Source organism: Eumetopias jubatus, unplaced genomic scaffold (assembly GCF_037043125.1).
Source record: "Eumetopias jubatus isolate StellerSeaLion01/CBP00866 unplaced genomic scaffold, mEumJub1_p1.0 scaffold_7, whole genome shotgun sequence".
NCBI classification, from domain to species: domain Eukaryota; kingdom Metazoa; phylum Chordata; class Mammalia; order Carnivora; family Otariidae; genus Eumetopias; species Eumetopias jubatus.
Window position 1 is genome coordinate 429,268 of NW_028274813.1, and position 72,089 is coordinate 501,356.

Below are 72,089 nucleotides of genomic sequence, written 5' to 3' on the forward strand. Positions count from 1 at the left end.
TGGGGTCCTGGGATCAAGCCCCACATCGGGCTCCCTGATCAGCAGGGAGCCTGATTCTCCCTCTCCCTCTGCTTGTGTTACCCCTCTCCCTGTGTCTCTCTCTGTCAAATAAATAAAGTCTTTGAAAAATATAAATAAAATAAATAAAAAATAAAACCAGTGGTTATTTTTTATGGTCTGTATCATATTTTTTTTCAAAAATGCATTACACTTTGACAATGTTTACTTAAAAAAATAAAGAAACATCTTTAAGAACTGCAATATCACCTCCAAAAGGAATCTCTAAATTCCCCAGAACTTTTCCTTTCTCACATTAGACAGTCACATCTTATCTTGTGTTACAATGACATGGATCCAGGTCTCCTCTCCATTAAACTGTGGGGAAGTTCCAGTGGAAGCCTGTCTATCACTAAAGGTCCACTTTGCAGGGACAAAGTATATGAAGAAGCTCTGGACCGAATAAAACAGCAATCAAGGTGGCAACAAGCCATCATATAAGGAGAAAAGGAGCAACTAATAACAGTGCACAGTCGTCTTACAAGGATGTTCATGAGCACAAGACTATTAGCAAGGGGAAACCATGACCAAGTCAAAGCAACATTAAAAACAGAGGGTTCTTGCCAGAAATTGTGGGAATTCTAACAATCTACATGTGTGCATGAGCTAGATTTGCAAAATGGCCAAGCAAAGAGTGATAACCATATTTCTCAGGAAAAGTCAGTAAATGCCTATCAGAGGACCTGTTCATTGTTCAGGAAAATTACAGAGTGACCTCTGAGTGTGCAAAGATTAGCTCATGGCCTGAAGGGACAAGACCCTGACTTTCTCTGTTAGAGAAAAGTGCAGATTTTTAGGTTCAGAACAAAGGAACACTGCATCATAGAAGGTCATGTGACGCGGTCCAGAGAGAGAAAGAGAACCCAAGTCTAGGCAGGCCTTAATGGGGAGACCTGGAAGGCCACGTGGAAGCTTAGGGGCACTGGGAAGCAGGAGGCAATGGATGCCTGTCTCAATTTTAAGCTATTTGCTCTGAAGTAATGTAATCCCTCTGGACTGTCACACATGACCACCTCAACATGGGTGTGTCTGGAGGGGGTAATCCAGAATGGAGCAAATGGGGTAGAACAATCGTTCAGTCCATACTTCTCGATGACACTCATTCCAGAACCCTCAATATGAGTGCTGCATTTATTTTTTATACATATCTACAAATTATTTATTAGTCATCTGTATATACTCATGTTCAAATTGATATGAGTAGATTAAAATACTTTAGAATTAAGCACTTCATAGTTAACTTTGCAAATATTTTTTTCTTAGTAAATTCTAAGTATTGGAATAATAAGATTTTTTATTTTTTTGTTACGTTATGTTAGTCACCATACCATACATCATTACTTTTGATGTAGTGTTCCATGATTCATTGTTTCCATATAACACCCACTGCTCCATGCAATACATGACTTCCTTAATACCCATCACCAGGCCAACACATCCACTCACCTCCTCTCCTCTGAAACCCTCAGTCTGTTTCCCAGAGTCCTAGTCTCTCATGGTTCTCCTCCATCTATAATTATCCCTTGCTTCATTTTTCCCTTCCTGTTCCTAATGTCCTCCAAACTATTTCTTATGTTCCACATATGAGTGAAACCATATGACAATTGTCTTTTCTGCTTGACTTATTTTACTTAGAATAATCTCCTACACGCATGTGTGTAATGCACAGTGTTCCCTGTTATCATCAGCACTTACAAGGGAAGAAATTGTCTTCACAACACCTCTGCCCCAAAGCATGACATGGCTGCTGGGAGGCTCCTTGTGGATCCACACAGTGTTGTTCCTCCTTGTACAGTTCCCGATGCATCCCCATTGCAGTGCCTGTCTCCTTTGCTCTAAATTCAATTTGTGCAAAAAGAGCACAGAACCTGATACACAATATTATTCCTCAGGAAAGAGATGATGTACATCCTAACTTAGTGGTTGATGGTCCTTAATTTCTGATTAAAATAGAAAACTGGGAGGGGGTCAAAGGGGCAATAGATTTGCACTGTCCTGATACAGGGACTTTACAGTCTACTCAGAGTTAAAACCCACAGTCAAGGTCCACGATGCCTCAAAGTAAACAAGTACTTGAAGTCAGTAGGAGACACACATGTGTGGAGCCTCCTTATGGGCCTCAGTATTTTAGGAAAACAGTTCTCTACAAGAGGAGAGTCCATACATGTCAGGTGAGCTCTGTGGGGTGTGGGGAGGTGTGGCTACAGAAATGGGTCCTCTCCATGCCCTGGTGACAAAGAAAGAAGGCTCCCGGTTTGAAGCAAAGAGCAGCTCCTGTGCCCATGTGGTGCCTACAGCTCACACCTGAGGTTAGCAGTGGAATCTAGTGGAGAACATGGGACATAGGGGCACAGTCAGAGGCTGAACACTTGTTGTAACTTCCACACCCTGGTACCTGAGTCTTGAATTTTCTTGTGCACAGGTTTCTTCTGCAGCCTGGCCAGTTCCTCCCTCGCTGCTCTTCATCCCAGTTCCTGGCCTCTTCCATCGCCTGGACTTTCAGAGCCTCTACCTGAACATTCTCCTGTCCACCTGCTCTGCCTCTTGGTCTCTTCTCCACAGCCAGCAGATCATGTTACCAAAGAGCAAGGGATTGAATCTCCTTCTGGGACCAAGAGCTCCTGGGATAGGAGGGTGTGTGGATGAGCCTTGAAGCAAGGGGCTTCCTTCTGCTGTTTCAGGTCCTCCTCTGGCTGCTGCTTCCAAGCCTGTGCCTTCAGAGCTGCCGGTCATTAAACCAATGATTCCTGATACACACAGCAACACGGCTGTATGCACAAGGATTGCTGCTGAGCCAAGGAAGCCCTACTAAATAGTACATATGATACCATTATCTATTTATGAATTCTACAAAATTAAAGGTAGTCTAAAGTGACATGAGAAAAATCAGTAATTATGTGGGGACAGGGTGAATAGGGGAAGATGGAGGTGGAATTCCAAGATAAGTACAGGACATTTTAGGGAGAATTGATGTGCTCACTCTCGATCATGTTGATTTTTACACCAGTGTTTATCATATCCCACACTCTGCATGCGTGTAGTTCATCCTGTGACAAGTACACACATCAGAGCTATTACAGGTAATCACAGAGATGATTCTGGAGGAACACAGAGAGAGTAAACTTTGAGAGACATGAAATTACACCTTCACAATCCTGATTCTCTCTGTATTTCAGGTAAACTCTAGAACAAGCAAAATCATTCTGTCCCCATTACAGGAGGGGTTCCACCTTCCTCATGAGCCTGCCCACTCTGTCCCAAGGGGGGTTTCAGGGATGCAGCACAGTACTGTGGAAGGAGCACCGACTTATATCCTGGGGCTCACTCTCACCCAATAAATGTTCTTGGACAACTCAGGAACCTTCCACAATTCTAGGTGTAGGTTCACATCACTTAAGGGGGAACATGACACCTAAACCCCAAATTTATGTTTACATGTAAAACGAAAGTATTACATGGAGGCCAAGAATATACACTGGAAAGTTATCAAACAGTAAATGATATTTTTTAAAAGTGATGAATAGCACCACATCAACGGCACTCACACCTGTGCTGGACACTGCCCTCTCTGTCAGCATAGATCCCAAGTTGAATATATATTCAGAGGACATGCAAATAGGCCCTCCCTCTGCTGATTAAACCACCTGAGCCCCAACCCTTGCAGCTGGGAGAGGAGACCAGCCCCGGGTTCCCCAGGTGTTCCCATTCAGTGATCAGGAGAGAACACAGACAACTCACCATGGAGTTTGCACTTGGCTGGGTTTTCCTTCTTGCTCTTTTATAAGGTAATTTATGGTGAACAAGAAACATTGAGTGTATGAGAGTATGTGAGTGAGAGAAGAGTGGTTGTGTGACAGTTTCCTGACCAGGATGTTTTGTGTCTACAGGTGTCCAATCTGAGGTGCAGCTGGTGGAGTCTGGGGGAGACCTGGTGAAGCCTGGAGGGTCCCTGAGACCCTCCTGTGCCGCCTCTGGATTCACTTTCATTGACTATGGCATCAGCTGGGTCTGCTAGCCTCCAGGGAAGGGGCTACACTGGGTCGCAACTATTAGCTATGATGGAAGAGGCACGTACTGTGCAGACTCTGTGAAGGGCTAAATCACCATCTGCAGAGACAACAGCAAGAACACGCTGTCTCTGCAGATGAACGGCCTGAGAGCCGAGGACATGGCCGTGTATTACTGTGCCATTGACACAGTGAGGGGACGTCAGTGTGAGCCCAGACACATACCTCCCTGTAGGAGGTGATCCGGCCTCCACTGTGTGCACACTACTCCCCAATTCTGTTTTAAGCCCCAGGAGCAGGTGCAGATGGAGGTTATGGGCAGGAATCTTGTCAGAGTCTGGGCCTTCTTCTCCATTTATAGCTGTTTCCCCCAGGGAGATTCCCTGTTCACATGTTTCTGTGCTTACCTATTATTCTCTGATTTGAAACTTGGTTTTAATAGGAAAAAAAACTATTCTAATATGCACAAATCACAGAGTAGCTTACACTTGCTTACTGTTGTCTCTAAATATGAATAAATTACAAATATCTCCATGTACCTCCACTGAACCTTAGAGAAGTCCCAGCAGCAATCCCTGTGCATCACAGGACCACCGTGCTTAATGTGAAAGCTTGTTAGAAGCAGCATAAAGTGCATGCTGGACAGGAGGCTACAGTGGCATCAATAATCCAAAGCAAGGGAAGAAAAAAACCTGGTGTGAACACGCTTGAACCATGCTCACAGCATCAATATTACTGATAGCAGGGGAAAGCAGAGGTTTCCCCCCCTACCAGGTGTGGTGTAGATGTGGAGTCTGATGATCACACACAAACACACACAAACACACACACACACGAGTATAAATCTTTATCACCGTCATTATCATATCTGCTGAGAACAGGGCAGACCTCTCATCAAATCAAATGCTTGGATAGGTCCAGGGATGTACACTGGCTCAGGGTGTATGTTGTGGGTCACTGGTGGCGAAGGAGTCCTGCTCATGGGAGGGGCTTGTGTGGAGTTAATCTCCCAGCTGCATCAAAGGCTGGCAAATCCATGAGATCATGGTAGATTTCCCCTGTGTGGGCTCTGAGGAGAAAAGGGACGAATGAAGGTCAAGCACTAGCCACAATAATAAAAACATGTGGTATGATGACTAATTCTACTAAACAATATGAAAACTTGGAGAACAAAAGAGAAAAATTGCCATTCTAAGGAAAAGCAGTCAGAACCCTTGCAAAATACGAATGATCCATGGAAGCAGCTGAAATTATAAAATGATCATAGAAATAGACCAAAGTCTTACCCAGTGTCTGCAGTGAAAGCTATCCACTCCCCAAGGTCAACAGCTGGTTCTGAAGGTCTTGTGTTCACTGTGTGCACACAGAGACCAGAAGCTTCCAGTGAATACATGAGAATCCTCATGCTGAGTGGTCCACTGGAGGAACCTTCCTCCTGCAGAGAACAACTAATTGATCCTTCAGTTGCTGATATCAGCTCAAGAGTGTGACCTCTAGCATCCCCATGATGAAACCAAACACTAATGTGACGGGAGGAGGAGGTGGGGCCTTCAGGAAGCACTTAGGTCAGGAGGGCACAGTCTCATGCTGGGATTAGTGCCCTTATACACCAGGGAAAACTCCCTGCCCCCTGGCACCATGTGAGGTGAAAGGGCAAAGATGGGCTAAGACATGGGTGCTCTCCAGACACCAAACCTGCCTGCATCTTCACCTGGGACTTCCCAGAATACAGAAATGTGAGAAATGAGTGTCTATTTCTTTTTAAAAAAAAAAATTATTATGTTCCGTTAGTCCCCATACAATATGTCATTGGTTTACGATGTAGTGATCCACGATTCATTGTTATTGTATAACACCCAGTGATCCATGCAGTAAGTGCCCTCCTTAATATCCATCACCGGGCAAGCCCATCCCCCCTCCCCCCTCCCCTCTAACACCCTCAGTTTGTTTCTCTGAGTCCATAGTCTCTCATGGTTCCTCTCTCCATCCGGTTTCTCCCCCTTCATTTTTACTTTCCTTCTCATTATGTCCTCCATGATATTCCTTATGGTCCACAAATAAATAAAACATATGATAATTGACAGTCTCTGCTTGACTTATTCACTTAGCATAGTCTCCTCCAATCCCACCCATGTTGATGTAAAAGTTGGGTATTCATCCTTTCTGATGGCTGAGTAATATTCCATTGTATATATGGACCACATCTTCTTTATCCATTCATCTGTTGAAGGGCATCTCGGCTCTTTCCACAGTTTGGCTATTGCAGACACTGCTGCTATGAACATTGGGGTGCATATGGTCCTTCTTTTCACTACATCTGTGTCTTTGGGGTAAATACCCTGGAGTGCAATTGCTGGGTCATAGGGTAGCTCTTTTTTTAATTTTCTGAGGAAACCCCACACTGTTTTCCAAAGTGGCTGTACCAACTTGCATTCCCACCAACAGCGTAAGAGGGTTCCCATTTCTCCACAACCTTTCCAACATTTGCTCTTTCTTGCTTTGGCAATTTTTGCCATTCTAACTCCTGTAACGTGGTATCTCAATGTGGTTTTGATTTGAATTTCCCTGATGGCTAATGATGAACATTTTTTCATGTGTCTGTTAGCCATTTGTATCTCTTCTTCACAGAAGTGTCTTTTCATATCTTCTGCACATTTTTGACTTGATTATTTGTTTTTTGGGTGTTGAGTTTGAGAAGTTCTTTCTAGATCTTAGATACCAGCCCTTTATCTCCAGTGTCATTTGCAAATATCTTCTCCCGTTCTGTGGGTTGCCTCTTTGTTTTGTTGAATGTTTCCTTTGTTGTGCAGCAGCTTTTTATCTTCTTGAAGTCCCAAAAGTTCATTTTTGCTTTTCTTTCACTAGCCTTTGGAGACGTATCTTCAAAGAAGTTGCTGTGTCCGATGTTAAAGAGGTTACTGCCTATGTTCTCCTCTAGGATTTTGATGGATTCCTCTCTCATATTGATGGCTTTCATCAATTTTGACTTTATCTTTGCGTATGGTGTTAGAGAATGGTTGAGTTTCCTTCTTCTGTATATAGCTGTCCAATTTTCCCAGCACCATTTATTGAAGGGAATGTCTTTTTTCCGTTGCATATGTTTTCCTACTTTGTCAAAGATTATTTGACCATAGAGTTGAGGGTCCATATCTGGGTTCTCTATTCTGTTCCACTGGTCTGTGTCTGTTTTTGTGCCAGTACCATGCTGTCTTGGTGATTACTGCTTTGTAATAGAGCTTGAAATCAGGCAACGTGATGCTTCCAGCTTCATTTTTCTTTTAAACATTTCCTTGGCGATTCAGGGTCTTTTCTGATTCCATACAAAATACAAATTTTAGGATTGTTTGTTCCAGCACTTTGAAAAATGTCATTGGAAATTTGATCAGAATGGCACTGAAAGTATAGATTGCTCTGGGCAGCATAAATGTTTTAACAATGTTTATTCTTCCAATCCACGAGCATGGATTTTTTTTTTTCCATTTTTTGTGTCTTCTGCAATTTCTTTCATGAGTGTTCTGTAGTTCCTAGGTTATAGATTATAGTTCCTCTTTGTGCCATCACATGGTCATCTCTTGGGGTGTTAACCTCCTCTTTTGTCTCCCAGCCTCCACCAGTCCAACTGGAACAGAGCCCAAGTTACCAACCCCATTTTAACATAATCACCTCTTTAAAGGCTTTGTCTCCAAATACAGACTCATCCTGAGGGGCTGGAAGTTAGGGCTTCAACAGATGAATTGGGGAGGAACACATTTTAGCCCATAAGAGTCACTTCCATTTGAGTTCCTGCTGCTGTTGCCAACCCTAATCCTGTTCTTGGGAACCCACTTTCATTTCCCTCTCTGACCACATGGACTCTCAGGACCTCCCCCTTGTGAACCTACAGAATGCAAAGGACAATGCTAGAGCCCAGGACTCCTGCCCCTGCCTCTTCTGCAAGGACCCGGGCCAGAAAAATGACCTTGGACTCCAAGAAGAAACACTGAACTCCCCAACAAACAACCATGCCCAACCCACTCTTGCTTATTTAAGCTCTTTCACCCAAAGGCCATTGTTTGGGGGTGAGCTACGGGCCTCAGGCCTGGAAGTCATACAAGGGTACAAGGGTGAGCCCAGCAGGCATGGACTTTGGCCACAATCAGCTAACCAAACAGATAAACATGGGAGTACAAACTGTGGCAAGGGTCATTCGTTCATCCACAGATGTTTATTGAACCCCTCTGTGTGTCTGGAACCATCCCGGGACCTGGAGATAAATGAAGGAAACCCCCAAATATCCCTACACTGGTGAAGCTACGTTCTTACATGGAGAGATGATGCAATAAAAAAATAACAAAGAATAAAAGAGAAAAGTTGAGCATGACGCATGTCTTTTGATGACAAGTGTTGTGGCGAGTGAGCTTGACCGGGCGCCATGATTCTACAAAGAGAGCCCAGGGAGGAAAGGATACTGGCACCCATCACCTTGACTAAGTGGTGGAAAGCTTAACATCCCCCCCCCCACTGCCCCCTGTGATGGTGTAGGAGGCGGGGCCCTTGGGAGGTGATTAGGTCACGGATTTAGAGCCCCCATCAATGGGATTCATGCCCTTGGAAAAGACACAGCAGACAGCTTCTTTGATCCTTCTCGTGGCAGGGCATGGACCAGAAAATGGTGACCAGGAAGAAGGCTCTCCTCCCACCATGCTGGCCATGATCTCGGACTTCCAGCCTCGGGAACGGTGAGAAAAACGTTAAGGAAGGAAAAAAGGAAAGCAGAGGAGGGGATAGGAATGGGATTGGGTTGTAAAGGCCAAAACTGGAGGCCAGTGAAGGAAGAACACAGGGTGCCAAGAGAGACAGCTGGGGAGACCTTCTGTAGCTGGGGGTCCAGAGGGAGTTCTGAGGTGGTGGCATTGAAGCCGAGATCTGAGGGACAAGCAGGCCTGAACTGGGCAAAGATTATGAGCAAGACTCAGAGGGGGAGAGTGAGTCCTGCTCACAGAACTGAAAGAGCCTGCTCCGTGGTTAGTCCAACTACAGCCTCCTCGATTGTACTAAGAGCTGAGCATTCACCATATGCCTGAGGGCGGGGCGTCCTCCAGAGTCTTCTCTCTGAGCCCCTCCTTCTGCCTCAGCCTCCCAGAGAGGCTGCCATGAACCATCTGTGGATTCCATCAGGTCTCTATCCTTCGCAAATATTAAGGGCTCCGGGTCCAGGGTGAGGGCAGGAGTGGGAAGGTGGGACTGGTAGGTGGGAGGGAGTGGGAGGAAGAGTATGAGAGGTGGGCTGGGACGTGTGGGGCTGAGCCTCTGCTCCTGGGTGTGCTGAGTGAGGTGCTCATGAGCCGACACACAATGTGTCCATTTGTCCCTTGCAACGTGGAATGGTCATAATGATGCCAGCTCACCAGGTTGCTCAAATGCTGGGAGCAAATCAGGCAAAGGGAAGAAGCTTTGACCCTACAGCAGCGTTTCTCAAACGTAACTGGGGAAGCGTGTTAAAAATTCATATTCCTGGCGCCACCCAAGGAAGGAACATGTTTGAGGCCGGGTCTTGAGCAAGCCTCCCTCAGATTCAGACGCACACGCAGAGTTTGTGTCTCCAGTGGTCGGGGTGCATGGCCACGCAGGGCTATCCTACTGGGCCTAGGCCCCAGGCACTCCGTGCCCCCTCCTCCCCGAAGCTGCCAGCCACCTACACTCAGGGCCTGAAGACCCTCATCCTCCAGGGGCTCACGGGCCTGGATGCTTTTGGCTTTCAGGTGTTTTTCTGGCAAATTCATGCAGGGCAACCACCAGGTAACAAATACACAAAACCTGGGTGCTCCTTGGAGCTCATGCCCACTGTGAGAGCTCAGAGAGCCCTTCCTCAGGACTCTGCCCCGAGGTCCCTGCCCAGGGAGCTGTCCTGACTCCCCCAAGCCAGGCCCTGGGAGCCCAGCTCCCCATGCCTCCCTCTAGCATTTTCCACACCATAGTTAGCATCTTTCTACGTGCCTGTGGCTCTCAAAGACCATGACGTCCGTGAGGGCCCTGAGTCGTCTACACCCCAGGGCCTGGCACAGGCCTTGGCCCACAGTGCTCTCGGATGAATGAATGAGGGCCCGGCCAGCTGGCTCCAGAGGATTCTATTCCTCTGCAAGTCCTCAGGTCCCTGCCCGAGACTTCTGTCTTCCTGGGGTGGGACCCCCACCACATACCTGCTGGTGGGGTTGCTGATAACATACAGGATGCCCAGCTAAATAAGAACTCCAGGAAATAAATCACTTTTTAGTAGAAGTATGGCCCAGACATTGTGAGGCATTTTTGCGCGCTAATTCTGTCAGCTCTGTGTGTAGGGAGCAAGGATGAGCCAGAAGCACACTCCCATTGGCCAGAAGCCAACAGTCTCACTGCAGAGATGGGGGATGTGACAGTCACGGCGACCGCAGGGCGAGAGGAGGGGGACACATCTGGGCTAGTCAGAGGAGGGTCGGTTCCACCAGAAAGGACCACGGGAGGCCTCCTGCCACATGATGTGCAGCCCAGAGTATAACAAAGTTGTTGACTCACCCATAGCCTGAGACAGAATGTTCTGGGAGGATTCCTTGTTTGTAAAGGATTTGAAACCCTCCCTTCTCTGGTCCAAACTGGGTGCCGTGGGTTCTGCAGGGACAGCTCTGCTCTGGGGAGTGTACTTCGGGCCCCTGCAGTCTGCTGTCCCAGCAGCAGGGGTGGGGTGTGGGGGGTCTAAACCATGTGGGGAGGGGAGGCCGGCAGGGCTTCAAGTGGGACAGGGCCCTGAGCGACCCCTATCCTTAAAGAGATTCTGTAGCAAACGGGCTGGAGGAGTGCACTCAGCTCGGGGGTCACATCACCCCAGGTGAGACGTAGGAGGTCATTGATGGGACACCCCCCTGCTGGGGGAGTGGAAACTGCCCACAGCTGGGGACAGGGTCTGAGGACAGTGGAGACTGCTGGAGGGGGCATGGGAGGAAGCGAGGGTGCACAGACCCCCTCAACCATGCCCGCCTTTATGGAGGTCTCCGCAGCCTACGGCGCACTTCCCGTCCCTCAAGCCTAACATCAGAAAACTCTCAGCGCTGGGCCGCCAGCCATGTTTTCCAGACCAACCCGGGCACCCGTCCACAGGCTGGCACAGAGCGTGGGCAAAGCCAGGAGGCTGGGGTCAGGACCCGCTGCCTTCAGCCGGGCCCCCGGGTCTGAGGTCAATGCGCCACCACGGCGGGGCCAGGACAGGCACTGTATCTCCCGGAGAGGGCAGGAGCCTGGGCTCCCCATGACCCGGAGCCTGCCCCATGTCTCTGTGCCTCCATTTCCCTGAGCTGTAAAAACAGAACACTTGCACCTACCCAGGGTACCTATGCGAGTATCACGAGTTCTTAGCAGAAAGGAGAGGACAGAGCCGGTGTGTTACCTCATGGTCATGACCGGGCCTCTGTGGGCCAACGAAGAATGGGTCCGTTTGCTTTAAAACGGGGCTGGCGGGGGGGGGGGGGCAGAAAGAACAGCCCGTGACTGAGGCACCCTCCCCTCCATGGGTCATAGGCTTTAGCATGAAGTTGACCTGCTTTCTTACACAACCTTCCGATTTCCCTGTTCTCTTCCCCTGATGCTAAGAGCTCGGCGGGCGGAGGATGCGGCTCGGGGTTCATCTCTTGCTGTGTAATAAATCACTCCGAAAGTCCGGTTTCAAAGGGTCAGGAATCCCGGGGAGGCTGAGCCGGGGCGGGGGGGGAGGCGCGGTTTCTGGCCCAGGGCCCCTCCTGAGTTACAGTGAAGTCACGGGCAGGGGGCTGTTGTCTTAGGAAAAAGTGGCTGCGCAGACTGAACGAGGAGCGGATGGGTGCGTGAGGAGGGTGTCCCTGCACCACTGGACACAGGGGGAGAATCTACGGCTTGGGAACTCAGGGTCCATCAGGGGGTCGGTAGTAAGTCGAGCCTGGGCTGCTCTGACCCCAAAGTCCCTGCTCAGCAGGAATTCTCAGACGCCGCCTCGAACGGGAAACGGGAGCAGATGATGGCAAGCCGCTGCCCCCTTCAAGGGACATTTGACCGAGGAGCACGCAAAGCAGAGGCGGGAAGGCTCCCTGCTCGGCCAAATCCTCCCGCAGCCCCCTGCGAATCCGCGGGGCACAGCCGGGACAGCGCCGAGGGGACGTGGCAAAGGCGCCGCGGATCTGCAGCCACACGAAGCCGGGTCGGCGCTAACACGGCGGGAGAGAGGCCTGGGTGTCAGACAGCGGCGGGCGGCTCTCAGTACCTCTCCAGCCGAGAGCAGAGGCCACTCCCCGGCCTGGAGGAGAGAAGGCACGCCCGCCCTGGGGCTGGGGCAGTTACTTGTCAGGGTCTCCTTTCTTCCTCCCAAGAATTCTTTAAGGAGTGATGATTGACAAAAGAGGTTCAGAGGTGAAGGGACTAGCCTAAGGTCACCCAGCGGGGAGGTGGCACAGAGCCGGGCCGTGGGAGGAGCCTGGCTGAGCGGGGGCCCTTCCCATGACCGCCGCCTCCCCAGACTCCAGGAAGAAGGTCTCTGGAAGGGGCTGGTCTTTGTCCCTCCCAGTATCCCCTGCTCTGTGGAGGTGGGACACCCTCTTCTTGGGATTCCTGCCCTAACCCCCCCACCCCCCGTCAGGCGTACCTGAGCCAGGTTGGCCCTCAGGAATCAGAGGCAACAACGGGAAGGCAATAACTATGGAAAACGGAAAACAGATAGCAATGGTCAAGTTTGCAACACCCAAGTCAATTCCGGCCCGATGGATGCCGTATGTGGCTGGGGACAGTAACAGTGACCATCCCCCAGACGGAGCACCTGCCAGCCCCATGTCCGGGGCTGAGCACGTGAGGTCCAACTTCCACATCTTCCCTTTCCAGGCAGGTGCAAGAGACACACGCCTACAGACCCCAGTGACCAGGGCCATTTCTGGCCTCTGTCTGTCCCTCTCTGCACTGCCAGCCTCCCTGAGCCTTAGCAGGAGGCTCCTGGAGACCTTGGTCCTGACCCCGCCAAAGCCAGGTTGAACCTCCCAGCTCCCTTTGGGCTGCTTGCCGGGTCCATCTCAAGTCCCAAAAACATGCCCATCTGCAGTCCCAGGTAGGACGTGGTGACAGACAGGGACAGAGCTCCCATTCGCCTGCGACCCCACTCCATATAAAGGAGGCAGCCTTCCCTACTCCGATCCACAGGCAAGTGACACCTTATAAAAATATTGACCCCAACACCTGTACAAGAATTATACTCCCAAGGGGCGCCTGGGTGGCTCAGTCAGTTAAGTGGTTGACCCTTGGTTTTGGCTCAGGTCAGATCTCGAGGTTGTGGGATCAAGCCCAACATTGGGTTCCATGCTCAGCGTGGAGTCTGCTTCAGATTCTTTCTCTCCCTCTCCCTCTGCCCCTCCTGCTCACTTTCCCTCTCTCGAAAATAAATAAATGAAATCTTAAAAAAAAAAGAATTATTCTCCCACAATTGGCATTTTTCTCTCATATGTTCAAGGACAGAAATCCTTCTATTGATTGATTGATTGATTGATTGATTGATTGAGGCTGGAAGGTATAGAGAGCCTGGATTTGGCATTGGGTTGGTTCTGCCCAAGCTCCACCAGCTCCACCGTTGAACAGCTAAGGGTCCTCAGGCAAGTCGTGAGCTCCCCTTTCAGGAGGCTGGCACAGACCAAAGCTTGGTGACAACGCTTCAGATGGAAAAGGGACAGAGATCTTTTCAACGGAAGGAGGTACCAGAGCTATACAAAGAGGTGGTCAGTCTGGAGCAGCGGACATGGATGATCTAGTCGATGTTCTGCCTGCAGACGAGGCAGCACCCTCCCGGCCCCACCCAGAGGGCCGCCCAGTGGCCCTGAATGAAGGAATGACGATCTCAGGTCTCGGGGAGAAGCAGAGGGTTCTCAGGACTGGGAGGCCATGGGGGCAAGAAAGAGAAGGGGAGAGAGAGAAGATCCCAGTGGGGAAGGGCTCCCCTGCCATCGGTGGGCTGGAGTAAAAGGGAGAGCTAGAGGGGGGGTGGAAACAGAGGAGGAGGACCCGGCAAACAGACCCCAGGACTGGCGGAGCAGGAAGATAGAAGGAGCCTGGGCCCCCGACCAGGTGCAGCGACCGCATCACCCCACCACACACCCTGAACTTGCGTGAGTGAGAAGTCAACTGTAGACTGGTTTGGGCCACCATTTCTTTAGGATTCTGTGTAATTTTTTTTAAAGATTTTATTTATTTATTTGACAGAGAGAGAGCACAAGCAGGGGGAAGGACGGAAGCAGAGGGAGAAGCAGGCCTCCCGCGGAGCAGGGAGCCCGAGGCGGGGCTCGATCCCAGGACCCTGGGATCATGACCTGAGCCGAAGGCAGGCGCTTAGCGACTGAGCCACCCAAGCGCCCCTGGGATTCTGTGTAATTTAAAAATATGTATTCAATTCTGAAAATATTTGGGACCTAAAAGGGCATTAAGTCACCATTTTAGGGAGGGTGGAACCAGAACTCCCCTTAGTCACCTCAGGGTGTCCTGGCCAGCACATACTTCAGAAGGACCCTAAGACACAGCCTGTCCTACGGACGCTTGCACTCCATGTTATGTCACTGACCCTTTATGTGGCCGTCGGGAAAATGTCGCTATCTGCACTTGTAGAGACGAGGAGCTCAAGCCCGAGGGATTTCCAGTTGCCTGAGGCCACAGAGCTGGCGAGGTTCACGGCATGCCCAGCCACACCCTTACCGGTAATCCGGTGGTTTCCAAACTGTGCTCTGTGGCACCCTACAGTCTGTCAGACGTGGTCATGGATGGCGGGTCGTGACCATGAGGGATCAAGGGTAAGGTTTTCTCAGGAGCCCAAGAAAGACCTGGGATTCGAGAGAGATGTCCCCACGGCTCTTAGTGCGAATGACGAGTGAAGGGCCCTGGGGTGAAGAAGAGGCCTCCCAGACGGATCGTGCCGGGGACCAGAGGCCCCTAACACCTGTGCCCCACTATGCTCGGGGTCCTCAGACTGACACCCCAAATTCAGAATGGGGGAGGCGCGCCTCAAAATGCAAATCAATCTACAGGCAAATAAAGAGTGTTGTATTTTTTTAATATATCTGAGTGTGTGTAAGAAGATTCGCATCACATACACAAACATGTCAAAGAAAGTGACTTGAAAAAGAAATCACAACAAAATGTTACCTGGGGGGTGACATTTGGGGGACAATTTTCCAGGGCCCTTCTGTGTATTTTCTGGGTTTTCACATGTTCCTCAACGAATATTTCATAAATAAAAGATAAAAATGAAAAGGGAGAGTAGTTTTTTGTTTTGTTTTGTTTTAAGAAGCAAGTTAGGGACTGTTCCTGTAACTGGATTATTCCACTTGATCTAATAAATTCATGTTACCAAAAATGCATAGTTGGACATTCCAGCCTAAAAACAGAACCCTGGGGGCGTCCCTGCCAACATTTCCCAAGCAAGGGGAGGAGTTCTTCACATGGATAAATAGGCATCAGTGCCCACGAAAATCCAGCACTTGCGGCAGGCGATGGCTTTAGAATCCGCTGAGGACACCTGGCTGCAGAGGCAGGTAATCCATGATGCTGTCTATCCCATGACCAAAGGAACCCATTTTTCTTCTGTGGTTTTAGGCCTTGGCCTGGAGCCTGTGAGGTGGCAGGGGGCCTGGTAAAGGCGTCCCAGAGCGCTGGGGACGGTTCCGGTGCTGGCCCCGAAGGCCATGCCCTCTGAAGACACGTCTTCCCTCCGGGTCTGAGTTTTCACATCTGCAGAGGGCAGACACACCACAAGAGCCACTATCGCTGTTTCTGCTCCCACACTTTGGGATTCTGAGTTTAGATAGCTGTGTACCTCCACACACCAGACCCTCTGGACCACAACTGCCCCGAGGGGCATGGGGCACCTCCTCTTGTCTGGCCCCGGGCACTGCTTTCACGGGGAGGTGCAGATGGAAATGATGGAGGGGGTCCCTCTGGGCAGAGCCCATGGGGTCTCCAAGGGGAATGGTCCCTCAGCTCTTCTCCCCTCCGGGGACCCCAGCCAAACAGACAGGCAGGCAGTGTTTGTCCAGCAACTGAAAAGACAGGCTGCTCAGAAACAGAGCCAGCCTGCCAACTTGCTCAAACAAAGTTCTTTCTCCCCAGAAATAATTCGGAGGTGGGGGGGGTGGGGTGGGATGTTTAACTCTTCCAAAGAAAGGGTTGATTAACCCAAGAGTAAACAGACAGTTGAGGCAATTCAGCTGCTGAGGCTGGTCTGAAGGGGTGTCCACTGGCCTCTCGATGGGAAGCAGCTCAACTGCCCTCCCTTCCCCACGACCTCTCCCCACCTCCCCTCCTCACCTTCCCCTCCCACCTCTGAAACTGACCTTTTCTATTCTGAACTCTGGGCCCCTAGTAGGCAGGGGCTGAAGGTCAGTAACCCTGTTGGCTGCCCCTCCCTCCTGTCGTTCCTGCAATAGCTCCATCCCCTCCCCCCGTGGAGTCGCAGCTCTGGCCTGGCAGGTGGTTTCAGAGAGCGGGTGGCGTATGGGAGGAGAGCCGCCTCTGCAACATCCCTTATGAGCCCGGCACCTTCATGGTTTCTCTCCCTTGAGCTTACTCAGTGTGTTGTACAGAGATGGGAATGGAGGCTCAGAGAGGGTCAGTCACTTGCTTGTCACCACACAGCAGGACAAGTAGCCCAAAGGAAATCCCAGTCCAGGTCTCTGCGGCTCTGAAGCCCACACTGCTTTCTCCCTACCAGAAGTCTGGAGCCAGGCTAAGGGGACTCCTCTCCCTGCTCCCCCACCCGCCTGATGACTGTGGGCGAGCCCCTTACCACTCCATGCCAGGTTCCTCCACTGGGGAAAATGGCAACAACTGCAGTACTTATCTCAAGTGTACTGTAATCATGCACGTTGGGTGCCCACGAGCGTGCCTGCCCAAGAAAGTCACGAAACTAACAGAAGCAGAGACTGGAACACAGGCCACATGGGGGTGGCAGTGGGAGGCAAGGGGGCACCATCTGGCCCGCCAACACTGAAAGGGCTTTGTTTTTCAGAGTTGAGGACAGAGGGAATGTCGACCCTCTTGGCTCTGGGGCTCCTGGTGGCTGGGCTCTGCCCCACTGTCCACTGCATCCCGGGGGGCGTGCTTGACCCGCAGAATGTCACCCAGGAGGACCTACACAATGAGACACCTGTGGACAACTCGGATTAGCCTCCAGCAACACCGACTTCACCCTCAGCCTCTATAAGCAGTTGGCTTCAAAGACGCCCAATAAGAATGTCATCTCCCCGCTGAGTGTCTCCAGCGCCTTGCCCTTCCTATCCCTGGCGGCCCAAAGCACCACCCTGACGGAGATCCTTGAAGGCCTCGAGTTCAACCTCACAGAGACCCCTGACACCGAAATCTACCGGGGTGTCCAGCACCTCCTGCAAACCCTCTGCCAACCCAGCAACGAGCTGCAGCTGAGCGTGGGCAGTGCCATGTTCATCAGCGAGCAGCTGAGGAAGATGCCAGGGTCCTATACACCTCTGAGGCCTTCTCCACCAGCTTCCAGGACTCCGCTGCCGCCCAAAAGCTCATCAATGACTATGTGAAGATTCGGACCCAGGGGAAAACTAGATTTGGTCAAGGACCTTGACCTGAACACAGCCATGGTCCCGGTGAATTACATCTTCCTTAAAGGTGAGTAACTGGTTTGGGGTTTGGAAGGAGTATAATTTGTTCAAATAATCATTCTGCTCCTTTTGCTCTCTCTTCATGTTGTGGGACCCCATAATGAGAATGTTATTATGTTTTTTTTTTTTTTGATGATGATTCTCAACTTTGATTTTTATTTCATCTAAGTTTCCACTTTTAGCTAAAAAACACAGTGCAAGTAAAATATATTTATGCTGAAAAGGTTTTCATTTCTTTTAACTTTACGGCTTTACAAACTACAGCAAAGAAAACGCGTCTGTACAGATGCCGACCGCACGTCCGGAAGGAGCCGCTGCGTGGCCTCTCCTGAGCAGAAAGGTGACCACGCTCCGGGCGAGCGCGCGATGAGCTCCGTGCTCCTCGGGGACTCTGGCGAGGGAGGAGACGGGGACATAAATAGTCTAAAAAATCAGTTTGCTTTGCCAACTGACTAATACAAAAATAAAATAAATGAAATGAGGTCATTGCTGTAGACACACACCTACGCAGTAAGTTGGGCTGAATAAACCAAAATGCACAAATAATGTAGAAACCGCTACGAGGTGACAGAGGGCAGCTAATTATTTGCTAAACGATTCCATCTTTTTTTATATATGGCTTGTTTGGCAAGAAGGCCACTCAATCAAAGATGAGTTAAGAGTTAATTGTCCGTTCAGAGTGCCCACGGGCCTCTGTGTTCTCTGTTACAGAAACGTGTTTTCTTCCATACTGAAGAGTTGACTTAGAAACAGGAATAAAAAACTGTTCCGTTGTAAAGAGGTGGCTGTTTTTTAAACAATATCCCATTTGCTTGTTACAAAAGGCGTAATCTGCAAATATATAAAAACGTCCCAGGCGTCTCCATCCGCGATGCCGCGCCCGCCCTGTGCTACTTAAGGAATGCTTTGTAGAGCAGCAGTGAATGGCTTGTCTCACGCTCATTCTCTAAACAAAATATGAGGTCCCTGAGGTTGACCCGCGTGATCCTTCGTCGTGTGAACTGTCTGGGGGTTCCAACACCGGAGCTGCCTGGGACCGCCGAGCCTGGGCCCGACCCCTGGGGGCAGCTGGAAGTTCTGGATGTTGGTCGGGTTCTGAGGCGGCTGCGGCAGGCGGGGGGCGAGGACCGTGGGCGTCAGCGTGACCCGGATCCCGCCGGTGGTGGCCGAGGGCGTCCTGGGCAGGCTCTGGGGCCCCGCGCTGGCCGAGCCCTTGGGCAGCCCGGTGGGGGTGCCAGGGGCCGGCGGCGACGGCGGCGGCGGCAGTCCAGCGGCGGCGGCGGCGGGCAGCGCCCCTTGCATAGTTGGCCCGAGGATCATGCCGGCCCCCGCGCCGGCCGGGCCAGGGCCTGCGGGGGCGCGGGCGCCGGCTGCACCGCCGTCTTGGGCGAGTCGGCCTTGGCCACCTGCGCGGGCGCGGCGGCGGCGGCGGCGGGCCCCGGCTGACTGTTGGCGGCGGGAGGCGGGGCGGGCGCGGGGGCCGGGGCGGGGCGAGGGCCGGGGCGGGCGCGAGGGCGGGCGCGGGCGCGGCGCTGCCCCCGTTCTGCGCGGCCGCCGGGGCTCCGGCCGGGGGGCCGGGCGGCCGGGCGAGGCTGGCGGCGGCAGGCGGCGGCGGCGGCGGCGGCAGGGGGCGCGGGGGGCGCGGCGGGCGCAGGGGGCGCGGGTGGCGAGGGGGCGCGGGGCGCGGGCGCGGAGGGGGCGCCGAGGAAGGGCGGCGTCTGGATGACAGTGGCGGCGGCGGCGGCAGGCGCGGGCGGCGGCGCGGGCGCGGGCCCGTTGTGGAGCAGGCTGACAGCAGGTGCGGCGGCGGCGCGGAGCGAGGTCCCCAGCGCGGCGCTCCCATTCAAAGTTTGCGCGGCGCCGGGGCCGCCGGGCGGGCCGTTGCGGGCGGTGGGCTGGGCGGCGGGCGCGGCCGTGGCCCCCGGCGCGCAGGCCCCGGGCCCGGGCCCGGCCCCCGCGCCCGCGCCGGCCTCGAGTGCGTTCAGCTTCGCGGCGGGCCCTGCGGGGGGCGGCTCCGGCGCCGCTGCGGGCGCGCCCTCGGCCGGCACGGCCGCTCCGGCTCCGACACGGTTCCCGAGCGCGCCGGCGGCCGCGGCCCGCGCCTCGGGCGCGCGGGGCGCGAGGTGGTGGTGGTGGGCCGCGCTGGCCGCCAGCTGCGACTCGAGCGAGCCCACCAGGTCGCTCACCACTTTCCCGTCCGCCTCGCTGTTGAAGAAGACCTCGCCCAGCGGATCCGAGCCCGCCGCCATCTTCCCTCCTCGGCCCGTTATTATGTTTTAATAAGTCACTGATTTCCCGAAGTCTACCTTCGTGGTCCATCACCTTTATTTCCTTCTTCTTTCTGCTTCATTCGTTTCCATAATTTTATCTTCTATACCACTGACTTGATCCACTGCTTTGTCCATCCTCGTTTTTATGGCCTCCACTTGGGAATGCATCTGCAGTATAAACAGGGCTTGGTGTGAGCAGCTGCCCCTCCACTAGGCGGCCCTATTTTGCTCCCAAAGGATTTCAGGAACAAGGGGTGGGAGGAATAAAGCAGCACCTTACTCTCTAGCCCTGGACCTGGAAGTTCATGCCCCAAACTCTTAAGGGAACCCTCACAAAAGAGCAATCACTCTTGTCTCCTCAATTTCCACAGAGCCTAATGGTCACCCTGCCTATGCCAGAGCGTTTTTGTCTCAGGCGGTGATTATTTCGAAACGCCCAATTTTATTGTATTTATTTTTTAAAGATTTATTTATTTATTTTTATGAGTGCGAGGAAGAGGGAGAGAGAGAGAACAAGTGGGGGGTGGAAAGAGGAAGAGTCAAACTCTCTGCTGAGCAGGGAGCCCAGTGTGGGGCAAGACCCCAGGACTCTGAGAACATGACCTGACCTGAAGGCAGCTGCTTAACCAACTGAGCCACCCAGGAACCCTCAAAACTCCAAATTCAATCAATCCCACAGAGTGGACACACACCGTTCCTCCCACAGAGGGTTTCACCACATTTTTGCCATTTTCTGGCCAGTCCCTGGAAAGGGGTCACAGGACCCTATAGCAGTTCACAGTTTATGGTGACACAGACCAGAAAGCCGGCCCAGAGACTCACTGTTCTTAGTTGGCTTCCCTGTACCTATCCCTGAAAGCAGTGCAGCACGTTGTCAGCACCAGTTTTTCTTGTAACCCAGGGATCCTCAGAATACACTGTCACTCTTGGCATGCTGCCCTGTTCACCACCTGAGTACCTTTAAACTCTTATGACCCCCATGGTAGCCAACTTCACAAATTCCAGATTTTGACCTCCACTATTTGGCAGTAGCCTCCATAAATGGTCAACCTTCCCACGCTGCATCCACAGCTATATCTCCCCCAAGTCAACCCTCTGTACCTCCTACCTTCCAAAGTTTGGTTGCTTCTCTACTTGTAGACTTGCAGGTTTTGTTCTCTCTGAGCTCTGATCGATTTCTCAGGTGTGCAGAATGATTTGATAACTACCCAGGTTTGTTCCAGGGTGGAGACAAGCTTAGGCTCCTAATCTGCCACCAGCTTACCTCCTCTCCAGAGATAGACTATTTTTAATTATGGATTTTTGATTTCTCATTTATTATATTTATGTATTCATTATATCACATCTTGTGCCTCTTTAATACCCATCACTCAGTTACCCTTATCCCCCAACACCCCCTCTCTTCTGTACCCCTCTGTTTGTTTCCTGGAGTCCAGAGTCTCTCCTGATTTGTCTCCTCTCTGGTTTCTTCCCATTCAGTTTTCCCTCCCCTCCTCTGGTCCTCCATGCAATTCCATATGTTGCATGCATGAGTGAAACAGTATGATAACCGTCTTTCTCTGATTGACTTATATCATTTAGCCTGAGAGCTTCCAGTTCCATCCATGTTCCATGGGGTAACCGGTGATGGATATTGAGGAGGGCATGTGATATGATGAGCACTGGGTGTTATAGGCAACTCATGAAACATTGAACACTACATCAAAAACTAATGACGTACTATATGCTGGCTAACTGAACATAATAAAAAACGAAAACAGCTAGCAGGACCAATTATCTTCATTCATTGCTTCTGAGGTTAAGATGCTAGAAGGAATGTTTTACATATTGTGTTGGCGGGGGGGACACATAGCTAGGTACCATAGGACATATTGATAGGACAATGGAAAAAGAAGACTGATGGTGGAGGACAGATTAATGAAATTAATGAAAGAAAGTGATGAGGAGAAAAAAAAACAGCACAAATTGTAGATGTTCATTTCCACCTAGAAGAAGACAATCAGGAAGATGTATGAAGGAGACAGCTGGTGTCCTTAAAGTTTTGCACAACAAAAAGAAAGCCTATTGTTTTTGAAGGACAAAAACAGATATTCTTTGGACTTATATTCAATCTGCTTCCTACTCTAATTATGTGATTGCTGACGAAATTGGGAAAGTCTCCTTGGTGATGTTTTCTTAGCAATCTTATTAGACACTGCTTTCTATTCATCCACCATCTTCACTGCTCTATAGTAACCTCTTCCAAGAGGATGTGAGTTACTGGAGGTCAGTACCCTGGCTTTATCTTTCTTTTCCTTGCCAGAGAATCATAATTCATTTGAATAAATAAGTAGAATATTGGTTATTTTTATTTATTTAATTTTTTAGCTTTTTTATTTTTTTAATTTTTTATTGTTATGTTAATCACCATACATTACATCATTTGTTCTTGATGTAGTGTTCCATGATTCATTGTTTGTGTATAACACCCAGTGCTCCATGCAGAACGTGCCCTCCTTAATACCCATCACCAGGCTAACGCATCCCCCCACCCCCTCCCCTCTAGAACCCTCAGTTTGTTTTTCAGAGTCCATCGTCTCTCATGGTTCGTCTCCCCCTCCGACTTACTCCCCTTCATTCTTCCCCTCCTGCTATCTTCTTCTTTTTCTTTTTTCTTAACATATCTTGCATTATTTGTTTCAGAAGTACAGATCTGTGATTCAACAGTCTTGCACAATTCACAGCTTTTTTAGCTTTTTTAAAAAATATATTTTATTATGTTATGTTAGTCACCATACAATACATCATTCGTTTCTGATGTAGTGTTCCATAATTCATTGTTTGCATATAACACCCAGTGCTCCATGACATACGTGCCCACTTTAATACCCATCACTGGGCTAACCCATCCCCCCACCACCCTCCCCTCTAGAACCCTCAGTTTGTTTCTCAGAGTCCACAGTCTCTCATGGTTCATCTCTCCCTCCGATTCCCCCCCTTCATTTTTCCCTTCCTTCCCCTAATGTCCTCCAAGCTATTCCTTATGTTCCACACATAAGTGAAACCATATGATAATTAACTTTCTCTGCTTGACCTATTTCACTTAGCCTAATCTCCTCCAGTTCCATCCATGTGGATGTAAAAGTTCAGTATTCATCCTTTCTGATGGCTGAGTAATATTTCATTGTATATATGGACCACATCTTCTTTATCCATTCATCTGTTGAAGGGCATCTCGGCTCTTTCCACAGTTTGGCTATTGCACACATTGCTGCTTTGAACATTAGGGTGCATATGGCCCTTCATTTCACTACATCTATGTCTTTGGGGTAAATACCCAAGAGTGCAATTGCTGGGTCCTAGGGTAGCTCTATTTTTAATTTTTTGAGGAACCTCCACACTTTTTTTCAAAGTGGCTGCACCAACTTGCATTCCCACCAACAGTGTAAGAGGGTTCCCCTTTCTGCATAAGCTTTCCAAAATTTGTTGTTTCTTGCCCTTTCAAATTTTGCCATTCTAACTGGTGTAAGGTGGTATCTCAATGTGGTTTTGATTTGAATTTCCCTGATGGATAATGATGATGAAACTTTTTCATGTGTCTGTTAGCCATTTGTATGTTAGATAAATATTCTTTTTTTGTATTAGCTAAATGGGGCCAACCCCATTTATATGAAAGTATACGTAGAGCATTAACATCCTAACAAGTTCGAGTGGATTCATGTTAAGTGTAACCAGTGGTGCATAGGGAATATGATCAATGGTGTTGTAATAGCATGGTGTGGTGTCAGGAGGTAGCTAGACTTGTGGTGAACCCAGCATAATGTATAAACTTATGGAATCACTATGTTGTACACCTAAACTAATGTAACAGTTTGTGTCAACTATACTTCAATAAATACTTAAGCAAAAAAGAACAATTGTAGATATTAATATGTTACCCTTCTATCAACTCTACACAATTAAATGAGTAATGCCAGGAAACTCTCACAAATGTGCAGACAGTGTCCTATAAGGGACAGGACTAAAGTCCAATCCTGAGGCTCTAGCACAGAAGTGCTGATCCACATGTCAGGTGCCCTGGAATAAATGAGGCTCCACTGGGAGGTGGTTTGGGGTGAAATCATGCAGTTGACATGCTAAAAACCACTGTGCTTTACACTTCAAAAATTTTAGGGTGCCACATAGCATGCAGTGTGCTTTTCTAAAATAAGATAATTAAAAACAGGCATTTTAAACAATTGACAGAAAATCTAAGATCGTATGATTGTATATATATATATATTTTTTTAATTTGCAGTCACCACTAATATTTTGCTGCAATTCAGGTAGAAACAGAAATTATGCCTCCAAATGTCATAAACACTGGGATCTTGGATGATGAAACTCTATTTTTTCCATTCACCAATTTTATTCCTAACTAGTAGTGGACATTGATTAACTAAAACAGTCATGGAGTTGGGGCACCTGGGTGGCTAAGTTGGTTAATCATCTGCCTCGGATCAGGTCATGTACCCAGGATCCTGGGATCAAGCCTCGAATTTGGCTCCATTCTCACTGGGGAGCCTGCTTTTCCATTTCCTCCCCATTCGTGCCCTCTCTTGCTATCTCTCTCCATATCTCTGTCTCTCACTATCAAATACATAAATCAAATATTTTAAAACATAAAATGAAATGTTCATCGGTCTCCCTGTGGTGACTTTGGATTGATCTTAAAACCACAGCTGTCCTTCCTAGCTCATCTGTGTCCACAACTCTTGGGCAACCTGTCCAGACACATGCCTCCCATGTCCTGCCTGTGTGTGATAGTCCTGATCTCCTGGAGCAGGCTGGTTCACACAGAATGCTGCTGCGCACTCAGGAAGCATGGCCAAGTGGCAGCTGGCATTCCCTTGCACCTCCCATTCCTCTGCAGGGAACAAGCCCAAGCTTGAGGAGGCCTGTGTACCATGTGCTCTTCCCTTCCTCTTCACCACCTGGCACCACCCAGGAATTCCAGGACCTGCTTCTGAAGAGAATTCTCAGACCAATAGCAATTTCATAATTGGGAACAACGGTGGGCACAAATTCAGATTTTAGCTGCATGGAAAGGGGACCTTTCCCTTCACTCTCAGAAGATGGAGCAGAGATTTATACCAGAGACATGGTCACTAGGTCAAGCCCTACCAGGAGAAGGAGTTGACCCTCACTTTACTGAGAGAGGCTACATTTCCCATACAACAGAACCTGTGACACTATAACCTGTGAAGGCAAAGACCTCAGGGGCTATAGGACACAAATAGAAGGAAACTTCTTGTAATACTTCAGGTGAGGGACCTCAAGTTGCACGCCCCTTGGGTCTCATCACCCTCAGCCTTTCAAGTGACCATGGGTTCTGCTCTTGCATCTCACAGCCCAGTTTTCAGGGCTCCTATTTGCAGGCCCAAGATGGACAGGACGTGACTGCCCTTGTCTGTCCTGAGCTCCGGCCCCAGGCTCACCCACACAGTGGTAATATCAAGATCATCACCTAAGTATCATCACCTCTAAAGCTCAAATCTAAACTTATAGGTCAGGTATAGTGAGACAGTGGGTTACTTCCATCCGGCGGTAAAAAGCTCTTCATCAATACACCTGTGATAGCGCAAAACATTTCTTTTCCCTCTAATTCCCGCCCCCCTTCATATTCCCCTTCCTTCTCCCTATGTCCTCCATGCTATTCCCTTATGTTCCACAAAGAAGGGAAACCATTTGATCATTGTCTTTCTCTGTTTGGCTTAGTTCACTTAGCGTAGTTTCCGCCAGTGCAATCCATGTTGACGTAAATGTTGGGTATTCATCCTTTCTGATGGCTGAGTAGCATTCCATTGTATATATGGACTGCATATTCATAATAAAAATATTAAAAAAAAACAAAACAGCATTTCTTTCAATAAAATACAATTGTAGGGTAAGCAAGTGATGGCAGGGACTCACCTTCCTGTTCAAAAATAATAAAGTGTAATTTAAGATGCTGTCACCAACCCTAAAGTATTTGTATACCCATCTTGACAAACCCCATTAGGTTTTAGAGCCTGAGAATATTTTTCTCAGGCTTCAGCTTCTGGCCTTTTTGTTCTGAGATCAACCCATCCTTTTTGTTGGAAGCTGGAACACCTTTGAAGGTGAGCACTTTCATCAGTCTGTTTCTTGTCAGTGGAACTTGTGAGTCCAGAAATCATTCATTTTCTTCTGTCTGCTATTAAAAAACATCCTCTGACAGAGACTGATAAGGAAGTCTTGTTGCAGGATTCCTGCTCACCTCTGAATATAGAAACTTATAGCTGAGTATTTACAGACCAGGAGCCTGCTGAGGGGTGAAAGATGGGCTACAGGTAGAAGGAGACATCCTCTGGAATGGAGGGTCTGTAGTGCTCATGATGGGAGGGTCTCTAATTGCATGTTGGATAAATGGGGAAGGGGGAAAAGGAGTCCCTGAAACTCTGCAGAGGTCTGTGACACCAACAAGTCACTGGGAGCATCAGGGGGCGCTCACAACCACCAGGGAAACTCAGGAACCATGGAGCTCATGGTCCAGGACAAGTGGTTGGTAGAAGAATGATCTCCTCGCAAGGGTTTTCAGCTCCATGCTCTGCAAACTTCTTCCTGACACAAACACGGTAAACAGTTTGGAAAAGCTGTTGAACCAGAAGTATCTTCCTTTCTTGGAATCAATCCTCATAATGTTAAGACCCAAATTTGTGAAGTGCCAGGTAAAGGGAAAAGTTTAACTTGTGTGATCATGGCAATAACTGTGAGATTAGAAATAGAAGGATCTCCATTTCATAGAGGAGGAAACTTCCCTACATAACAGCATCCATTCTGATCTCAGGTGTTCTGAGTTTCATTGTTTGCTGATGATTCCACCATTTTATTTTACTGAGGATTACCATGGAGATGTACAGAGACATCATGTGTAAATGCCCCTTGTGTTTGTTGAAAACCCACAACCTCTCCATCAGCTCTATGATTCTCTCTCTCTCTCTCTCTCTCTCTCTCTCTCTCTCTTTCTCTGAGTCTCAGTGTCTCCAAGTTTCTGAGACAAAAAGGTGGTCTCCACCTTTCAGTCATTTTGGGAATCTTGAAACTCAGGAAGACTGCAAACCTCACTAATATGACCAACTCTGACCTGAAGGTGGTTCAGAGGAGCAGACAGGTCCGGTGGTAGGGAGCACAGGCCAAGACACGGGCTCACTCTCACTTGCTGTGTGCTCTTGGACACTCAGAAAGTCTGTCTGTGCTGCAGTGTGTATGTATCCACCTGTAAAATGGTGATAAATTTGTACCTACATTACATGTTTGGGGTACATATGTGGAAACAAGGAATAAAATGTGGGCTAATTAATGACCTCAGCAAAATCACATAAGGAGAAAGAACAATTTTCTGGAAGATATCATGCATACAGATTCTGCCAGGACCCTCACACCTGCTCTGAGTGTCTGCCATCTTGAGGATGTTACCTACCAAATTTTCTATATGGTCAGATGACGTGCCAATAGGGCCCACCATTTGCTGATTTAAACCTGCGCAGCCCAGATCCTCAGTGTGAGTGGAGCCATAGCCCCGGGATCTCTATGGAAACATTCAGTGATCAGGACAGAACACAGACAACTCACCATGGATTCTGTGCTTGGCTGGGTTTTCCCTGTTGCTCTTTTCAAAGGTAATTTATGTGGATAAGAGGCATTGAGTATGTGGTGGATATGAGTGAGAAAAACAGGGGATGCGTGACATTATCCTGACCAGGATACTGTATCTGCAGGTGTCCAGTGTGAGGTGCACCTGGTGGATCCTGGGGGAGACCTGGTGAAGCCTGGCAGTACCTTGAGACACTCCTGTGCAGCCTCTGGATTCACCTTCAGTAGCTATGCCATGTGCTGGGTCCGCCAGGCTCCAGGGAAGGGGCTGCAGTGGGATGCAGGTATTAGCAGTGGTGGAAGTTACATATACTCCACAGACTCTATGAAGGGCCGATTTACCATCTCCAGAAACAATGGTAAGAACATGCTGTATCCGCAGATGAACAGCCTGAGAGCTGAGGACACAGCTGTGTATTACTGTGCAAAGGACACAGTGAGGGAAATCACTGTGAGCCCAGAGACAAAGCTCACAGAAGTGGATCTGGACCACCAGGGGGTGCACAGTACTCACCAATTCTGTATTTAAGCCCCAGGCGCAGCTGCAGATGGAGGTTAAGTGCAGGTTTCCTGTCAGGATTCCTCTTTATACAGCAGTTTCCACCACCACACACCCCCCCCCGGGAGCCTCTCTGCACACATGATACTTTGCTTTCCTATTTACTCTCTGACTTAAAAATTTGGAAAACAACTATACTAACAAGCACAAAAGATAGTGTCACTTACCTTTGCTTCTACCTGTCCCTAAATATCAATGAATTACAAATATCTCCATGCACATCATCTTAACACTTATAGAAGTCCCAACTGCACTCATTGATATCACAGGAACACCCAGCTCAATGTGCAAGCTTGTTAGAAGCACCATAAATTGCATGCCAGACAGGAGGCTACAGCAGCATCAACAATCCAAAGCAAGAGAATTAAGAGCCCTGGTGGAAGTCACTATCTTGACCATGCTCACAGAGTCAATGTTAATGACAGCATTGGAAAACAGAGGGACCCCCTTTGTCCCCTAGAGGGACCAGGATATGATGTGGACATGGATTTTGATGATGACACCACACACACACACACACACACACACACACACACACACGAGAGTATAAAACCTTTATCATTTCCACCATAATGTCTGCTCAGAGTAGGGCAGGCTCTCAGCAACTCATAACTGCTTGGAGAAAGCCAGGGAAGGACACTGGTTTAGGGTGTGTGTTGTGGGTCAGTGGTATGGATGGGATCCTGCTCAGGGGAGGGGATTGTGTGGAGTCAGTCTCCCACCTGCATCAAAGGAGGGAGAACCCGTGGGTTCTTGTTAGATATTCCATCAGCGACAAAGTAGGGGAAGAGGGAGGAATGAAGGTCATCAAGCTAGTGGACAATAAGCAAAAATTACTATGTGATGAATAATTCCACTAAACATGAATGAAAACTTGGAGAACAAAAGAGAGAAATGACCATACTAAGTAGAGAAATTCTGGATCATTGGAAAATAAAAAGAAGGATCCATGGAAAATCAAAATTATAAAGTCATGATAGAAGTAGACTGAGTTCTACCCAGTGTCTGGGGTGGAAGATATCCAGTCCCCAAAGTCACCAGCTGGTTCTGCAGGTCTTGGATTTGCTGCATGCCTGCAGAGACCAGAAGCTTCTATGATCCATGAGAATCCTCAGGTTGACGTGCTGGATGGGAGGAGGCTTCCACCTGCAACTAATTGATCCTCCAGGTGCTGATATCAGCTCAATGTGTATGACCACTACCATCACCATGTTAAACCTAATGACAATGTGATGGGAGGAGGAGGTGGGGCCTTAGTGAAGCACTTAGGTCAGGTGAGTGCAGCTTCATTATGGGAAGAGTGCCCTTATACAGCAGGACTGGGAAAGCTCCCTGCTCCCTGAACCCATGTGAGGTGACAGGGAAAGGACACACTAGGATGTGGGTGCTCTCCAGACACCAGATCTGTCTGCACCTTGACCTGGGACTTCACAGAATCCAGAACTCTGAGAAATGAGTATTTGTTCTCAAAACCTTCTGGTCCATGTACATTGTAACAGCAGCTGGAACAGACTAAGACATTAGTGACACATGAACCCAAGCACTGATGCTCTGCAGTTTCCCTGCTGCATTTGTTGTGAAACGTCCCTGATAAGCTCCTGCAGTGAGTTTCAAGGGTGTATTTCTCACATGTTCGCTCCTGCAGTTAGGACTAACCAGTTGACTATCCTCGGACTCTGTGAAAAGACACAGTGCACACATAGAGCGAGAACCTTGGTACAAGGGAGTCAGGGTTTCTGAGCGATTGTAGAGCTTTAATTTAAGGATGCTGTTCTTTCAAACCTTCCAGAACATGTGGATGTGATGACTCTGTGGGATCTGAGTCTGATCATCACCTTGCAGAGTTGTGTTATACTGAAAGCCTTGAGGTTAAGTACCTTTGTTCCCTTGCTCCTATCAGGATTCTTTCCTTGTCTGTATTTTGTGAATTGACCATGACATGCCTATGAGATGGTGGGATTTTGTTGAAAATAATGGTTGTTAACTGTGCTACCAGGATTTTGATGTTTGTGTCCTTCTCCATATTAGGGAACTTTCTGACTATTATTTTATGGAATAAACATTCTCCCCCTTTTAACCTTTCTTAAACTTCTGGGACTCCAATGCTATGAATGTTATTATGTTTTAAAAGCCACTGAATTCCCTAAGTCTACCTTTGTAGTCCATTATCTTGGTTTCCATCTTCTTTGCACTCATTATTTTCTATACTTTTATTTTGTATATAACTGATTTGATCCTCTCCTTAATCCAACACACTTTTATGGCCTCCACTTGGGATTGATTCTTGGTTTTAGTATTTTTAATTTGGGCCTGACCGATTTTAGCTCATTTATCTCTGCAGTAAGAGTTTATCTAATGCCTTCTATCCTTTTTTCAAGTCCAGCTAGTACACTAATAAACATTGTTTCAACTTCTACTTCAGACTTCTTACTTACTTTTGTATTAATTAATCCCTGACCATGAAATTTACATCCTATTCATTCTTCTGTGGTGGCTGTTGTTTTTGAAGAGAATAAAAGAACAGAGGGGTAAAAAGACAAAAATCATGAAATGTAGGTCCTGGGTTTGTTTTGGTCTGCTCCTTGAGAGAATATAGAATACAAAATTAAAATAAATAAATATAAAATAAAATGAAAAAAGAAAAAGAAATACAGGCATAATACATTCACAAAAATAAAAATTAAAATAATAATAATAATAAAAGTAAAATGTCAATGGTATTTTGGTAGGGATGGCATTGGACGTGTAGATTGCTCTGGGTAGTATAGGCTTTTTAACCATGTTTATTCCTCCAATCCATGAACATGGAATGTTTTTTCCATCACTTTGTGTCTGCCTCAATTTTTTTCATAAGTGTTCTATAGTTTCTAGTGTACAGATCTTTTACATCTTTGGTTATGGTTATTCCTGTGTATCTTATGGTTTGGGGTGCAATTGGAAATGGGATCAATTGCTTAATTTCTCTTTTTTCAGTCACATTGTTAGTGTATAGAAATGCTATATTTTATGGAACAAGCAAAGACCCTGAACCACAAGGGGGATTTTAAAAAAGAAAACCAAACTTGGGGGCATCACAAAGCCTGACTTCAAGCTGTATTACAAAGCTGTGATCATCAGGACAACATGGTACTGGCACAAAAACAGCCACATAGATCAATGGAACAGAATAGAGAGCCCATAAATGGACCCTCAAGACTGTTCAACTATTCTTTGACAAAGCAGGAAAGAATATCCAAGGGAAAAAAGACAGCTTCTGAAATAAATGGTGCTGGGTAAATTGGACAGCCACATACAGAAGAATGAACCTGGACAATTACACCATACAAAAGATGAACTTAAAATGGGTGAAGGACATAAATGTGAGACAGGAATCCGTCAAAAGCCTAGAGGGGAACCCAGGAAGTAACCTCTTCCAACTTGGCCGCAGCAACTTCTTACAAGACATATCCCTAAAGGCAAGAGAAACAAAAGCAAAAATGAAATATTTGGACATCATCAAGCTAAAAACTTCCGGACACCAAAGCAAACTGCTAACAAAACTAAAAGGCAAACTTCAGAATGGGTGAAGATATTTGCAAATGACATTACAGATAAGGGGCTGGTCTCTGAGATCAATAAATAACTCATCAAACTCAAGACTCCAAAAGTAAATAATGCAGTCAAAAGATGGGCAGAAGACATGAACAGTCACTTCTCCAAAGAAGACATACAAATGGCTAAGAGACACATGAAAAACTACTCCACATCACTTTCCATCAGGGAAATACAAACCAAACCACAATGAGATACCACCATACACAAGATATAATGGCAAAAATTAACAAGACAGCAAATGTTGGCGAGGATGTGGTGATTTTAAGCTAAAGACTGTAGTTAGAGACACAGAAGGACACTATATCATTCTTAAAGGCTCTATCCAACAAGAAGATCTAACAATTGTAAATATCTATGCCCTGAATATGGGAGCACCCATCTATATAGCCAAACGTTTACCAAAATAAAGAGTCATATTGATAACAATACGCCAATTGTAGGAGACCTCAATATTCCACTTTCAGCAATAGAAAGATCATCTAAGAAGAAAATCAACAAAGAAACAAGAGCTTTGAATGACACACTGGACCAGATGGACATCAAAGATATACACAGAACATTCCACCCTAAAACAACAGAATACTCATTCTTCTCGGGCGCACATGGAACTTTCTCCAGAATAGACCACATACTGAGTCACAAATCAGATCTCAACCAATACCAAAAGATTGAGATTATTCCCTGCATATTCTCAGACCACAATGCTTTAAAACTGGAACTCAATCACAAGAAAAAACTTGGAAGAAATTCAAACACTTAGAAGCTAAAGACCACTCTGCTCAAGAATATTTGGGTCAACCAAGAAATCAAAGAAGAACTTAAAAAATTCATGGAAACCAATGAGAATGAAAACACACCAGTCCAAAACCTATGGGATATTGCAAAGGGGGTCCTAAGGAGGAAATACATAGACATCCAAGCCTCACTCAAAAAAAAAAAAAAAAAGAAAAGAAAAAGAAAAATCCCGAATTCACCAACTAACTCTACACCTTAAACAACTAGAGAAAAAGGAACAAACAATACCTAAGCCATGCATTTGAAGAGAAATAATTAAAATTAGAGCAGAGATCAATGACTTAGAAACCAGAAGCACAGTAGAACAGATCAAAACTAGAAGATGGTTCTTTGAAAGAATTAATAATATCAATAAACCACTGGCCAGACTTATCCAAAAGAAATGAAAATGGACACAAATTAATAAAATTATGAATGAAAGCAGAGATCACAACTAACACCAAGGAGATAGAAACAATTACATGAAATTATTATCAACAACTATATGCCAATAAGCTGAGCGACCTGGATTAAATGGATGCCTTCCTGGAAACCTATAAACTCCCAAGATTGAAACAGGAAGAAATTGACAACGTGAATAGGCCAATAACCAGTAACGAGATTGAAGCAGTGATCAAAAACCTACCAAAAAAAAAAAAAAAAAAGTCCAGGGCCTGATGGATTCCCTGGGGAATTCTACCAAACATTCAAAGAAGAAATAATACTTATTCTCCTGAAGCTGTTTCAAAAAATAGAAACAAAAGGAAAGCTTCCAGACTCATTCTATGAGGCCAGAATTACCTTAATCCCCAAACCAGGCAAAGACCTGATCAAAAAAGAGAATTTCAGACCAATATCCCCGATGAATATGGATTCCAAAATTCTCAACAAGATCCTAGCTAGTAAGATCCAACAATACATTAAAAGGATCATCCACTACGACCAAGTGGGATTTATCCCCAGGATGCAATGATGGTTCAACATTTGCAAATCCGTCAATGTGATAGAACACATTAGTAAGTGGAGAGAGAAGAACCATATGTTCCTCTCAATTGATGCAGAAAAAGCATTTGACAAGATACAACGTCCTTTCCTGATTAAAACCCTTCAGAATATAGGGCTAGAGGGAACATCCCTTAAGTTCATTAAATCCATCTATGAAAAACCCACAGCAAATATCATCCTCAATGGGGAAAAGATGAGAGCCTTTCCCTCAAAATCAGGAGCACGACAAGGAGGCCCACTCTCACCAATATTGTTCAACATAGTACTAGAAGTCCTAGCAACAGCAGGCAGACAAAAAGAAATAAAAGGTATTCAAAATGGCAAAGAAGAACTCAAACTCTCTCTCTTTGCAGATGACATGATACTTTATGTGGAAGACCCCAAAGACTCCACCCCCAAATTACTAGAACTCATACAGCAATGCAGTAATGTGGCAGGATACAAAATCAATGCACAGAAATCAGTTGCTTGCTTCTACTCAAAACACAACTGTAGAAAGAGAAATTAGAGAAATGATTCCATTTACCACAGCACCAAAAACCATAACATACCTTGGAATAAACCTATCCAAGGAGGGAAAGGATCTATACCCTAGGAACTACAGAACACTCATGAAAGAAATTGAAGAAGACACAAGAAGAAGGAAAAATATTCCATGCTCATAGAGCGGAAGAATGAACATTGTTAAAATGTCTATGCTACCCAGAGCAATCTATACCTTCAATGCCATCCCGATCAAAATTCCAATGATAAGGAAGACTTGATGCAGGTTTCCTGCTCTCCTCTGAATACATAAATTTATAGCTGAGTTTTTAAAGACAAGGAGCATACTGAAGGTTGAAATATGGGAAAAGGGTCGAGGAGACATCCTTTGAAAAGAAGAGTCTGTAGTGCTCAAGAAGGGACGGTGTCTCCTTGCAAGTTCGATAAATGGGCGGGAGAAAATGTGACCCTGTATCTCTGCAGAGGTCTGTGACATCAACAGGTGCTCTGGGACCATCAGGAGGCGCTCACATCAACCAGCGGAACTCAGGAATCATGGAGCTCATGATCCAGGACAAAAGGTTGGTTGAGGGCTGGTCCTCACTCAAGGCTTTTCAGCTCCATGCTCTGCAAACTGCTTCCTGACACGAACACTGTAAACAGTTTGGAAAAACTGTCAAAACACAGTTGTGTCTTCCTTTCCTTGAATCAGTAATCATAATGTAAATACTCAAATTTGTGATGTACCAGGCTATGGAAAAATTTAACTGTAGGATCATGGCAATAGCTGTGGGATTAGAAGTAGAATGATCTCCATTTCACAAGTGAGAACATTTCCCTAAATAACAGCATCCATTCTGATCTCAGATGTTGAGAGTTTCATGTCTGCTAATGATTCCACCATTTTATTTTTATTGAGGCTTTCCATGGATATGTACAGAGACATCATGTGCAAATGCCCCTTGGGTTGCTGAAAACGTGCAGTGTCTCCATCAACTCTGTGACTCTCTCTAGGATTCTTAGTGTCTCCAAGATTTTAGAAACTTGGTGGTCTCCACCCTTCACTCAGTTTGGTAATCTGGAAACTCAGGAAGCCTGCAAACCTCACTACTTATGACTAAGTGATCTGGAGGTATTTCAGGGGGGCAGGCATGTCCCATGGTGGGGAGCACAGGGCCAAACATGGGTTCACACTTACCTGATGGGTGCTCTTGGATGCTCAGAGAGCCCTTCTGTGCTGCAATGTATACCTATCCACCTATAAAATGGTGATAAATGGGTACATATATCACATATGATTTACAGAGAACAAGACACATGGAGTATGTGAGTGGATATGAGTCAGAGAAAGAGCGTATATGTGACAGTTTCCTGACCAGGATGTCTTGTGTTTGAAGATGTCCAGTGTGAGGTGCAGCTGGTAGAGTCTGGGGGAGACCTGGTGAAGCCTGGTGGTGGGGTCCCTGATATTCTCCTTTGCAGATTCTTGATTCACCTTCAGAAGGTACTACATGAGCTGGGCCCACTAGGCTCCAGTCAGTAGGCTGCAGTGGGTCGCAAGTATTGATGATGTTGGAAGTAGCACAAACTATTTAGACTCTGTGAAGGGCTGATCCACCATCTCCAGAGACAATGGCAGGAACGTGCTGTATCTGCAGATGAACAGCCTGAGAGCAAAGGATAAGGCTGTATAATACTGTGAAAGTGACAGTGTGAGGGGACATCAGTGTGAGCTCAGACACAAACCACACTGTAGACCAGAATCTGAGGCAACAGTGGGGGCACACTATTCACTAATTCTGTCTTTAAAAGCCACGAGCAGGTGAAGGTGGAGGAAAGGGGCAGGTGTCTTGTCAGATTCTGGGGTTTCCTCTCCATAGAGCAGTTTCCCCCAGGAAACCTCTCTCCACACGTGATTCTCTGCTTACCTATTTACTCTCTGGTGTAAAAAAAATAAGAAATCAACTGTACTAACAAGCACAAAAGACAGTGTCACTTGCACTTGCTTGTTTCTGGACCTAAACATCAATGGATTACAAATATCTCCATGCATATTATGTGAATATATTCAGGAGTCCCAGCTACACTCATTGTGCATCACAGGATGACTCAGCTCAATGTGCTAACTTGCTAGAAGCAGCATAAAGTGCATGCTGGACATGGGGCTAAAGGGGCATCAAAAATCCAAAGAACATGAATAAAGACCATGGAGAGGGTCACTGTCTGGAACCAAGGTCACTGCCTCAATATTACTGACAGCATGTAAAAGCAGAGAAACCCACAAGCACGTTGTGTGAATGTGGACTCTGATGGTATCTCTCTCTCACACACACACACACACACACGAGAGAGAGTATAAAAATATATCACTTTCACTCATCAGAGGGTCATGAGTTAAGTCAATCTCCTACCCTCATCAAAGGAGGGAGAACACAGGGGTTCTTACATTTCCCATGGGTGGGGTGTGAGAAGAGGGAGGGATGAAGATTAAGTAGCTAATAGGCAATAATCAAAGGATAGGTTGTGATGACTAATTCACTAAAGAATATGAAAACTTGGAGAACAAAAAAAGACAAATGGCCATTCTAAGGAGACAATGGTCTGAATCTGTGGAAAATGAGAAGAATGTCACGGGAAAAGCACAAATTTTAAGATGATAATAGAAGTGGACTGAAGGCTTAACCAGTGTCTAAGAAGGAAGCTGTCCACTCCCCAAGGTCGCCAGCTGAAGGTTCTGAAGGTCTTGTGTTCACTGTGTCTTTGCAGAGACCAGCAGATTCTGCTGGATTTATGAGAACCTTCAGGTTGAGATGCCGGTTGGGAGAAGCCTTCCACCTGCAGTGAGTCACTAATTGATCCTTCGGTTGCTGATAGCTTCTCAATGTGTAAGACTTGTACCATCACAGGTTGAAACTTAAGGAGAATGTGGTGGAAGGAGGCGGTGGGACCCGAGGGAAGCACTTAGGTCAGGAGGGTGCAGCCTCATGACAGGATTACTGCCCTTATACAGCAGGACTGGGAAAGCTCCTGGCCCCTGACCCATGTGAGGTACCGGGGAAAGGACACACTAGGATGTGGGGATCTCCAAACACCAAAACCTTCTGCACCTTGACCTAGGACTTCCAGAATCCAGAACTGTGAGGAATGGGTGTCTGTTATATAAAACCACCCACTCCATGTACATTGTTACAGCAGCTGGAAGAGACTGAGACATTAGTGACACACGAACCCAAGCACTGATGCTCTGGCGTTTCCCTGCTGCATTTGTTGGGAAAACTACCTGGTAAGTTCCTTCAGTGAGGTTCAAGGGTGGATTTCTCACATGTCCCTCCCACAGATAGGACTAACCAGTACTCTCCTAGGACTCTGTGAAAGGACACAGTGGACACACAGAGGGAGGACTTTTAAACAAAGGAGTCAGGGTTTCTGAGGCTGAGGGCCTTTATTTTAAGGATGCTGTTTATTCATCCTTTCCAGAAGATGTGGATGTGATCACCCTGTGGGTTTTGAGTCTGATCATCACCTTACAGAGTTGTGTTCTACTGATTGCCACGAGGTTTGCGCCTGTCCCTGGTTGTATTGTTGGTAACCCGTGTCCCATTTGAAACCCCTCTGCATCTGTGACTCTTCCTGTGGTCGTGCGGGTAGGTTCCGTGTGATGTGTTCATTACTGGGAACACTCAAAGGCACTTCCTTTTGCCTGCAACCCTTTTTCTAATGGTTCCCCGCACTACCCACGGAACATGTCCTAGTGTCCTGCCAGAGTTGTCATTGGTAATGTCACACCATCACAGACTCCTGGGAGCCCCACATGCATGTTGCTTGTTTCCTGGGGATGAGCACTGCCTAGGAACCCACCTGCACCCTCTATAACATAAGCACATTGTTATACTTTATTCCCTGTGAGCAATGATGTCAGCTGGTCTCTGTCCAGGTCCACACACACACACACACACACACACACACACACTGTCAAGTACAGTCATCAAAGCTATTTAGGATAATCACAGAGATGACTCTGACAGAACGCAGAGATAGTGAAATATTAGGGACTGGAAAATACAACTGCATGAACCCGATTCTCTGTATTTCAGGTAAGCTCGAGAATAAGCACAATCATCCCTCCCATTTCGGGAGGGGCTCCACATTCTTAATGAGCCTGCCCACTCTGTTCTGCAGGTAGTTCAGAGTTCAGGGATGTTGTAAGTCCTGTGGGAGGAGCACAGAACAGATACCGGGGTCACCCTTACCCAATGGGTGTTCTTGGACACTCACAAATCCTCTAAAATTCCGGGTATATGTTCACATATCTTAATGGTGTCACATGAAATCTACACCTAAAGATTTCTGTGCATGTGTAAAAAAAGGGTAGCCCGTGGAGGCTAAGATTGTGATCTGGAAAATCATATAATCAAAAATATATTTTCCCAAATTCTTTCTTTTTTTTATTTTTTTATTGTTATGTTAATCACCATATATTACATCATTAGTTTTTGGTGCAGTGTTCCATGATTCATTGTTTGTTCATAACACCCAGTGCTCCATGCAGAACGTGCCCTCCTCAATACCCATCACCAGGCTAACCCATCCCCCTACCCCCTCCCCTCTAGAACCCTCAGTTTGTTTTTCAGAGTCCATCATCTCTCATAGTTCATCTCCCCCTCTGACATACTCCCCTTTTCTTCCTCTCCTGTTATCTTCTTCTTTTTCTTTTTTCTTAAAATATGTTGCGTTATTCCCAAATTCTTTCAATAGCAACAAATCAAAGGCAGTCACATCTGCTCTGGTCACTGCCCTCTCTGTCAGCATAGATCACAAGTTGGCTATTTAGTCAGAGGACATGCAAATATGGCCCTCCCTCTGCTGATTAAAACTGCCCAACCCTAACCCTGCAGCTGGGAGAGGAGCCCCAGGCTTGGGATTCCCAGGTGTTCCCGTTCATAATCAGGACAGAACACAGACAACTCACGATGGAGTTTGTGTTTCACTGGGTTTTCTTTGTTGCAATTTTAAAAGGTAATTTATGGAGAACAAGAGACATGAGTCTCTTGAGTATGTGAGTGGATATGAGTGAGAGAAACAGTGGGTGTGTGTGACAGTTTACTGACCAGGATGTCTTGTGTCTGCAGGTGTCCAGTGTGAGGTGCAGCTGGTGGAGTCTGGGGGAGACCTGGTGAAGCCTGGGGGGTCCCTGAGACTCTCCTGTGCAGCCTCTGGATTCACCTTCAGTAGCTATAGCATGAGCTGGGTCCGCCAGGCTCCAGGGAAGGGGCTCAGTGGGTCGCATGGATTAAGTATGATGGAAGTAGCACAAACTACGCAGACTCTGTGAAGGGCCGATTCACCATCTCCAGAGACAACGGCAAGAACACGCTGTATCTGCAGATGAACAGCCTGAGAGCCGAGGACACGGCCGTGTATTACTGTGCCAGTGACACAGTGAGGGGACATCAGTGTGAGTCCAGACACAAACCTCACTGTAGAAGGGGATCTGGACCACCAGGGGGTGCACACTACTCACCATTTTGTCTTTAAGGCCCAGGAGCAGATGCAGCTGGAGAGTATGGCAGGTTTCCTCCCAGAGTCTGGGGCTTCCTCTCTAATTATCGCTGTTTCCCCCAGGGAGCCTCTCTGCACACATAGTTCTGTGCTACCTATTCATTCTCTGACATAAATAAAAAGTTGAAGAACTGCTATACCTGCAAGCGCAAAAGTCAGTGTCACTTGCACTTGCTTGTTCCTGGACCTAAATATGAATGAATTACAAATAACTCCCTACAAATCCCCTGAATACTGTCAAGAGTCCCAGCTGCACTCACTGTGTATCATAGGAGAATCCAGCTCAGTGTGCAAGCTTGCAAGAACTACATTCTGGATATGGGGCTGCAGTGGCATCAACAATCCAAAGCCAGAGAAGAAAGATCCCTGGTGGGACTCACTGTCTTAAACCATGTTCCCAACAATGTTAGTGGCAGCGTGGGAAACAGAGGGACCCCACCAGGACATGGTGTGGATGTAGAGTATGTTGATTATACACACACACACACACAAACAAACACAAACACATAAACATGAGAACATAAAATTTCCATCCCCTTTACCATCTTGTCTGTTGAGAGCAGGGCAGGCCTCTCCTCAAGACATAACTGCTTGGATGGAGCCAAGGAAGGACACTGGCTCAGGGGGTGTGCTGTGGGTCAGTGGGGGGGATGGGGTCCTGTTCATGGGAGGGGCTTCTCTGGAGCCAGTCTCCCACCTGCATCAAAGGAGGGAGAACTGGTGTGTTCTTCTTAGAGTTTCCATCTGTGAGGCAGGAAGAGAGGAGTGAGGGATGAAGGTCAAGGTGCTAACAGACAATAATCAAAAGATACCAAGTGATGACTAATTCGACTAAACACATGTGAAAATGGCAAGAACAAAAGGAGAAATGGCCATTCTAAGTAGAAAATGATACGAATCCTTGGAAATTTAGAACAATCCATGGAAACATCACAAGTAGAAAGATAATGATAGAAGTAGACTGAGTTCTACCCATGTCTGCAGTGGAAGCTGTCCACTCCCCAAGGTCACAAACTGGTTCTGACATCCTTGTGTTTGCTGTGTGCACACAGAGACCAGAGGTTTCTACTGGATCCATGAGAATCCTCAGGCTGAGGTGCTGGACGGGAGGAGCCTTCCACCTTCCGGGAATAACTAATTATCTTTTAGTTGCTGATATCAGCGCAATGTGTATGACCTCAACCATCAGAGGTTGAATCCTAAGAACATTGTGATGGATCAAGGAGGACCAGCCTTAGGGAATCATTTAGGTCAGGAGGGTGCAGGCTCACGACAGGATTACTGCCCTTATACCACAGGACTGGGAAATCTCCCTGCCCCCTGACCCCATGTGAGGTGACAGGGGAAGAACACACTAGGAGGTGGGTACCCTCCAGACACCACATGTCTGCACCTTGACCTGGACTTTCCAGAATACATAACTGTGAGAAATCAGTGTCTGCTGTATAAAATGACCCAGACCATGTATATTGTTACAGCAGCTGGAACAGACTGAGACATTAGTGACACATGAACCCAAGCACTAATGCTCTGGAGTTTCCCTGCTGCATTTGTTGGGAAAAGTATCTGGTAAGTTCCTTCAGTGAGGTTCCAGGGTGCATTTCTCACATGTTCCCTCCCACAGATAGGACTAACCAGTACTCTCCTAGGACTCTGTGAAAGGACACAGTGGACACACTGAGGGAGAAAGGTGGTACAAGGGAGTCAGGGTTTCCCAGAATATGTGGAACTTTAATTTAAGGATGATGTTTTTTCAGTCTTCCAGAAGATGTGGATGTGATGACTGTGAGATTTGAGTCTGATCATCACTTTACAGAGTTGTGTTGTACTGAAAGCCCCTTTGTTCCCTTCCTCCTGCCAGAATCTTTACTTGTCTGTGCTGTATTTTGTGAGTTTGACTACGATATGCCTTGGTGATAGTCAGCTTTTTAATAGCAGTTCTCTATACTACTCGGATTTTGATGTCTGTGTCCTTCTGCATATTAGGAAACTTTTTGGCTATTATTTTATGGAATAAAACTAATCCCCCTTTTTATCTCTCTTCATCTTCTGTGACTCTTATGATAGAAATGTTATTATGTTTTAATAAGTCACTGAATTCACTAAGTCTACCTTCATGACCCATTACCTTGGTTTCCTTCTTCTTTTCACTCATTTTCTAGAATTTTATCTTGTATACCTTAAATTCGTTCCTCTCCTTCATCCATCCTCATTTTTTATGGCCTCCACATGGGATTGCATCTTGGATTTAGTTGTTTGTTGGTTTTTGTTGTTGTTGTTGTTGTTTTAATTTGATCTGATTAAATTTTAGTTCATTTATCATTGCAGTAAAGGATTCTCTAGTGTCTTCTATCCTTTTTTCAAGCCCACTTTCTATCCTAAAAATCATTGTTTTAAGTTCTAGTTCAGACATCATACTTATATTTGTATTGATTAAAAGCCTGGACATGAGTTTTCCTTCCTACTCATTCCTCTGGGGTAAACGTTTCCATATTTTTTTATTTTTTCTGAAAATAAAGAAGGAAAGGGTTAAAAAAGTCAAGAAATGAAGATCCTGGGTTTCTTTTGGTCCACTTCTAAAAAAGAATTTAGGTCGCAAAATAAATAAAAATAAATATAAAATAAAATAAAGTAAAAATAGAAGTAATAAATATATATTTCTAAAAATGAAAATGAAAATATAAGAAAAAATTAATAATAAAAATCAAGAAAGAAGAATTGGAAAATAAATCAAAAAATAAAAATAAAAAAACCTTAAGAATGAAAGTAGAAAGAAAGCTAGATCCTACTTCCCCTAGAGCTGAAACTTCACAGCACTCAGTGATCATTAGACTTGGTGAGAAGGAATAGATTCTGCTGATCTCAGGGAGGTGTCTGTTGTGATTATTCTCAGGGGTTTTGGCCTAGTGGAAAGGCACATCTTGGGAGCAGGGTACAGGGCTTGCTGTAAGTGGCTCTGGCCTCCAATAGGTAGAGCTGTTTTGCACTGATGGGTGGGTTAAATATGGCATCTGCTCTCTAAACTGGTTTGGAAAGTTCACACCCCGCACTCTTCAGTGCGTCTTCACAGGAAACTGTCCCCGGATTCCATCTGAACCCTGTGTTCACCCTGCCTGTGTTGGAGCTGCTCTATCTCAGGCACACGACTGAGTTTCAAAACCTCAAAATTAGGGACTCTCTTGGGGTAGACCCATGTTATTTTCCAGGGGACGGTCTCATAGCCTTTTTGCCTTTTGCCTACAGGTCTCAGGAAAGAGGTCATATGACCACACAGTGGTTCACCCTTTATGGCAAAGCAGAGCAGAAAGCCTGCAATTAGTCTCACTGTTTAATCAGGTTTCGGGCTCCTATGTCTAGTAACTGTGCATCACATTGGTGCCACACATTCTTCTTATGGCTCACGGGGTCCTCAGACCCTGTCTTTCTGCCCCACTTTGACACTTCAGCATCTTTATTCCAGGCACATCCCCACAGTAGCAGACTTCTAAAAGTTCAGATTTTGCTCTCTGTTGCTATAATACATTCTCGGTAGCTTCAGGAGGCTCACTCTTTCCCTGCAGTCATCACCACACTTGTATCACCCCCAAGACAAAACTGCACACCTCCTATATTCCAAAAGGTGGTTGATTTTCTATTTGTACACTTGCAGTTTTTGTTCTCTCACACCCCCGACTGATTTCTTGGTTGCTCAGAATGACTTAATAACTACCTAGCTGTGTTCCAGGGTTGAGACAAGTGTAGGGACCCTTACCTCTACTCCGTCACACTTCCTCCCTCCCTCATTTATTTATAGCAAAGAGGGTGTGATAAATTCCTTCTGCTGTACATGCTGAAGCTCAGACTTGAAATCTGGTGTTGTGTTTCAGAATATCCTAACTTATTTCCCTCTCTATTCTGATCCAATGGTCTTATGATTCAATTGCTGTTTGAGTGTGGAATCCCATTAAGTATTATGCAATTATTATATTATTTTGCAGTAAGTAATGGTTCACATATGTGGTCCATGTACATAACCTGACTCAATGACAGGCATAGAGAAGTATGCACCTCCTGGCAGTGAGCCCGGGCCTTTGAACAGGATATGATGTGTGCTCCCAAAGGACAAGAATTGCGGGGACATTATTAGCACCACACCATGTCTCTTTACAGGGGAAGCAGGTGCATTTTGGATGGTATGGCAAGTTGGCAGATTTCCTGATGCATAGGACCATTCAGGGATGGAAACTGGGGGATCTGGAGACAGAACAGAAGTCCTTGTCTCATCCAGCAGGGTCAAAGTTTTTTTCTATTAGACTGAATTTCCTAAAAGTCAAAAGAAGCTGTCAAAAACTTAGAGTGGAGAGGCAGCCTGAATTTGTTGGCTTAGGATGGATATGATATATGAACTTTTGTTAAAATGTCCCCACAGCAGAATGCATGGGACCAAATCTCATCAGTAGCAGTAGGAGTATCTTTGGACAACAGATTCCATGAATCTCTGCAAGTCTGTGTAATTTTATCTTGAGGACGCTGTTTTCTCAAACTTACCAGGAGACTGTGGATGTGACGACCATGTGTTCTTTGAGTCTGAGCCACACGATGCACAGTTGTCCCACCAGACAGCTGTCAGGTGTGTGTCTCAGTTCCTGGATATGAAAGCTGGTACAAATCAGGATGGAAATCCAAATCCAGAAATTTTCCATCAGCTAAAAGGGATGGAGGCTTTCATCCAGGAATGACTTCACAACATGGGAAAGGACACATTCATGAAATAAAACATATGCACATGCCATGGAAGGTGGACGTGGGATAAAGTCCATCTACCTGTGTTCTATGGACCCCTCAAGACTGGTTTCTCTCAATGTCCCAAATCCCAGGTTCCCCAGGACTATGCTACTGATGGTGACACATGAGCAGATATATTCTGACTCTCTTTGTGAGCTTTCCTCCCAAGTACTGACTTAAGGCTGTAACCAATTTGTCTGTACCCTGAACTGTGATATAATAGAACATTTAACTAACAGGCTTTGAAATCCCCTAGTGCCATCAAGCAGCTAAAGTCTGTCGATGATCTGAGGGAAGTGACAGCCAGAGTGTTTCCAGTATCCTGTTGTTAAATCAATTTTATGTCACTTAAAAAACCTAGGGGAAACCCATCATGGATGGACACGGTGACAGCATTCCCAAGATCACAGGCAGACCCAAACAGGGACTGGCAGAGGGAGAGATTCTTCTGAAAGTAACTCCTGAAGAAGCATCAATGTCCCAGCAGATCCTCGCCTGCCTCCCAGACTAGAATCATCTCATTGCCACAGAATCACAGATCCCAGATGGGAAATAGGACTGTGTCCACAGCCTGATATTATTTCCACATAAAATTAAATTCATCAAATCCCTTAATGGACAGGGATTTGAATTATATGCTGGTCTTGTAATCCATTCCTATAAATCATACACTGGATTTCTGATAATGGTTACACCAAATTATCATTATGGGCATCAAGCTTTTCCAAAAAATGTCCTTAACCTTGTACTCCCATGTTCTTATGGCCATCTTCACAAAAACTTCATAATTTTAATTGTGTTTTATTTATATTGCCATGTTTGACATTGAGCATTCCAAAACACCTATATAAAATAAGAACGTAACAGGGCAGAGAAACTCCCATATTGATGCAAAATTATCCCTCTGCATCTTCTTCACATTCATGGTTGTCATGGAAAGCATATAAATAATACATTCTCTGAGATCCACAGATACACCTCCAGGGCGAGAAGCAACTTTATTGTAATATCAGAAACTGGAAAGAATCCCATCCCCAAACAACTATTTTAAAAAATAAAATGCTGCTATGTTCATTCATTTGAAAGGTGCCAACCATTAAAACCAGTGATGCGTTTTTAAGGTCTGTATTATATTATTTTTTTTCAAAAATGCATTCCACTTTGAAAATGTTTACCTAAAAAAATAAGAAACATCTTTATATGACTCAGCCATCAGAAAGGCTGAATACCAAACTTTTCCATCCACATGGGTGGGACTGGAGGAGATTATGCTAAGTGAAATAAGTCAAGCAGAGAAAGTCAATTAAAATATGGTTTCACATCTTTGTGGAACATCAGGAATATCATGGAGGACATTAGGAGAAGGAAGGGAAGAATGGGGGGTGGGAATTGGAGGGAGAGATGAACCATGAAAGACTATGGACTCAGAGACAAACAGGGTTTTAGAGGGGAGGGCGGAGGGGGGATTGGTTAGCCCGGTGATGGGTATTAAGGAGGGCACGTACTGCATGGAGCACTGGGTGTTATACGAAAACAATGGATCGTGGACGACCACTTCAAAAACTAATGATGTATTGTATGGTGACAAACAAAACATAATAATATTTTTTAAAAAAGAAAAATAAATAAAATTAATTAATTAAAAAAAAAGAACTGCAATATCACCTCCAAAAAGAATCTCTAAACTCCCCACTACATTTCCTATCTCACATTAGTCAGTCACACCTCATCTTGTGTTGCAATGACATGTATCCAAGTCTCCTCTCCTTAAACTCTGGGGAAATTCCAATGGAAGCCTGTCTATCACTCAAGGTCCACTTTGCAGGGACAAAGTCTGCGGAGAAGCTCTGGACCGAATAAAACAGCAATCAAGGTGGCACCAGGCCATCACATAAAGAGAAAAGGACCAACTAATAAGAGTGCCCAGTCATCTTACAAGAATGTTAATGAGCACAAGCCTATTAGCAAGGGGAAAACATGACCAAGTCAAAGCAACATTAAAAATAGAGGGTTCTTGCCAGAAATTGTGGGAATTCTAGCAATCTACATATGTGCATGAGCTAGATTTGCAAAATGGCCAAGCAAAGCATGATAGCCATATTTCTCAGGAAAAGTCAGTAAATTCCTATCAGAGGATGTGTTCATTGTTCAGGAAAATTTCACAGCGACCTCTGAGCGTGCAAAGATTAGAACACGGCCTGAAGGGACAAGTCCCTGACTTTCTCTGTTAGAGAAAAGTGCAGATTTTGAGCTTCAGAACAAAGGGAGGCTGCATCATAAATGAAGGACATGCGACGTGGTCCACAGAGAGAAAGAGACCCAATTCTAGGCATGGGGAGACCTGGAAGGCCCCTTGGAAGCATGGAGACACTGGGAAACAGGAGGCAATGGATGCCTGTCTCGATTTTAAGTTATTTACTCTGAAGTAATGTAATCCTCTGGACTGTGACACATGACCACCTCAACATGGGTGTGTCTGGAGGGGGTAATCCAGAATGGAGCAAATGGGGTAGAACTATCATCCAGTCCATACTTCTCAATGACACTCATTCCAGAACCCTCAATATGAGGGCTGCATTTATTCTTTTTTATATACCATATCTAAAAATTATTTATTAGTCATCTGTATATACTCATGTTCAAATTGATATGAGTAGATTAAAATACTTTGGAATTAAGCACTTCATAGTTAACTTTGCAAATATTTTTTTCTTAGTAAATTCTAAGTATTGGAATAATAAGATTTTTATTTTTTGTTATGTTAGTCACCATACCGTACATCATTAGTTTTGATGTAGTGTTCAGTGATTTATTGTTTGTGTATAACACCCAGTGCTCCATGCAATACATGACTTCCTTAACACCCATCACCAGGCTAACACATCCACTCACGCTCCTCTCCTCTGAAACCCTCAGGCTGTTTCCCAGAGTCCTAGTCTCTCATGGTTCTCCTCCACCTAAAATTTCCCCCTGCTTCATGTTTCCCTTCCTTCTCCCAATGTCCTTCATGCTACTTCTTATGTTCTACATATGAGTGAAACCAAATGCAATTGTCTTTTCTGCTTGACTTATTTCACTTAGTATAATCTCCTCCAGTTCCATTCATGTCAATAAAAATGACGGGGAAGGCAGAGCAAGATGGCGGAGGAGTAGGAGAACTGGATTTCCTCTGGTCTCAGGAATTCAGCTGAATAGGGATCAAACCATTCTGAACACCTACGAACTCAACAGGAGATCGAAGAAGAGAGTAGCAACAACTCTCTGAACAGAAAAGTGACCACCTTCTGGAAGGTAGGACGTGCAGAGAAGTGAATCCGAGGCGATATTCGGGAGGATAGACGGCGGGGGAGGGGGCCTCCGTCGGCCGCTTCTGGCAAGTGATAGAGCTGCGGAGCACAAAATCGGAACTTTTAGAAGTCGGCTCCTCTGAGGGACGTCGCTCGCTCCAATGGCTAAACGGTGTGGGGGCGGGGGGAACCCTCGTGGGAAAGTGTGGTCTCAGGATCCTCGGGGTCACAGAAAGGCCGGAGGCGCCTGAGTGCGGCAGAGCTCCCAGGTGTTGGAGTGGGGAAGCCGGCTGCAGAGACGGAGCCGAAGCGCCGGGTCTCAGCTCGGGGTTGCCATAAACTGTGATCCGGGGCCCAGTCGGGACAATGGTCCTCCAGCAAGGACACAACAAGCAGCAGAGCTGGGGAGACTCCCCTTCCTCCCCGGGGAGGAGCGGCGCAGGAGTGCACCACAGGGATCTGCTGAGTTTGGAGACTCCAGACGGGGTCCAGTGCCAGAGATAGAAACGCTCGGTCACAGGCCAGGTGAGCACGGAGTGCGGCCGGAGACCGGGGAGACGGGAGTGACTGCTTTTCTCTGGGGGCGCACTGAGGAGCAGGGCCCCGAGTTCTCAGCTCCTCTGGATGGAGATTGGGAGGCCACCATTTTCACCCTGGTCCTCCAAAGCTGTACCGAGAGCTTGCAGGGAACAAAAGCTCCTGAAAGCAAACCCAAGCAGCTTGCTTAGCCCGGACCGACAAGGGCGGGACAATGCCGCCACCGGCAAAGACATTTGGGAACCACGGCAACAGGCTCCTCCCCCAGAAGATCAGCACCAACAACCAGCAAGCCAAGATCAAGTTTACCGATCAAGGAGAACGGGACAACTCCAGCGCTAGGGGAATACTGCACATAGAATTCATGGCTTTTTTTACTATGATTCATTAGTTTTTCAAAGTTAATTTTTTAAATGTTTTTTTTATTTTTATTTTTCCCATTTTAAACCAACATCTTATCAATCCCTTTTTTAAAAAAACTTTTATTTTTCATTTTTAGAGTCATATTTTATCCCTTCATACTAGTTACCCTTATTTTTGGCATATGTATATAAGTTGTTCTCTCTTTAAAATTTTAAGATACAGTTTCTTCTAACAGATCAAAATATACCCTAAATCAATAGTGTATGGCTTGGTTCTAGTCTCTTGCCTAATCACATTCTCTCCCTTTTTTTTTCTTTTTCTCTTTTTTTTCTTTTAATCTTCTTCTTTCTTTTTTCAAACAACTTCTTATTTTACAAATTCCTTTTATAAAATCTTTTATAATTTTTACTTTACAATCATCTTCCATCCCTACATTGTATCAACACTTATTTTGTACATATATGTCTTTCTTCCTTTAAAATTTTAGGAGGCACTTTTTTCTAACAGACCAAAATACGCCCAAAATCTAGTGTGTGGCACTGATCTATACACTAGCCTGATCATATTTGATCATATTCTGTTTTTTTTGTGTATTGTTCTGCTTTTGTTTTTATCTTTTTCTTTTTGTGTTTTTTTTCCTCTTTCTTTTTTCATTCTTTCCCTTTCTTTTCCCCTGATTATAGGTCTTTTCTGATTTGTATAGAGTATATTTGCTGGGGACGTTGTTAACCAGTTACCATTTTGTTCTCTTATTCATGTATTCTCCTCTGGACAAAATGACAAGACAAAAAAATCACCTCAGCAAAAAGAACAAGAGGTAGTACCATCAGCAAGGGACATACTCAATAGGGACATTAGTACGATGTCGGACCTAGAGTTCAGAATCATGACTTTAAAGATACTAGCTGGGCTTGAAAAAAGCATGGAAGTTATTAGAGAAACCGTTTTTGGAGAAATAAAAGAACTAAAATCTAACCAAGTCAAAATCAAAAAGGCTATTAATGAGGTGCAATCAAAAATGGGGGCACTAACTGCTAGGATAAATGAGGCAGAAGAGAGAATCAGCCATATAGAAGACCAAATGATGGAAAATAAAGAGGCTGAGAAAAAGAGAGAGAAACAACTACAGGATCACGAGGGCAGAATTTGAGATAAGCCATACGATAAGATGAAACAACATTAGAATAATTGGGATCCCAGAAGAAGAAGAAAGAGAGAGAGGGCCAGAAGGTATATTGGAGCAAATGATAGCAGAGAACTTCCCTAACGTGAGGAAGGAAACAGGCATCAAAATCCAGGAGGCACAGAGAACCCCTCTCAAAATCAATAAAAATAGGTCAACACCCCAACATCTAATAGTAAAACTTACGAGTCTCAAAGACAAAGAGAAAATCCTGAAAGCAGCTTGGGAGAAGAGATATATAACCTACAATGCTAGAACTATTAGATTGGCAACAGACCTATCCACAGAGACCTGGCAGGCCAGAAAGGATTGGCATGAGATCTTCAGAGCATTAAACGAGAAAAATATGCAGCCAAGAATACTATATCCAGCTAGGCTCTCATTGAAAATTGAAGGAGAGATAAAAAGCTTCCAGGACAAACAAAAACTAAAGGAATGTGCAAACAGGAAACCAGCCCTCCAAGAAATATTGAAAGGCGTCGTCTAAGCAAAGAGAGAGCCTAAAAGCAGCATAGATCAGAAAGGAACACAGACAATATACAGTAACAGTCACCTAAAGGCAATACAATGGCACTAAATTCATACCTTCCAATAGTTACCCAGAATGTAAATGGGCTAAATGCCCCAATCAAAAGACACAGGCTATCAGATTGGATTAAAAAACAAGACCCATCCATATGCTGTCTGCAAGAGACTCATTTTAGACCCAAAGACACCCCCACATTGAAAGTGAGGGGTTGGAAAACCATTTACCATGCTAATGGACACCAAAAGAAAGCTGGGGTGGCAATCCTTCTATCAGACAAATTAGATTTTAAAACAAAGACTGTAATAAGAGATGGAGAAGGACACTATATCCTACTTAAAGGGTCCATCCAACAAGAAGATCTAACAATTGTAAATATCTATGCTCCTAACATGGGAGCAGCCAATTTTATAAGGCAATTAATAACCAAAGTGAAGAAACACATTGACGACAATACAATAATAGTGGGGGACTTTAACACCCCCTGACTGAAATAGACAGATCATCTAAGCAAAATATCAACAAGGAAATAAAGACTTTAAATGAAACCCTGGACCAAATGGACTTCACAGACATATTCAGAACATTCCATCCCAAAGCAACAGAATACACATCCTTCTCTAGTGCCCATGGAACATTCTCCAGAATAGATCACATCCTACGTCACAAATCATGTCTCAACCAGTACCAAAAGATTGGGATTATTCCATGCATATTTTCAGACCACAATGCTTTGAAACTAGAACTCAATCACAAGAGGAAAGTTGGAAAGAACTCAAATACATGGAGGCTAAAGAGCATCCTACAAAAGAATGAATGGGTCAACCAGGAAATTAAAGAAGAATTTATAAAATTCATGGAAACCAATGAAAATGAAAACACAATGTTCAAAATCTTTGGGATACAGCAAAGGCAGTCCTGAGAGGAAAGTATAGAGCAATACAAGCCTTTCTCAAGAAACAAGAAAGGTCTCAAATACACAACCTAACCCTACACCTAAAGGAGCTAGAGAAAGAAGAGCAAAAAAAGCCTAAATCCAGCAGGAGAAGAGAAATAATAAAGATCAGAGCAGAAATCGATAAACTAGAAACCAAAAGAACAGTAGAACAGATCAACGAAACTAGGAGCTGGTTCTTTGAAAGAATTAACAAGATGGATAAACCCCTGGCCAGACTTATCAAAAAGACAAGAGAAATGACCCAAATCAACAAAATCATGAATGAAAGAGGAGAGATCACAACCAACACCAAAGAAATACAAACAATTATAAGAACATATTACAAGCAACTCTATGCCAACAAATTAGATAACCTGGAAGAAATGAGTGCATTCCTAGAGATGTATCAACTACCAAACTGAACCAGGAAGAAATAGAAAACCTGAACAGACCTATAACCACTTAGGAAATTGAAGCAGTCATTAAAAATCTCCCAACAAACCAAAGGCCAGGGCCAGATGGCTTCCCAGGGGAATTCTATCAGACATTTGAAGAAGAATTAATACCTCTTCTCCTGAAACTGTTCCAAAAAAATAGAAATGGTAGGAAAATTTCCAAACTCATTTAATGAGGCCAGCATTACCTTGATCCCAAAACCAGACAAAGACCCCATCAAAAAGGAGAATTACAGACCAATATCCTTGATGAACATGGATGCAAAAATTCTCACCAAAATCCTAGCCAATAGGATCCAACAGTACATTAAAAGGATTATTCACCACGACCAAGTGGGATTTATCCCTGGGCTGCAAGGTTGGTTCAACATCCACAAACCAATCAACGTGCTACAAACATTAACAAAAGAAAGAACAAGAGTCATATGATCCTCTCAATAGATGCAGAAAAAGCATGTGACAAAGTACAGCATTCTTTCTTGATCAAACCTCTTCAGAGTATAGGGATAGACGGTACATACCTCAATATCATAAAAGCCATCTTTGAAAAACCTACAGCGAATATCATTCTCAATGGGGAAAAGCTGAGAGGTTTTCCCCTAAGGTCAGGAACGCGACAGGGATGTCCACTCTCACCACTGCTGTTCAACATAGTATTAGAAGTCCTAGCCACAGCAATCAGACAACAAAAAGAAATCAAAGGCATCCAAATCGGCAAAGAGGAAGTCAAACACTCACTCTTTGCAGATGATATGATGCTGTATGTGGAAAACCCAAAAGACTCCACCCCAAAACTGCTAGAACTCATACAGGAATTCAGTCAAGTAGCAGGATATAAAATCAATACACAGAAATCACTGGCATCCCTATACACCAACAACAAGACAGAAGAGAGACAAATCAAGGAGTCGATCCCATTTACAATTGCAGCCAAAACCATTAGATACCTAGGAATAAATCTAACCAAAGAGGCAAAGGATCTGTACTCAGAAAACTATAAAATATTCATGAAAGAAATTGAAGAAGACACAAAGAAATGGAAAAACGTTCCATGCTCATGGATTGGAAGAACCAACATTGTGAAGATGTCAATGCTACCTAGAGCAATCGACACATTCAGTGCAATCCCCATCAAAATAACATCCACTTTTTTCAAAGAAATGGAATTCTGTACCAGCGATGCATGGTACAAAGGTGATGAAGATAAGTGTTGTATTTGGGGACTAAGAAAATTGGAGGCGCCTCTGCCTCTCTTAGCTGGTGAACAAGTACAAGTACCTCGGTGGTGTACCTGTTCTGAGGGAGATGCACACAGGGAGCATTTGGGAGCCACAGAGAAGTGAGTGATGATCCTTATCTGAGGTGGCCAGGTGGTCAAGGAAGGACTTATGAGAAAGATTTTCCTTGAGCTGAACCAAGTCTTATGAGGATGTTTCGCAGATGAGAACAAAGCACATTTAGTGAAAAAGGCACAATGGATCCTAGGAGGAAGCTAACAAAACAGGGATGGACAGGAATCACTTGTAGCACCTGTTCCTCTAAGGACAGAAATTGTGCTTTCTAGAGTTCCTGGACACTCCTCCTCTCAAACTCACCATTTTCCCCAAAACAAAGTGAGCTACAAAGTGGATAAGAGAGTTGAAAACATCATGAGACATAATAAGGGAGGGGAATCAAATATCTGACATCCACCCCAGTTTATGGGAGGACTGACACGTGCATATAATGCACAGTATTCCCTTTTATTATCAGCACTTACAAGGGAAGAAATTGTCTTCAAAATATCTCTGCCCCAAAGCATGACATGGCTGCTGGGAGGCTCCCTGTGGGTCCACACAGTGTTGTTCCTGCTTCTACAGTTCCCGATGCGTCCCCATTGGACTACCTGACTCCTTTGCTCTAAATTTAATTAGTGCAAAGAAGAGGACAGAACCTGATACGCAATATTATTCCTCAGGAAAGACATGATGTACATCCTAACTTAGTGGTTGATGGTCCTTATTTTCTGATTAAAATAGAAAACTGGGAGGGGGTCAAAGGGGCAATAGATTTGCACTGTCCTGATACAGGGACTTTACAGTCTAGTCAGAGTTAAAACCCACAGTCCAGGTCCACGATGCCTCAAAGTAAATAAGTACTTGAAGTCAGTAGGAGACACACAGGGGTGGAGCCTCCTTATGAGCCTCAGAATTGTAGGAAAACAGTTCTCTACAAGAGCAGAGTCCATACATGTCGGTTATGCTCTGTGGGGTGTGGGGAGGTGTGGCTGCAGAAATGGGTCCTCTCCATGCTCTGGTGACAAAGAAAGAAGGCTCCCGGTTTGAAACAAAGAGGAGCTCCTGTGCCCAGGTGGTGCCTGCAGCTCACACCTGAGGTTAGCAGTGGAATCTAGTGGAGAACATGGGACATAGGGGCACAGTCAGAGGCTGAACACTTCTTGTAACTTCCACACCCTGGTACCTGAGTCTTGAATTTTCTTGTGCACAGGTTTCTTCTACAGCCTGGCCAGTTCCTCCCTCGCGGCTCTTCATCCCAGTTCCTGGCCTCTTCCATCGCCTGGACTTTCAGAGCCTCTACCTGAACATTCTCCTGTCCACCTGCTCTGCCTCTTGGTCTCTTCTCCACAGCCAGCAGATCATGTTACCAAACAGCAAGGGATTGAATCTCCTTCTGGGACCAAGAGCTCCTGGGATAGGAGGGTGTGTGGATGAGCCTTGAAGCAAGGGGCTTCCTTCTGCTGTTTCAGGTCCTCCTCTGGCTGCTGCTTCCAAGCCTGTGCCTTCAGAGCTGCCGGTCATTAAACCAATGATTCCTGATACACACAGCAACACGGCTGTACGCACAAGGATTCCTGCTGAGCCAAGGAAGCCCTACTAAATAGTACATATGATACCATTATCTATTTATGAATTCTACAAAATTAAAGGTAGTCTAAAGTGACATGAGAAAGATCAACAGTTATGTGGGGACAGGGTGAAGAGGGGAAGATGGAGGAGGAATTCCAAGATAAGTACAGGACATTTTAGGGAGAATTGACGTGCTCACTCTCGATAATTAGATTTTAACACCACTGTTTATCATATCCCACACTCTGCGTGTGTGTAGTTCATCCTGTGCCAAGTACACACATCAAAGCTATTACAGGTAATCACAGAGATGATTCTGGAGGAACAAAGAGAAAGTAAACTTTGAGAGACTTAAAATTACACCTTCATAATCCTGATTCTCTCTGTATTTCAGGTAAACTCTAGGACAAGCAAAATCATTCTGTCCCCATTACATAAGGGGTTCCACCTTCCTCATGAGCCTGCCCACTCTGTCCCAAGGGGGGTTTCAGGGATGCAGCACAGTACTGTGGAAGGACCACCGACTTATATCCTGGGGCTCACTCTCACCCCATAAATGGTCTTGGACAACTCGCAAACCGTCCACAATTCTAGGTGTAGGTTCACATCACTTAAGGGGGAACATGACACCTAAAACCCAAGATTTATGTTTTCATGTAAGACCAAAGTAGTACATGGAGGCCAAGAATATACACTGGAAAGTTATCAAATATAAATGATATTTTTTAAAAGTGATGAATAGCACCACATCAACGGCAGTTACACCTGCTCTGGACACTGCCCTCTCTGTCAGCATAGATACCAAGTTGAATATATATTCAGAGGACATGCAAATAGGGCCCTCCCTCTGCTGATTAAACCAGCTGAGCCCCAACCCTTGCAGCTGGGACAGGAGACCCAGCCCCGGGATCCCCAGGTGTTCTCATTCAGTGATCAGGAGAGAACACAGACAACTCACCATGGAGTTTGCACTTGGCTGGATTTTCCTTGTTGCTCTTTTAAAAGGTAATTTATGGTGAACAAGACACATTGAGTGTATGAGAGTATGTGAGTGAGAGAAAGATTGGTTGTGTGACAATTTCCTGACCAGGATGTTTTGTGTCTGCAGGTGTCCAGTGTGAGGTGCAGCTGGTGGAGTCTGGGGGAGACCTGGTGAAGCCTGGGGGGTCCCTGAGACTCTCCTGTGCAGCCTCTGGATTCACCTTCAGTAGCTATGGCATGAGCTGGGTCCGCCAGGCTCCAGGGAAGGGGCTGCAGTGGGTCGCAGCTATTTACAGTGGTGGTAGCGCATATTACTCAGACTCTGTGAAGGGCCGATTCACCATCTCCAGAGACAACGGCAAGAACACGCTGTATCTGCAGATGAACAGCCTGAGAGCCGAGGACACGGCCGTGTATTACTGTGCCAGTGACACAGTGAGGGGAACTCGGTGTGAGTCCAGACACAAACCTCACTGTAGAAGGGGATCTGGACCACCAGGGGGTGCACACTATGCATAATTTTGTCTTTAAGGCCCAGGAGCAGATGAGGCTGGAGGATATGGCAGGTTTCCTCCCAGGGTCTGGGGCTTCCTCTCTAATTATAGCTGTTTCCCCCAGGGAGCCTCTCTGCACACATAGTTCTGTGCTACCTATTCATTCTCTGACATAAATAAAAAGTTGAAGAACTGCTATACCTGCAAGCGCAAAAGTCAGTGTCACTTGCACTTGCTTGTTCCTGGACCTAAATATGAATGAATTACAAATAACTCCCTACAAATCCCCTGAATACTGTCAAGAGTCCCAGCTGCACTCACTGTGTATCATAGGAGAATCCAGCTCAGTGTGCAAGCTTGCAAGAACTACATTCTGGATATGGGGCTGCAGTGGCATCAACAATCCAAAGCCAGAGAAGAAAGATCCCTGGTGGGACTCACTGTCTTAAACCATGTTCCCAACAATGTTAGTGGCAGCGTGGGAAACAGAGGGACCCCACCAGGACATGGTGTGGATATAGAGTCTGTTGATTGCACACACAGACACAAACACACAAAAATGAGAACATAAAACTTTCATCCCCTTTACCATCTTGTCTCTTGAGAGCAGGGCAGGCCTCTCCTCAAGACATAACTGCTTGGATGGAGCCAAGGAAGGACACTGGCTCAGGGGGTGTGCTGTGGGTCAGTGGTGGGGATGGGGTCCTGTTCATGGGAGGGGCTTCTGTGGAGCCAGTCTCCCACCTGCATCAAAGGAGGGAGAACTGCTGTGTTCCTGTTAGAGTTTCCATCTGTGAGGCAGGAATAGAAGAGTGAGGAATGAAGGTCAAGGTGCTAACAGACAATAATCAAAAGATACCATGTGATGACTAATTCGACTAAACACCTGTGAAAATGGCAAGAACAAAAGGAGAAATGGCCATTCTGAGTAGAAAATTATTCCAATCCTTGGAAATTCAGAAGAACAATCCATGGAAACATCACAAGTAGAAAGATAATGATAGAAGTAGACTGAGCTCTACCCATGTCTGCAGTGGAAGCTGTCCACTCCCCAAGGTCACAAATGGGTTCTGACATCCTTGTGTTTGCTGTGTGCACACAGAGACCAGAGGTTTCTACTGGATCCATGAGAATCCTCAGGCTGAGTTGCTGGATGGGGGAGCCTTCTACCTGCGGGGAATAACCTATTATCTTTCAGTTCCTGATATCAGCTCAATGTGTATGACCTTGACCATCACAGGTTGAATCCTAAGGATATTGTGATGGATGGAGGAGGACCAGCCTTAGGGAATCATTTAGGTCAGGAGGGTGCAGTCTCATGACAGGATCACTGCCCTTATACCACAGGACTGGGAAAGCTCCCTGCCCCCTGATCCCATGTGAGGCGACAGGGAAAGAACACACTAGGAAGTGGGTACCCTCCAGACACCAAATGTCTGCACCATGACCTGGACTTCCCAGAATCCAGAACTATGAGAAATGAGTGGCTGTTTTTTAAAACCACGCAGTCAGTGTACATTGTTACAGCAGCTGGAACAGACTGAGACGTTAGTGACACACGAACCCAAGCACTGATGCTCTGGCATTTCCCTGCTGCATTTGTTGGAAAAAGTACCTGATAAGTTCCTTCAGTGAAGTTCAAGCGTGCATTTCTCACATGTTCCCTCCCACAGATAGGACTAACCAGTACTCTCCTAGGACTCTGTGAAAGGACACAGTGGACACACTGAGGGAGAAACTTGGAACAAGGGAGTCAGGGTTTCCCAGAATATGTGGAACTTTAATTTAAGGATGCTGTTTTTTCAGTCTTCCAGAAGATGTGGATGTGATGACTCTGTGGGATTTGAGTCTGATCATCCCTTTACAGAGTTGTGTTTTACTGAGAGCCCTGAGGTTCAGCCCCAAGCCCCTTTGTTCCCTTGCATCTTTCAGGATTCGTTCCTCGTCTGTGTTGTATTTTGTGAGTATGACTACGATATGCCTTGGTGATAGTCAGCTTTTTAATAGCAGTTCTCTATACTCCTCGGATTTTGATGTCTGTGTCCCTCTGCATATTAGAGAACTTTTTGGCTATTCCTTCATGGAATAAAACTAATCCCCCTTTTTGTCTCTCTTCATCTTCTGTGACTCTTATGATACAAATGTTATAATGTTTTAATAAGTCCCTGAGTTTCCTAATCTACCTTCATGGCCCATTACCTTGGTTTCCCTCTTCTTTTCACTCATTTTCTTTAATTTTATCTTGTATACCACAGATTCGCTCCTCTCCTTCATCCATCCTCATTTTTTATGGCCTCCACTTGGGATTGCATCTTGGATTTAGTTGTTTGTGGGTTTTTGTTGTTGTTGTTGTTGTTGTTTTAATTTGGGCCTAATTCAATTTCAGTTCATTTATCATTGCAGTAAGGGATTCTCTAGTGTCTTCTATCCTTTTTTAAAGCCCAGTTTGTATCCTAAGAATCATTGTTTTAAGGTCTAGTTCAGACATCATACCTATATTTGTATTGATTAAAAGCCTGTGCATGAGATTTACTTCCTATTCATTCCTCTGGGGTAAATTTTCCATACTTTCATTTTATTTTTCAGAAAATAAAAAAGAACGGGGTAAAAAAATCAAGAAACGAAGATCCTGGGTTTGTTTTGGTCTGCTTCTAAAAATGAATATAGGTCAAAAAATAAATAAAATTAATATAAAATAAAGTAATAATAGAAGAAATTAATAAAAAAAAAAGAAAGCTAAATCCTACTTCCCCTAGAGCTGAAACTTCACAGCACTCAATGATCATTAGACTTGGTGAGAAGGAATAGATTCTGCTGATCTCAGGGAGGTGCCTGTTGTGGTTATTCTCAGGGGTTCTGGCCTAGTGGAAATGCCCATCTTGGGAGCCGGGTGCAGCGTTTGGTGTAAGCGGCTCTGGCCTCCAATAGGTAGAGCTGTTTTGCACTGATGGGTGGGTTAAATATGGCATCTGCTCTAAACCGGTGTTGTAAGTTCGCACCCTGCACTCTTCATTGAGCCTTCACAGAACAGCATTCAACCCTTTTTTGTCCCCAGTTTCCATTTGAACACTGTGTTCACCCTGCCTTTGTTGGAGCTGCTCTATCTCAGGCACATGACTGAGTTTCAAAACTTCAAAATTCAGGAGTCACATGGGGTGGACCTATGCTATTTTCTACAAGAGAGTCCCTTAGCCTTTTTGCCTTTTCCCTGCAAGTCGCAGGAAAGAGGTCACATGACCACACAGTGGTTCACCATTTATGGCAAAGCAGAGCAGAATGCCTGCACTGAGACTTACCCTTCGACCAGGTTTCAGGCTCCTATGCCTGGTAACTGTGCATCACATTGGTGCCGCACATTCTTCTTATGGCTAAGGGGATCCTCAGACCCTGTCTTTCTGCCCCACTTTGCCACTTCAGCATCTTTATTCCAAGCACATCCCCACAGTACCGGACTTTGAAAAGTTCAGATTTTGCTCTCTGCTTCTATAATACATTGTCGGTAGCTTCAGGAGGCTCACTCTTTCCCTGCTGTCATCACCACACTTGTATCACCCAGAAGACAAATCTGCACACCTCCTACATTCCAAAAGGTGGTTGATTTTCTATTTGTACACTTGCAGTTTTCGACTCTCAGACCTCTGACTGATTTCTTGATTGGTCAGAATGACTTGATAACGACCTAGCTGTGTTCCAGGGTTGAGACAAGTGTAGGGACCCTTACCCCTACTCCATCACACTTCCTCCCTCCCTTGTTTACTTATAGCAAAGAGGGTGTTAAATTCCTTCTGCTATATATGCTGAAGCTCAGACTTGAAATCCGGGGTTGTATTTCAGAATATCCTAACTTATTTCCCTCTCTACTCTGATCCAGTGGTCTTATGATTGAATTGCTGTTTGTGCAAACCCATTAAGTATTATGCAATTATTATATTATTTTGCAGTAAGTACTGTTTCACATATGTGGCCCATATACATATCCTGACTCAATGAGTGGCACAGAGAAGAATGCACCTCCTGGCAATGAGCCCAGGGCTTTGAACAGGATATGATGTGTGCTCCCAGAAGTCAAGAATTGCAGGAACATTATTAGCATCACACCATGTCTCTCTACGGGGGAAGTAGGTGCATTTTTGGGTGGTATGGCAAGTCGGCAGTCTTCCTGATGCACAGGAACCATTCAGGAGTGGAAACGGCGGGATCTGGAGGCAGAAGAGATGTCCTTGTCTCATCCAGCAGGGTCAAAGTGTTTCATCAATTAGGCTGAATTTCCTAAAAGTCAAAAGAAGCTGTCAAAAACTTAGAGTGGAGAGGCAGCCTGACATTGTTGGTTTAGGATGGATATGATATCTGAAACTTTTTTAAATGTCCCCACAGCAGAATGCATGGGACCATAATCTCATCAGTGCCAGTGGGAGTATATTTGGACAAGAGTCCATGTATCTCTGAGAGTATGTGTAATTTTACCTTGAGGACGCTGTTTTCTCAAACTTACCAGGAGACTGTGGATGTGATGACCATATGTTGTTTGAGTCTGAGCCACACCATGCACAATTGTCCCACCAGACAGCTGTCAGGTGTGTGTCTCAGTCCCTGGATTTGAAAGCTGGTACAACTCAGGATGGAAACCCAAATCAAGAAATTTTCCATCAGCTAAAAGGGATGGAGGCTTTGGTTCAGGAATGACTTCACAACATGGGAAAGGACACATTCAAGAAATAAAATATATGCACATGCCATGGAAGGTGTACGTGTGATAAAGTCCATCTCCCTGTGTTCTATGGCACCTGAAGCCTGGTTTCTCACCTCCCAGTTTCCCCAGGAATATGCTACTGATGGTAACACATGAGCAGATATATTCTGACTCTCTTTGTGAGCTTTCCTCCCATGTATTGACTCAAGGCTATAACCAATTTGTCTGTACCCTGAACCGTGCTATAATAGATCATTTAACTAACAGGCTTTGAAATCACCTGGTGCCACCAAGCAGCTAAAGACTGTAGATGATCTGAGGGAACTGACAGCCAGAGTGTTTCCAGTATCTTGGTGTTAAATCAATTTTATGTCACTTCAAAAACCTAGGGGAACCCCGCCATGGATGGACATGGTGACAGCATTCCCAAGGTCACAGGCAGGCCCAAACAGGGACTGGCAGAGGGAGAGATTCTTCTGAAAGTAACTCCTGAAGAAGCATCAATGTCCCAGCAGACCCTCTCCTGCCTCCCAGACTAGAATCATCTCATTGCCACAGAAACACAGACCCCAGATGGGAAATAGGACTGTGTCCACAGCCTGATATTATTTCCACATAAAATTAAATTCATCAAATCCCTTAATGGACAGGGATTTGAATTATATGCTGGCCCCGTAATCTATTGCTCTAAATGATACTCTGGATTTCTGATACGGGTTACACCAAATTATCTTTATGGGCATCAAGGTTTTCCAAAAAATGGGTTAACCTTGTTATGCCCATGTTCTTACGGCCATCGTCACAGAAACTTCATAATTTTAATTGTGTTTTATTTATATTCCCATGTTTGACATTGATCATTCAAAAACACCTATATAAAATAGGAACTTCACAGGGCAGAGAAACTCCCATATGGATGCAAAAATGTCCCTCTGCATCTTCTTCGCATTCATGGTTGTTATGGAAAGCATATAAGTAATACATTCTCTGAGATTCAGAGATATAGCTCCAGGGTGAGAAGCAACTTTCTTGTAATATCAGAAACTGGAAAGAATCTCGACCACAAACAACTATTTTAAAAAATAAAATTCCTGCTATATTCATTCATTTGAAAGGTGCCAACCATTAAAATGAGTGGTACTTGAGATGTCTGGGTGGCTGAGTTTTAGGCATCTGACTTCGGCTCGGGTCATGTTCCCGGGGTCCTGGGATCGAGCCCCGCATTGGGCTCCCTGCTTGGGAGGGAGCCAGATTCTCCCTCTCCCCTTGCTTGTGTTACCTCTCTCGCTGTGTCTCTCTCTGTCAAATAAATAAATAAAGTTTTCAAAAAAATAAATAATATAAATAAAAAATAAAACCAGTGGTTCTTTTTATATGGTCTGTATTGGATTTTTTTTTTCAAAAATGTGTTGCACTTTGACAATGTTTGCTAAAAAAATAAAGAAACATCTTTAAGAACTGCAATATCACCTCCAGAAGGAACCTCTAAAGTCCCCAGTACTTTTCCTATCTACATTAGTCACTCACATCTTATCTTGTGTTACAAAGATGTGTATCCAGTTCTCCTCTCCATTAAACTCTGGAGAAGTTCCAGTGGAAGCCTGTCTAACACTCAAGGCCCACTTTGCAGGGACAAACTCTATGGGGAAGCTCTGGACCAAATAAAACAGCAATCAAGGTGGCAACAGGCCATCACATAAGGAGAAAAGGACCAACTAATAACAGTGCACAGTCATCTTACAAGGATGTTCATGAGCACAAGACTATTAGCAAGGGGAAACCATGACCAAGTCAAAGCAACATTAAAAATAGAGGGTTCTTGCCAGAAATTGTGGGAATTCTAACAATCTACATATGTGCATGAGCTAGATTTGCAAAATGGCCAAGCAAAGAGTGATAGTCATATTTCTCAGGAAAAGTCAGTAAATTCCTATCAGAGGATGTGTTCATTGTTCAGGAAAATTGCAGAGTGGCCTCTGAGCCTGCAAAGATCAGCTCATGGCCTGAAGGGACAAGACCCTGACTTTCTCTGGTACAGAAAAGTGCAGATTTTGAGCTTCAGAATAAAGGGAGGCTGCATCATAAATGAAGGTCATGCGACTTGGTCCAGAGAGATAAAGAGAACCCAATTCTAGGCAGGCCTTCATGGGGAGACCTGGAAGGCCACTTGGAAGCTTAGGGACACTGGGAAGCAGGAGGCAATGGATGCCAGTCTCAATTTTAAGCTATTTGCTCTAAAGTAATGTAATCCCTCTGGACTGTCACACATGACCACCTCAACATGGGTGTGTCTGGAGGGGGTAATCCAGAATGGAGCAAATGGAGTAGAACTATCGTCCAGTCCATACTTCTCGATGACACTCATTCCAGAACCCTCAATATGAGGGCTGCATTTATTTTTTTATACCATATCTACAAATTATTTATTAGGCATCTGTATATATTCATGTTCAAACACATATAAGTAGATTAAAATACTTTGGAATTAAGCACTTCAGAGTTAACTTTGCAAATATTTTTTTCTTAGTAAATTCTAAGTATTGGAATAATAAGATTTTTATTTTTTTGTTACGTTATGTTAGTCACCATACCGTACATCATTAGTTATTGATGTAGTGTTCCATGATTCATTGTTTGCATATAACACCCAGTGCTCCATGCAATACATGACTTCCTTAATACCCATGACCAGGCCAAACCATCCACTCACCTCCTCTCCTCTGAAACCCTCAGTCTGTTTCCCAGAGTCCTAGTCTCTCATGGTTCTCCTCCACCTATAATTATCCCCTGCTTCATTTTTCCCTTCCTGTTCCCAATGTCCTTCATGCTATTTTTATGTTCCACATATGAGTTAAACCGTATGACAATTGTCTTTTCTCCTTGACTTATTTCACTTAGCATAAGCTCCTCCAGTTCCATTCATGTGGATAAAAATGGTGGGTATTGATCCTATCTAATGCCTGGGTAAATTCCTACCCAAATCAACCAAAAATGGAAAATGGGCAAAATACATTACAAATATGACACCAAATGAAAATATATGAATGACATGAACCATCAAAAAGTGGCTATTCCAAGCTGGTGGGGGAAGCTGCTACAAGGACAGACAGACACAGAGGGGACCAAATGATGGACAGAAAGACAAACAGCAAAGCCAGAGATGGCCAGACACAATGAAAACCCGCCAGGAATTCACAAGAGATATGAGGACTGGCGTGGACCTGGGCTTCTCACAGGACAAAGGATGGAGACCTCAGTCTCTGGGGCTGATAGCTGGGGGCCCTCCTTAACTACCTCTTTATCTCACTCTATCACGAGTTAGTCAGCAAGTCTTGCCAGTTACAAGTTCAAGACACACTCAGAATCCAACCATTTCCAACCCCTTCACTGCTGCCACCCTGGACTGAGCTCCTATCAACTCTCACCTGGACACCAGCAAGAATCTCCTCACCTGCTTGATTCCAACCTCCCAGGTCCCTATCCCATCCCCAACTATTCTTCACACCCCGGTCAGCAAGAGAATCTTACCATGTGGAGGAAGAGAGGATGGTTACTTGTTATGGTCAGTCTTCCCTCCTCATATGTAAACCCCATGAAGGCACGTTCTTCTATTTCTGTTCATTGCTGTGTTCACAGGGACTAAGCAGGGCCATAGTTTGTGCAGTTAGAAAAAAATAAATATTTGTTAATGAATTACATAACCAGTTATGGAACTCTACCTTAGACTTCTGAGAAAGAAATAAAGGAACTGCATTTTGCATCTGTTTGTGGGACTTCAGGAGGCTCAGGGCTCTGGAAATCATGTTTGCTTTGTCATCATCACTGACTCTACAATGGCCTGTTCACAAGGTTCACTGAATGAACTAGTGGAAAGAATGTAAGATAGGGTTACTAAATTACAAGGTGCCTAGAACTGACCTGGGCAGAATTCAGATGCTGTTATATCCCGATGCACAGGAGCAGGGGATGAGTAGAGTAGATTTCATAAGTCATGTAAGGCTACAGGGAAAACACTATTCAGCGGCGACTGACTGAATTCTGTACCAGCGATGCATGGTACAAATGTGATGAAGATAACTGTTGTATTCAGGGACTAAGAAAATTGGAGTTGTCTCTGCCTCTATTAGCTGGTGAACAAGTGCAAGTACCTCGGTGGTGTACCTGTTCTGAGGGAGATGCACAGAGGGAGAAATTGGGAGCCACAGAGAAGTGAGTGATGATCCTTATCTGAGGAGGCCAGGTGGTCAAGGAAGGACTTATGAGAAAGATTTTCCTTGAGCTGAAGCAAGTCTTATGAGGATGTTTAGCAGATGAGAAAAAAGCACATTTAGTGAAAAAGGCACAGAGGTTCCTGGGAGGAAGCTAACAAAACAGGGATGGACAGGAAATGCTTGCAGCACCATGTGCCTCTAAGGACAGAACCTGTGCTTTCCAGAATCCTGGACACTCCTCCTCACAAACTAACCATTTTCCTCAATACAAAGTGACCTACAAAGGGGCTAAGAGAGTTAAAAACATCATGAGACATAATCAGGGAGGGGAATCAAATATCTGGCATCTACCCCAGGTTATGGGAGGACTGACGCATGTGTGTAATGCACAGTGTTCCCTGTTATCATCAGCACTTACAAGGGAAGAAATTGACTTCACAACACCTCTGCCCCAAAGCATGACATGGCTGCTGGGAGGCTCCCTGTGGGTCCACACAGTGTTCTTCTTCCTTGTACAGTTCCAGATGCATCCCCATTGGAGTGCCTGTCTCCTTTGCTCTAAGTTCAATTTGTGGAAAGAAGAGGAGAGAACCTGATACGCAATATTATTCCTCAGGAAAGACATGATGTACATCCTAACTTAGTGGTTGATGGTCCTTATTTTCTGATTAACATAGAAAACCGGGAGGAGGTCAAAGGGGCAATAGATTTGCACTCTCCTGATACAGAGACTTTACATTCTAGTCAGAGTTAAAACCCACAGTTTTAACTGTGGGTCCACGATGCCTAAAAGTAAATAAGTACTTGAAGTCAGTAGGAGACACGCATGTGTGGAGCCTCCTTATCAGCCTCAGTATTGTAGGAAAACAGTTCTCTACAAGAGGAGATTCCATACGTGTCAGGTAAGCTCTGTGGGGTATGGGGAGAGGTGGCTGCAGAAATGGGTCCTCTCCATGCCCTGGTGACAAAGAAAGAAGGCTCCTGGTTTGAAGCAAAGAGCAGCTCCTGTGCCCAGGTGGTGCCTGCAGCTCACACCTGAGGTTAGCAGTGGAATCTAGTGGAGAACATGGGACATAGGGGCACAGTCAGAGGCTGAACACTGTTGTAACTTCCACACCCTGGTACCTGAGTCTTGAATTTTCTTGTGCACAGGTTACTTCTGCGGCCTGGCCAGTTCCTCCCTCACTGCTCTTCATCCCAGGTCCTGGCCTCTTCCATCACCTGGATTTCAGAGCCTCTACCTGAACATTCTCCTGTCCACCTGCTCTGCCTCTTGGTCTCTTCTCCACAGCCAGCAGATCATGTTACCAAACAGCAAGGGATTGAATCTCCTTCTGGGACCAAGAGCTCCTGGGATAGGAGGGTGTGTGGATGAGCCTGGAAACAAGGGGCTTCCTTCTGCTGTTTCAGGTCCTCCTCTGGCTGCTGCTTCCAAGCCTGTGCCTTCAGAGCTGCCGGTCATTAAACCAATGATTCCTGATACACACAGCAACACGGCTGTACGCACAAGGATTCCTGCTGAGCCAAGGAAGCCCTACTAAATAGTACATATGATACCATTATCTATTTATGAATTCTACAAAATTAAAGGTAGTCTAAAGTGACATGAGAAAGATCAACAGTTATGTGGGGACAGGGTGACGAGGGGAAGAATGAGGAGGAATTCCAAGATAAGTACAGGACATTTTAGGGAGAATTGATGTGCTCACTCTCGGTAATATTGATTTTGACACCGGTGTTTATCATATCCCACACTCTGCATGTGTCTAATTCATCCTGTGACAAGTGCACACATCAGAGCTATTACAGGTAATCACACAGATGATTCTGGAGGAACACAGAGAGAGTAAATTTTGAGAGACATGAAATTACACCTTCAAAATCCTGATTTTCTCTGTAATTCAGGTAAACACCAGAAGAAGCAAAATCATTCCGTCCCCATTACAGGAGAGGTTCCACCTTCCTCATGAGCCTGCCCACTCTGTCCCAAGAGGGGTTTCAGGGATGCAGCACAGTACTGTGAAAGGAGCACCGACTTATATCCTGGGGCTCACTCTCACCCCATAAATGCTCTTGGACAACTCGCAAACCATCCACAATTCTAGGTGTAGGTTCACATCACTTAAGGGGGAACATGACACCTAAACCCCAAGATTTATGTTTACATGTAAAACCAAAGTATTACATGGAGGCCAAGAATATACACTGGAAAGTTATCAAACAGTAAATGATATTTTTTCAAAAGTGATCAATAGCACCACATCAACGGCAGTCACACCTGCTCTGGACACTGCCCTCTCTGTCAGCATATATCCCAAGTTGAATATATATTCAGAGGACATGCAAATAGGGCCCTCCCTCTGCTGATTAAACCAGCTGAGCCCCAACCCTTGCAGCTGGGAGAGGAGACTAGCCCCGGGTTCCCCAGGTGTTCCCATTCAGTGATCAGGAGAGAACACAGACAACTCACCATGGAGTTTGCACTTGGCTGGGTTTTCCTTGTTGCTCTTTTATAAGGTAATTTATGGTGAACAAGAAACATTGAATGTATGAGAGTATGTGAGTGAGAGAAGAGTGGTTGTGTGACAGTTTCCTGACCAGGATGTTTTGTGTCTGCTGGTGTCCAGTGTGAGGTGCAGCTGGTGGAGTCTGGGGGAGACCTGGTGAAGACTGAGGGGGTCCCTGAGACTCTCCTGTGCAGCCTCTGGATTCATTTTCATTGACTATGGCATGAGCTGGGTCCACCAGGCTCCAGGGAAAGGGCTGCGGTGGGTCGCAGATATTAGCAATGATGGAAGTAGCACATACTATGCAGACTCTGTGAAGGGCCAATTCACCATCTCCAGAGACAACGGCAAGAACATGCTGTCTCTGCAGAACAGCTGAGAGCTGAGGACATGGCCATGTATTACTGTGCCAGTGACACAGTGAGGGGACGTCAGTGTGAGCCCAGACACAAACCTCCCTGTAGAAGGTGATCCGGACCACCAAGATGTGCACACTACTCCCCAAATCTGTCTTTAAGCCCCAGGAGCAGGTGGGGATGGAGGTTATAGGCAGGCTTCTTGTCAGAGTCCGGGCCTTCCATTCCATCTATAACTGTATGCCCCAGGGAGCCTCCCTGTTCACATGATTCTGTGCTTACCTATTCATTCTTTGATTTGAAACTTTAATAGGAAAAAAACCTATTCTAATATGCACAAAGCACACAGTTGCTTACACTTGCTTAATGTTGTGTCTAAACATGAATGAATTACAAATATCTCCATTTACCTCCACTGAAACTTAGAGAAGTCCCAGCAGCAATCCCTGTGCATCGCAGGACCACCGAGCTTAATGTGAAAGCTTTTTAGAAGCAGCATAAACTGCATGCTGTTCATGAGGCTACAGCGGCATCAAAAATCCAAAGTAAGGGAAGAAAAAAATCTGGTGTGAACACTGTCTTGAACCATGCTCACAGCATCAATATTGGTGATAACATGGGAAAGCAAAGGTTCCCCCTCCCCCTCCAGGTGTGGTGTAGACATGAAGTCTAATGATCTCACACACACACACACACACACACACACACACAAGTATAAAAACTTTATCACCTTCATCATCATGTCTGTTGAGAACAGGGCAGGCCTCTCAGCAAAACATAAATGCTTGGAGAGTTCCAGGGAATTACACTGGCTCAGGGTGTATGTTGTGAGTCACTGGTGGCGAAGGAGTCCGCTCATGGAGGGGCTTGTGTAAAGTTAATCTCCCAGCTGCATCAAAGGAGGGCAAATCCATGGGATCTTGTTAGATTTCCCCTGTGTGGGCTCTGAGGAGAAAAGTGATGAATGAAGGTCAAGGACTAGCATGCAATAATAAAATCATATGGTATGTTGACTAATTCTACTAAACAATATGAAAACTTGGAGAAAAAAGAGAAAAACTGCCGTTCTAAGTAGAAGCAGTCAGAATCCTGGCAAAATAAGAATGATCCATGGAAGCAGCTGAAATTATAAAATGATCATAGAAATAGACCAAAGTCTTACCCAGTGTCTGCAGTGGAAGCTGTCCACTCCCCAAGGTCAACAGCTGGTTCTAAAGGTCTTGTGTTCACTGTGTGCACACAGAGACCAGAAGCTTCCAGTGAATACATGAGAATCCTCATGCTGATTGGTCCACTGGAGGAAACTTCCACCTGCAAAGAACAACTAATTGATCCTTCAGTTGCTGATATCAGCTCAAAGTGTGTGACCTCTAGCATCCCTATGATGAAACCAAACACTAATGTGATGGGAGGAAGAGGTGGGGAATAGGGAAGCACTTAGGTCAAGAGGGTGCAGTCTCATGCTGGGATTTGTGCCCTTATACACCAGGACTCAGAACTCTCCCTGCCCCCTGGCACCATGTGAGATGAAAGGGCAAAGATGGGCTAAGACATGGATGCTCTCCAGACACCAAACCTGCCTGCATCTTGACTTGGGACTTCCCAGAATACAGAACTGTGAGAAATGAGTATCTAATGCAATTTTTAAAAATTTTATTTTATTATGTTATGTTAGTCACCATACAATACATCATTAGTTTCTGATGTAGTGATCCACGATTCATTGTTTTTGTATAACACCCAGTGATACATGCGGCATGTATTCTCCTTAATACTCATCACCAGGCTAACCCATTCTCCACCCGCCTCCCCTCTAAAACCCTCAGTTTGTTTCTCAGAGTCCATAATCTCTCATGGTTTGTCTCTCCCATCAATTTCTCCCACTTCATTTTTACCTTCCTTCTCCTAATGTCCTCCATGATAGTCCTTATAGTCCACAAATAAGTGAAACCATATGATAATTGACTTTCTCTGATTCACTTATTACACTCAGCATAATCTCCTCCAGTCCCATCCATGTTGATGTAAAAGTTGGGTATTCATCCTTTCTGATGCCTGAGTAATATTCCATTATATATATGGGCCACATCTTCTTTATCCATTCATGTACTAAAGGGCATCTCGGCTCTTCCCACAGTTTGGCTATTGCGGACACTGCTGCTATGAACATTGGGGTGCATATGGCCCTTCTTGTTACTACATCTGTGTCTTTGGAGTAAATAGGAGTGCAATTGCTGGGTCATAGGGTAGCTCTATTTTTAATTTTCTGAGGCAACTCCACATCGTTTTCCAAAGTGGCTGTACCAACTTGCATTCCCACCAACAGTGTAAGAGGGTTCCCCTTTCTCCACAACCTCTCCAACATTTGTTGTTTCTTTCCCTGTCCATTTTTGCCATTCTAACTGGTGTAAGGTGGTATCTCAATGTGGTTTTGATTTGAATTTCCCTGATGCCTAATGATGATGAACACTTTTTCATGTGTCTGTTAGCCATTTGTATGTCTTTTTTGGAGAAGTGCCTGTTCATGTCTTCTGCCCATTTTTTGACTTGATTATTTCTTTTTTGGGTGTTGAGTTTGAGAAGTTCTTTCTAGACCTTGGATACCAGCCCTTTATCTGTGGTGTCATTTGCAAATATCTTCTCCCATTCCGTGGGTTGCCTCTTTGTTTTGTTGACTGTTTCCTTTGCTGTGCAGAAGCTTTTTATCTTGAGGAAGTCCCAAAAGTTCATTTTTGCTTTTGTTTCACTAGCCTTTGAAGATGTATCTTGAAAGAAGTTGCTGTGGCTGATGTCAAAGAGGTTACTGCCTATGTTCTTCTCTAGGATTTTGATGGATTCCTGTCTCACATTGAGGTCTTTCATCCATTTTGAGTTTATCTTTGTGTATGATGTTAGAGAATGGTCGAGTTTCATTCTTCTGCATGTGGCTGTCCAACTTTCCCAGCATCATTTATTGAAGAGACAGTCTTTTTTTCCATTGCATGTTTTTTCCTGCTTTGTTAAAGATTATTTGACCATAGAGTTGAGGGACCATATCTGGGCTCTTTATTCTATTCCATTGTTCTATATGTCTGTTTTTGTGCCAGTACCACGCTGTCTTGGTGATCACAGCTTTGTAATATAGCTTGAAATCGGGCAACTTGATGCCTCCAGCTTTCTTTTTCTTTTTCAACATTTCCTTGGCTATTCGGGGTCTTTTATGATTCCATACAAATTTTAGGATTATTTGTTCCAGCACTTTGAAAAATGTCATTGGAATTTTGATTGGGATGGCATTGAAGGTATAGATTCCTCTGGGTGGCATAGACATTTTAACAATGTTTGTTCTTCCGATCCATGAGCATGGAATATTTTTCCATCTTTTTGTGTCTTCTTCAATTTCTTTCATGAGTGTTCTGTAGTTCCTAGAGTACAGATCCTTTACCTCCTTGGTTAGGTTTATTCAGAGGTATCTTATGGTTTTAGGTGCTATTGTAAATGGAATGATTTCTCTAATATCTGTTTCTACAGATGCGTTGTTAGTGTATAAGAAAGCAACTGATTTCTGTGCATTGATTTTGTACCCTGACACATTACTGAATTGCTGTATGAGTTCTAGTAATTTGGGGGTGGAGTCTTTGGGGTTTTCCACATAAAGTATCATGTCATCTGCAAAAAGAGAATTTGACTTCTTCTTTGCCAATTTTAATACCTTTTATTTCTTTTTGTTTTCTGATTCCTGTTGCTATGTCTTCTAGTACTATGTTGAACAATAGTGGCGAGAGTGGGCATCCTTGACGTGTTCCTGATCTTAAGGGATAGGCTCTCAGCTTTTTCCCATTGAGGATGATATTCGCTGTGGGTTTTTCATAGATGGATTTAATGAACTTGAGGAATGTTCCCCCTATCCCTATACTCTGAAGACTTTTAATCAGGAAAGGATGTTGTATTTTGTCAAATGCTTTTTCTGCATCAGTTGACAGGACCATATGGTTCTTCTCCCTCCTCTTATTAATGTGTTCTATCACATTGTTTGACTTACAAATGTTGAACCACCCTTCCACCCTGGGGATAAATCCCATTTGGTCATGGTGAATGATCCTTTTAAAGTATTGTTGATCCTATTAGCTAGGGTTTTGTTGACGATTTTGGAATCCATATTCATTAGGGATATTGGCCTGAAATTCTCCTTTTTGATGGGGTCTTTGCCTGCCTTGGGGATTAAGGTAATACTGGCCTCATAGAACGAGTGTGGAAGCTTTCCTTCTGTTTCTATTTTTTTGAAACATCTTCAGTAGAATAGGTATTATTTCTTCTTTGAATGTTTGGTAGAATTCCTCAGGGAATCCATCAGGCACTGGACTCTTGTTTTTTGGGAGGTTTTTGATCACTGCTTCAGTCG

At 45.3% G+C, this 72,089-nt stretch overlaps 3 pseudogenes across 2 annotated transcripts; 2 read left to right on the forward strand and 1 right to left on the reverse strand.

Annotated features, from left to right (window-relative positions):
- Window positions 1-18,634: 18,634 nt before the first annotated feature.
- Window positions 18,635-19,944, reverse strand: LOC148163841 (transcription initiation factor TFIID subunit 4 pseudogene; annotated as a pseudogene).
- An 18,973-nt stretch (window positions 19,945-38,917) lies between these two features.
- On the forward strand, window positions 38,918-42,837 carry LOC148163842 (immunoglobulin heavy variable 3-74 pseudogene; annotated as a pseudogene). Its single transcript, XR_015768624.1, has 3 exons — window positions 38,918-39,028; window positions 39,142-39,491; window positions 42,815-42,837. The product of XR_015768624.1 is annotated as an immunoglobulin heavy variable 3-74 pseudogene (transcript).
- Window positions 42,838-55,327: 12,490 nt separating this feature from the next.
- LOC148163843 (immunoglobulin heavy variable 3-23 pseudogene) lies at window positions 55,328-67,731 on the forward strand (annotated as a pseudogene). Its single transcript, XR_015768625.1, has 3 exons — window positions 55,328-55,474; window positions 55,578-55,925; window positions 67,547-67,731. The product of XR_015768625.1 is annotated as an immunoglobulin heavy variable 3-23 pseudogene (transcript).
- Window positions 67,732-72,089: the final 4,358 nt, after the last annotated feature.